Here is a 60,000-nt window from a genome sequence, read left to right on the forward strand (position 1 = left end):
TTTACGTGACGAACGTCTTACAGTGGTGTTTTACGGAAGTGGAGTTTTTTCGGTGCTATAGAACCAATTTTCCCGATGGCATTGATGTTTCCTTTCTTTTTCTTATTCCTTTCTTATTTATTTTTTCTTTTTTTTCTTTCTTTTTTCTTTTCTTTTATTTTTATTTGATTTATTTCTTTGCTTCTATTTATTCTTTCTTTTTCTTTTCTTTTTAGTTTTCTATGTTTTTCATTCATATTTTATTCCCTTTCCTTTTGTTATTCTTTTCTTATTTATTTTTACCTTTTATTTTCTTTTCTATTTTGATTTCTTTTTACTGTTTTTCCTTGCTTCTATTTATTCTTCCTTTTTCTTTTCTTTTTTAGTTTTCTATGTTTTTTCATTCTTATTTTATTTTTTGTTTCTTTTTAATTATTTTCCATCCTTATTTAAATTATTCATTTATTTTATTTGTTCTATATATTTATCACTTATTAATCACATTTTTATGTGTATTTTCTTTTTTGTTGTTTTACTCTAAGTAATTGTTTTAATAATTTTATTTTCTTAGTTTTTATTTCCTATATATGTGTGTGTGTGTGTGTGTGTGATGTTCACGTAATATACACTTGATGTTCTATGTTGTGTTCTATCATGTTCACTTAGTATACGTATGATGTTTTATGGTATTTTTTGTTGTTCACGTAGTATACATGTGATGCTCTTTTGTGTTTTTTTGTGATGTTCACTTAGTATAAATGTGATGTTCTATAATATATTTAGTAATGTTTACGTAATATATATACGATGTTCTATTATTTACTTAGTGATGTTTTATGATGTATTTAGTAATATTCACTTAGTATACATATGGTGTTCTATAACATATTTTAGGATGTTTAAAAAGTATCCATGTGATGTTCTTTAAGATTTTTCTCTATTACGTGTTTTTATTTTTTTCCTTATGCTTTGCTCTAGATTTTATTATTCTTTTATTTATGTTATATATTTATTTATTTACTGTTTCTATATATTTAATTATTTTTGTTATTATTATTATTATTACTATTATTTTATGTATATTATAATGCCAATTGCAAGAACCTAAAACTATAATACCGTTCTTCTAAACCGAGAACATTTTTCTTACGAAGACGGAACATTGATCTCTGAACCTAAAACATTGTCACTGCTCAATAAAAGAAAATGTTCTATCTTCATATAATAAATGTTCGTTAATAAAATTTTATCAAAATATATCCATGTGGGATCTTGTTTTGAAGGATTTATTGCAAAAAAAACGACAGTGTAATCGAAATTTAATTTGGATGTTTACTTTAGCAGTTATGACTTTTTTTTAGTTGGAGTTGGCATCGTAACGCTACGCTGGGCCATGCGTCAGGTGTGAAGTGGACTGTGCGGGAACGGGCCAATCGGACGCGAGCCAGAAGCGGGAAATATTCAATCGGCACTTGTATTGCGTATCATCGCCCCCTGTTCTCTACTGTGTGGGCCTTGGTACTCCAACTTCAACGGCTGCTGCGAGCCAGCCATTTCTTGCTACCCCAACATGTTTTTTTTTCTTTTGAAAGCAGCCCAACATGCTGTGGGCGCTCATCGCAAGATACGGCGCCCAAATATTGGACCAACCAACTAGCCAAGTTTAACCGGGCCGGGTCAGGCTAAATCATAGCAACGTTTGGGCCGTGGGAGTCGCTTTTGAAACAAACCATCATAAACAGACAAGTGACGTGTACAGTTACGTAATAACGGCCATGTTCATTTGTTATCCAACAGCAACAGGTACATTGTCTCACATGTCCATTACTATCAGACAAGCACGACCAAAAAAAAAAAAAACAGCACAATACAGCACAGCGTTACACGCTACAGATCACAATGCAGCAGTGTACTAACAGTTTGGTGCATATATAAATCATGTCCGAATGGATGGATATACATTGCCACAGGTGACAGGTGCTTAAAGAGTACTAAAATAAACCAGATGAACGTATCTAGAGTTACCAAACTGGCAATGGATACAGAGTCCAGCACAAACAACGTGTGGAGATTGAAGGACTGCGAATTTCCTGGCAGCTGTCAGCAAATTTCCGGTACACAGCCTAGCGATACAGAGGCACAAGTAGGCAACTGGCGAGAGATGTAGAGTCCGTCCAATAATAGTCCATATTGCTGCCAGGCTGCGGCAATTGGTTGCTCTTAATCCTGAGCTGAGTGCTCCCCTGGTCCCCTTTATTTCCTTCTGATAATTTTGCTGAGGATATTAAAATTTTTCTTCAATAGGAATGAAATTTGTAGTAAAAATACGAGTAATTTCTTTTATTATAGAATTAGGAGCAGCGCACCTTTGTGTTGGGACTTGGACCTAGGGACTGGTTCCGGTGTCAACATCAATTTCCTGAATCTCTGACTCTGATGTAATCCGCTTTGTTTCCTCACCAACTGCTTGAACATCATCTTTGGCTTCCCCTTCAGTTTCAATCTGAATTCCGGTTGCCATGTCCTTCTCTTGAACTTCTTGAACATCAATTTTGCTGCCATTGATGATGAGGTCGATTTGGTTGCAATGCTTGGCAACCTGTATCTTCACTGCCTCAACAGTCATCTTGACACTGGAACTACTGTCGCACCATTTTTGGTTGTAACTGAGGGCAACCTCAGTTATCCTTCGGAGGTTGCCAATACCGGAAGGAACAGCCCTTTGACTTGTCGTGCCTGAGCAGAATTTCAGTTCAAGACACGTGAGTTTTGGCATAGCTCCTTGTCTGAATGTCAGCCATGGAACAGGGCAATCCACGGATAATATCAGAAGCTCGTTGAACCCCTGGTTTTCAATCTCTATCTCTTCTCGGGGAATGAACTCCAAGCCCAAGATAAGGTACTGCAAATTGAGCAAGTTCGTAAGAATCTTCAGATCATCTGGTGCTAGTTTACAAACGGTGATTTGCAGAAAAGCCAGGTGCTCGAGACATTTGATCCATTGAGGAACATTGACAAATCTCCCAGATGTCACCTTAAATTTCTCAAGTTCCTTAGGTGGATGAGTTATTGACCCAAGAAACTCCATTATACAACCCAGTCCATCACAATGAATGCTCAGTGATTGGAGCTTCAAACGATCCTGGATGGATGAGCGTAAAGCATCCTGCCATGCTCTGTCAGTGCACTGGTCAAAGGACCATGTTATTGAAAGCACCCTTAAGTGGTCCAGACCACGAGCTTACCATGGATAGGGTCTGTAGAGCCGTCATCTTCAATACTCCTTCGGTTAATGTCAATGCAATCTGTTTGCTCTTATTGCCAGCAAGTAGATGGGTCATTTCCTGAAGTCGATCAACTGATGCAGGCAAATTTACGACATCTGTCTCCCTTATGTCAAGTAGCCATAAATGTTTCAGTTTGTATATCTTGTATGGTATCTCTGCAATGTTCGTCTGGCGCAGGCTCAAGTGCCTCAACTGATGCATATTGCATATTGTATCGAGGAACTGGCAGGTCAGGTCCTTGCAACCTTCAAGGTCCAGCAGCTGCAGTCTCTGAAAGTTGAGTGACGCAGAGTGGAGAACTATGGAACTCTTGAACACCGACAAGGTTCGGACATGGGACAGTTCAAGCTCTACTTTGTTGTCTAATGAATTGCTGTAATGGATTGAAAGCCGGCGCATCTTGTTTCTTGGAACCGACATCTTCCAATGGCCACCGACAATGGTAATAAAATCCTCTGCGATTGACTTGGCGATGATGTACTCGAGAACTATGTCATGAACCTGGAAGCTCTTCACCTTTCCACTACTGTAGTTGACTTCACAAATTAGATTCCTGGCAATGAGTTCATTGAAGTAGTCATTGGCTACTTCCTCCACTGTCTTCTGATGCCTCTCGGTGATGAGCCTTTCGGCTATCCATCTTCTAATAAGACGATTTCTGCTGATCCAGCAACCTTCATTAGGAAAAATGCTCAAGCACAAAAGGCAGATCTTAAGATCAGCTGGCAAAGGGTTGTAGCATTGGTCTAGTATATGCTGCACCCTTTTGAATGGGTTGCCCAGATCTTCGGTTAATCCCTCCCCAATTTGAGACAAATGGAGATCAATGTTTGAGCCAGTCTCTGACCTCAATCTACTTGCAACGAGACCTGCCAACAAAATTATGACCAAGGGAATACCTCTGCATATCTTCATGATAATTCTGCCATTAGTTGGTCTAGTAGGACAAATATCATCACCAGCACCGGAGATGATTCTATGGAACAGTTTGCAGGAGTTCTCTTCAGAGAGTGGCTTCATGGTATAGATATAAACATTTTGGTGCGGAGGGGCTATGGCCATGGCTAGGCCTGAAAATCTTGTTGTCACCACTATGGTACCACCCTTCTCATTCTTGTGGAAACAGTAACGTATCCTTTCCCATTGTGATACACTCCACATATCATCTACCAGGATAAGGTACCTATTTCGAGCATTGTTCAGAATATATTAATAATAAAGTTTTTCAAGAGTAGCAATTCTTTCTGGGAAAAGGGTTGCTAGAGTAATATAATTCGTGCTTGTGCCATAAGGGGTACTCTAAACAGAAGTACTAACTAGAATCACAGCAATCTGCGTGAAGAAAAAGAAAGAATCCAGCAGAGCCAAATAAAATCGTACCTCATCCCCATTAGTAGGTCAGCGAGCTTGTTTTTTAGCAGTCCTTCTTCCCATTCTTCAATCCCGTCGAGGTAATTATTAGAGGCACTGGCCTGCTGCTGAAAAATTTGCTTGACAAGGTCTTTCAGAACTGTTAGGGGATCGAAGTGGGCCGCTATCGTCACTAATGCTCTGCAGTCGAATTCGTCCCCAAATTTGCGATACAGCACCTTGGCGAGCGTGGTCGTGCCAATGCCTACCGTTCCAACAATGCCAACATACCTCAGTTGATCCGTGCTCTGCTTCCCCTTGGCAAACCATGGCTCGAGCTCCTTGATGGCGTCATCCATGCCGAGAGGCGCCCTTGTTCTGGTGAGCTTTGCAGGAGGCGCGAGGCAGGTTGTGAAAGCATTCGCAGACGCTTGCGACGAGCTGCCCTTTTCCAAGATCTCCACACCGTAGCTGATTCGGTGCTCGTTGATTTGCTGCACCTGGATCTTGAAGCTGCGGATCTCCTTGGCGATGGATTTGCGGGTATTAATGGTAGTGAGGAGGTACCAAGCCCGCCATAGGGACAACAATGTGCCGCTGATCCGGCGAGGTTGGCTGCTGAGGTCTAGCTCTAGCCTGAGGTCGTCCACGTAGTCCTCGATGTCGTACGCTAACTCCCGCACCTGCCTCATCCAATCCTGCTGCCGCTCGCCCGTCGCCAACTTGAGGAAGACCTGCATGCTGTCTATCTCGTGACGGATGTACTGGATGTCCCCGCGGACGCCCTGGATCTTGATGTGCTCCTGGCACAAAAGGTTGCTGAGCTTGTTCGCCAGAGATCTGATGGCGTCGTTCGATGCACTGGCGACTATGCTCATGCCCATGGTCGCCCGGCTGTCCTCGAGGGGATCCATTGCCGCCTAGCTCTAGCACCCTCACCGTCGAGACGATATATTACAATTGACGGGGTTCAGTTCAGTAGGGTGAGCTAAGCCTCTGAATCCATGGGGTTCAGTAGGATGGCAGTTCTGACTTCTGAGTTTCTAACCAAATGCGTTGCGAGCTTCCTGCCTTGCCGTTTGGGTGTAGTGTATTTACTAGGTTTATTTATTTTTATTTTTGTTCGAGGCAACTAGGCAAGGATGCCGCTGTCCCACACGGGCACACCCAGCCCCACCCAACTTTAGGGCCCGTTTGGTTCACGGGAGAAAGTAGGAAAAGTAGAGGAATCGAGTTCCCATAGTTTTATTCACTATATAGCTGCGTTTGGAATAAAGGAACAACGTTGAGCCTTACTTTTGGAGGAAAAAAAAAATGCGCTCTGAGCTAAGGGAATCATTCCTGCACTGCTCGCGTGCGAGTTCACGCACTAATCACTGCTGTATCGATTCAAAAAGAGGATAGCGAAAGGATAAGGTCAATGTATGCACGCCAAACAGTTGTGTGTGGACTAAGTCTAATTGACCAAGGCCCACACATGCAAGAAGACAATGAGTTAAACACGACATGTAATCACATCTTAAAATTAATCTATCATTAATTAAGTACTAGCATTTCTTATTACTTACATGATTTTAATTTTCATGTGTTACATGTTCCTACGTTCCAAACTCCTTCTCTCCTTCCTTTCATTCCTATCTCTTTTCGTATGTTTCCCTCCATTCCTCTGTTTTAACGTGAGCCAAGGCCAATAATGGATTTGGGAATCTCACCCGTAAGCTTTGTATATGGTCCCATTTAAGAAAAGTGCCTCCTAAAACAAAGTATGAGTGATGTGTACTGTCGGTCTTTTTGATGTGTTACCTGCAGGATCACTCCAAACTAATTCACTAGCCCACAAAGAGGTGGAACGCATGCCGGCGGACTTCCCTCGACCTGCTTCGCCGCCGCCGCCAAGCTGGCTAGGAAGGGGTCTCCCTCCCCTCAGCCGCCACCGAAGTCTTCCCCGCGGGGCGCCTTGGAGGATGCCTCCAGCGCCGGCGCCTCCTCCCCCCACGCCGCCAGGAGCTTCCGGCGCTGCGGCCGCCGTGGCCACCCCGCCACCGCCACCGGAGCCGGCTGCCGCCACCGGCGCGACCTACGGGGCGCCCCGCCGGCCATCGACCGCCTCCCCCTCGCCTCCCTCCACCGGATCCGCCACCCTCTCTTCCCCTACCTCCCCTCTCTAGGCATGTGAGGAAGCGGGCACCACGTCGCCCTCGCGGCCCTCACCACCGGCAGCACCGGTCCCCGCCACCGTTGCCATCACTGACGGCTCCGAGGAGCTACCGTTGGTTGCCGCAGACGACACCTCCAGTGACGGGCGCCTCTCCGCCGGCGCCGGCTGTCGGTTCACGAACGGCGTCGCTGGCGAGCACGACCCGCCCCCGCCGCCAGCCGATGGTCCCGGTGCTGGCTCTGGCGGCCAGGCTGGCGAGCCTTCCATGCCGCCTCGCGGGGAGGCCAGACCCGACGCGCCCCCGCCCCCCACTACGCCGGGGCTAGAGGCCACCACTGCCACGGCCACCGTACGCTGGTACGGGGTGCCCCACCAAACGTCGACTCTGCTGGCCGGAGCAGAGAGCCATGGGACTAGGGGTGCGAGCTCAGCGCCGAGCGTGTCGTTGGCGCCTCAGGCCTCCCCAAGCCCCTCCTTTCTCTCACCGGACGCCGCTCCGTTCCACCGAGGCTGCTCCTTCGGTGGGCGCACGAAGAGTCATCGATGGGCGGACAACGTCGGCGAGGAGTCCAACGATGACCGCTCTGCATCCTACCTAGATGTCGTTCGTCGCCCGAAGCAGGTACCTGCATCCCCGCCGTGCGCCCAGACTCGTCCAGTCCTAGTACGTGGCCATGGCGGAGTGGACGCCGGACGACAGGGACCTAGGCGGAGACGGAGGAGACACAACCGGCCGTGCCCACAGCTTGTGCACGGCCTGCCTGCTCGGCTAGTGGATGGCCGTGTCCCTGCCCGCCAATGCTTCGACCACCGCAGAAGGGAGTTGCCAATGCCGATGGGTGGTGGGAGATCCTACCCCAGCAGGAGACGCGACCTGTGGCCGCACCGGTTGGGCCTCAGCTCCCGCAGGGCCGAAGAATACCCACAGAGCTTCGAGACAGGTGTTTCAACTGTCTCTCCTACTCACACCGAGTAGCGACTTGCCGGCTGCCGAGGTGTTGTTTGTGCTGCCATGGCTTCCATCACCTCGCCAGGGACTGCAAGCGATCCAGCACTGCGACGTCAGCGGTGAAGGGTGGCAACCGGCCATGCCACTCTACTCAGGACGACCCGCAGGCCTCCAAGCACGCGCCACGGGCCGGTCCACCAAACTCGGATGGGGCCGCGTAGGTGGTCGCGGGGGGAGCCGGCAGCACCTACTGTCGCCGCCGCCGGTGGCGGCGGGCCCTGGAGTAAGCCGGCAAGGGACATCAGCACTGGCATGGCCACGCCTACCGACTACAATGACAACGCCGCTACTTCCGCTACTACACTCTGCTTTCCTGAGCCAGATCCGCTGGCGTCGGCGATGTGCATGAGTGCGGGACCTCCCGCATGGGTCATCTCGGTCGACCCAATGCTGAAGGAGCTCACCGCCTCGCTCGTCGTGGGCCGGCCAGTGGGAACACTAGCGCCTCAGGAGGTTGCAGCGCCATTGGTGGACACCCGTTCTCCGGCGACGGCTACTGGGTGAATGATGGACTCGCCTATGTTGTTGTCAGTGCAGGGCCTCCCACAGCTCAAGCCACCATGGGTGGGGCAACCCGGCGTCGCAGATGAGAGCACGGCGGTGAAAGCCCTAGTTTGGTTTTGGCTAATTGATGAAACCTATTTGGACTAACATAATTGCTAAGTGTGTGTAGCTAAGAGAGGTTAGGTCCAAAGTCAAGTGGAGTGGTTGGCTATGATGATCAAGTGCTCCAACTTGGAAAGAAGAAAGAGAAAAACAAAATGGGCTCAAGGCAAAGGTGTACTTGATAGGGCCATTTTGTTTTTGGCACTCAAGACATCATAGAGGGTGTGAGTGTATTTAGGATTGATAGCCGTACTATGAAGAGGGGAGAAATTCATTTGTGAAATGCGGTTATCAAAGTGCCACTAAATGTTCTAACTCATTGCATATGCATTTAGAGTCTAGTGAGTGCTAACACCCTTGAAAATGCTTTGGAAATATGCTAACACACATGCACAAAGGTGATACACATTGTGTTTAGCACTTGGGAGCAAGGGTTCAAAACCTCACCGGCGGACTGTCCAGAAAAGACAGGGTTTCGCAGAGTGCACCGGACGCTATCCCCATGGGACCGGACACGTCCGGTGGCTAACCCTAGGCATCGGTCAGTCAACAGAGACTGACCGGACTCTGAGCGAGTCCGGTCGCTCAGGGAGCTCTCTGGATGCTCTCTGAGTTTCACCGGACGCTGGCTGATAAAACCGCCCGGACGCGACTCTGGCGCGTCCGGTGCTAATGACATGGCGCTCGGGAGTTTGGTCTGTGTTGACCGGACGCTGGGCGAGTCCGGTCAGGACGACCAGACGCGTTCGGTCGTTGAAATTGCGTTTTGAGCCTCTCTGAGTAACGACCGGACGCTGAGGCGTTGCGAGTCCGGTCAATGACCGGACACGTCCGGTGCAAGCGTAGTGAGCACAAGTGAGTTAGCCATTGCGTGCCAATGGATAGTTTCAAATGGCTAGGACACGTGATAGCCAACGAGCGACCGGACACTACGCACCGGACACGTCCAGTGCACCCTACAGCTCGTCCGGTGCCTACGCAGACAGCCCACTAATGGGGCCAATGGGTATGTTTTCAATGGGGTGTCTATAAATAGTTGTTGGCCAGCTATAGGGCAACTCTCTTGGCATTTTGACATTCCTAACATCTCATTGAGCTAAGCATACTCTCTCCCACTCATCTCTTTGAGTGTAAATCAAAGTGAGATTGAGTGATTCAAGTGCATTGCTTGAGTGATTGCATCTAGAGGCACTTGGTGATTGTGTTTCGCTGTGGATTTCTCTTGTTACTCTTGGTGTTTGCCACACCTAGACGGCTTGGAGCAGCGAGGATCGCTGAGTAGAGGGTGGTGTTTGTCTCCGGCTTCGATCATGGTGATTGTGAGGGGTTCTTGAGCCTTCCCCATGGGAGTTCGCGAAAGGCATCTCTAGTGGATTGCTCGTAGCTTGTGGATCCCCATCTTGTGTTGGTTATGCGACACCCGATTGCGGGTTTGGCGTGTGATGCTAATTAGCGCGTGAACCTCCAAGTGGGTGAATCGCTACAACAAGGACGTAGCTTGCCGGCAAGCAAGTGAACCTTGGATAAAAATCTTGTGTCATCATTACTCCAAGGATTTCACTATGTTTATTGATTCTTCACTTGCCACGGCGGTATAATCATCTCTATCACTTCTTTGTATTTACCTTGATATACATCTTGTGTAGTGATAGTTTATCTTACTAGCTGTAATTAGCTTTCTTGCTAGTTCCCTAGTTGTAGTTGTTAGTCTTAGTTGTTGAGTGGTTAGATAAGTTTAACTCACTAGACTTGTGGATAGGTGGCTTGCAACTTTTTGTAGTGCTAGCGCAAAACTCGCATTACGCCATTTAGTTATCTAACCATCTTGTCTTAGTGTTGTTGTAGAAAATTTTATTAGGCTATTCACCCCCCTCTAGCCATTTAGGACCTTTCAGGCGGGCATGCCCACGCCGCGTGAGGCTGTGCGGCGTCTCACACGGTTCACCGAGGAAGTGCAGCTCAAGCGACAGTCGCCACTAATCGCCAGTCCACCAAGGCAGAAGGAGGCAACCACAAGGCAACCCCTACCAATTAAGAGCAGACGGATTGCCGCTCGGCCGCTGGCGCACATACTGACCTCCAAGCGGGGTGAGGTACTCCTCATGCAGAAGATGGGCATTGCACCGCCGGCTGCTCCAGTTTCATCTGCGGCCAAGGGCACATACGACGCCTTATTCGCAGGGAACTTGACGTCGAGCCACGTGGCAGCTCTGGACGAGCTGTTCCCAGCGACCAACAGCAGAGCTGGTAGAAGAACGCTCTTCTCGGATGGCGGAGTAGGGTCGCGTAGCCAGCAGCGGAGACGCCTAGCTACGTAGGTTGCTGCGCGGCTCTTAGTGAGGTTGTTTACCATTTATGTAATATCGAAGTTTGAAACAGTCTGCTAGGAAGGTCCAGTCATAGCGATAAGACCACCTAAGGTGCACATCAGAAGTGCGTCGTTTGTATGTTTAAACCCTTCTTCTTAATTACAATGATACGCAAATCTTTTGCGTATTCGAGAGAGAAAAAAAAACGCCATGTGTGGAGATGAGAATCTCACTGATGTAATTTCATCGTATCATATAGGCATGTGATCTATGAAAAAAAATGAAAGATTGTCTTTATGTGAATCACAAGTTGAAGATATGCTTGTAGTGATACAATATTTTATTTGAAAACTGCTCCAATACACCTCTTTTAATTAAATATTTTCTCTGTTCTGAAACAATTTTGAGACCAAATAAGATGTCTAGCAAAAGACTAATTTACCCCTTAGTAATTGGTTAATTGGGTTGTCAACTTGCTTAATTTCTTAATAATGCATATATAGTTTAAAAAGGCGTACATGTATGCCACTAAATTTGGCTATCAATCATTTTGCCCCAGATGATATTTAATAGGCATACATGGATAGGTTTAAAAGGGAAATAAACATGGATGTGGTTGAGCAATCTAGAATACCACAAATTTTGAATCTTTAGTACCTTGTGGTATTTCATAATGGAGAGAGCACTGACAACTAGTGGATGCTTACAGCTAACAAGCATTTGTACCTCATCTTTGCTTTGCTTTCATTGCAGCCGGCGGTAATGTTGTTCCGTACCAGTAATTTGCTTCCTTAATTTGGCCTCCATTTTCAACCACTCAGGCATCAGATTCTTTACAATTGCCGCAGAATATTAGGTATAATTATTTTTATTTTTGTTCGAGGCAACTAGTAGTAGACAAAGAAAACCCTTCCATCAACCCACCGTCCGGCCACCCAACCTATCGTGCGTCGAGCCGTCGACATCAAAGCTCCATCCGGGAATCTCGCAGAGAACCTTTGTATATACTATATATTCAAGAAAATTGTCTGTTAAAGCAAATATTATAGTAATGCAGTGCGAGTTGTATTCACCCAACCTAACGTGCGCTAGAAATCTCCGTCTCATATTTGGAGGAGTCGATCAATCTTAACTTTTACTGAGTTTAAAAAATTATCAATATTTATAACTCCAAATAGATATATTATGAAAATATATGATTTGATTAATCTAATAATTAACACTTATCTGATATCATAAATATTAGTATTTTTATATATATTTGATGCAAGGCGAGATTGTTTGCACTAGTAGAGAACAAACCTTTGATCCTCGGTCAAAATAGGCTCTAGTCCTGGTATTTTTTGCGCCCGGGACTAGAGATACCTTTAGTCCCGGTTGGAACCACCAACCGGAACTAAAGGTAGACTTTTACTCCCGGTTGGTGGCTTCAATCGGGACTAAAGGTCTCTGCACCGCAGGAGCCGTTGGGAGAGACCTTTAGTCCCGGTTGGAGCCATCAACCGGGACTAAAGGTCCCCCCTTTATATATCGGCCGTCTCCTTCTTCCTCCCTCGAGCCCGAGCTCAGCACATTTTGAAGCTCACTGCACTAGTGTTCTTGCTTCTCCCTCCATTGTTCCTCCTCCATCCATTCTTCGATTCCTCCTCCTTTCGATTTCTTCGATTCTCTCCGTCGATTCTTCAGTTGTAAAGGTTACCAATCTCATACTCTCATTTTTCACCATTGTCTTATCTCATTTTGTTCACTATATATATGGTTCTTTATTGTGGTTTTTTCATTTGTAAGCAATTTGAGCTCAAAATCACTTCAGCTTGCATATTTACACGAAGGAAGGTTAAGTAGCTATTAAAACTAGTATTCACCGTTCATTTATAGCATGCATAGCACACTTCATTGTTAGAGATATAGAGAATTTAGAGTATTTTTAATTTATTTGTTTATAAAATGAGAAATTTATAGTGTATTAAAAATGAGTATAGGGACTAGTGCCTCCGACTGGTATGACCAGATGCAATGCAAGGCCGATGCAATAGAAGCAAATCCGTTCTCTTTTGACGATACGCCCGAAACAGCCGGGCCTGACAGATTTGGTGGTTGAACGGGTCCCGTCGCCGGTCGCCGTGCGACTGTACGACAAAGAACGACATCGATCGACCATAGTATTTTATTGTCCGGAGTCCGGTCCGGGTGCAATGCAACGCAATGGACAATGACAATGGTTGCTAGGTCAAAATATGGTCATTTCTATGGACTCCAGCGACTAAACATTTTATTTTAACTTTTATGAAATGAAAAACTTAGAAAATAGGTTAGAAAATTATAGAAAATCCGTACTAGTTGAACTTAGCGGACCGTGTTCAGCTCGGCGAGCATGTTCTCTGCGAGCGTAAACGGACATCAAGGAGGAGCTTTGATTCTACGAGGGAGAGCGGCAACTGGTCGTGGAAGACCGTGTTCCCTTCCTCGTAGAATCGGAGCTCTTCCTTGACCAAGTACAGTGCCGTCCGGTGGAAGAAATGCTTCGCCGAGATGATCACGTAAGCAAGGTCAACTAGTACGGGATGGTTATTTATTAAAACATGTTTTTGAGCTATAAATCCTGCTGGCCGTCTTCTTCCTCCCCGAGCCCGCCCGAGAGCTTAAGTTCAAATTTAAGCAGTGTTCTTCGCTCTTTCTCCATCCATTCTTCGATTCCTCCATCGATTTCTTTCGATTCCTCCGTCGATTCTTTGGTTCTAAAGGTTACCAACTTCATACTCTCATGTTTCATCATTGTCTTATCCCATTTTGTTCACTATATATATGGTTCTTTATTGTGGGTTTTTTTCATTTGTAAGCAATTTGAGCTCAAAATCACTTCAAGCTTGCATATTTACATGAAGGAAGGTTAAAGTAGCTAGTTGAACTAGCGGACCGTGTTTATTTCGGTGAGCATGTTCTCTGCCGAGCGGGTAACGGACGTCAAGGAGGAGCTTTGATTCTACGAGGGAGAGCGGCAATGGTCATGGAAGACCGTGTTCCCTTCCTCGTAGAATCGGAGCTCTTCCGTGGCCAAGTACGGTGCCGTCCGGTGGAGAAATGCTCGCCGAGATGATCACGTAAGCAAGGTCAACTAGTACTGATGGTTATTTATTCACACGTCCGATATCGTCGCAGTAGTCTGTCAATCACTGTACCCAAACGTAGTATATATATAAATATAAACGATAATCGATTGTTATGTGTGTACACTCCCATTCTTCTGTTAATTTGCGGAAATATCATGTGAATTACTTACCTGCCGCAGTAAAAGACGAGAACACAATGACCATTAAAAATATCATTGTTTAGAGATATAGATAATTTTATAGTTTCTTAATTTTATTTGTTTATAAAATGAGAAATTTATAGTGTATTAAAAAATGAGTATAGAGAGTAGATGGCAACTGCTTCCGGGTCCTCGGCCTCTCATGGGTTTCCAAAGCGACTTAGGCCGGGCCTCCCTCTCATTCCATGCGGCAAGTGTCGTGATGAGACGAAGATTGTGATGGAGTACCGAGTGAAGAAGGAGGGTCCCAACAAGGATCGTATCTTCTACAAGTGTCCGGATCGCAATGTGAGTTATTTTATCGTATTTAATGATTATGGTTAGTTTATACCTATTTTCATGATGGTTGTGATTAAAGTTCTAATTTTTTGTTTTAATTTCAGTGGGATGGCAGTGGACGATGTTCAGGCTTCTACTGGGAGGAAGAGTATGTTGAACTCGTGCAAAAATATCTTGCACAACAGGCAGATACGGCGGCTAATGAGGCAGTGATCCAGCCGAAGAAGCCCAAAGATGTTGCACAATCGGGGGATCTGTCTGTTTTAGTTGAGATTGGTCGCGAAATCCTTGTGCTCCTGAAATGTATTTTAGCTTTAGTTCTTTTAGTGGTAGTTGGGATTGTCTACATTGTAGCGATGCTTTCATAAATTTGTACCTTTTGTGGTGGCACACATGTTGTATAAATAATTAATTATGATCTAGGTTTTAATATGGTATTTATGTCATGTAATGCAGATGAGCCAGGCATTGGATGTACAATGCTGATCGCCGCTCCCAAGAGTTCATTGACGGCGTGCATTCTTTGTTACGTGCGGCCGAGGCAAACAAACGCGACGGTTTCATGTGCTGCCCATGTGCCATATGTAAGAATACGGTGGAATATCCTTGCTCAAGGACTCTTCATTCACACTTGTTCAAGTCGGGTTTCATGCCAAACTATATTTGTTGGACGAAGCACGGAGAAACCGGCGTTGTAATGGAAGAAGGTGAAGAAGAACAATGGGACGACAATGATATTATTCCCGATGGTGCGTGCTTCAATGATACTGCAATGGGAGAAGCTGAAGAAGAGGTAGCCACAGAAGATGAGCCTAGCTGATGATCTTTGTCAGGTCATTCGTGACGCACAAAGAGAATGTGAAAGTGAAAAGGAGAAGATCAAGTTCGAGCGGATGCTAGAAGATCACAACAAATTGTTGTACCCAACTTGTGATGCAGGGCAGAAAAAGTTGGGAACCACACTAGAATTGCTGCAATGGAAGGCAAAGAATGGTGTATCTGACAAGGGATTTGGAGAGTTACTAAAAATCCAAAAGAAGATGCTTCCGAAGGACAATGAATTGCCCGCCACTACCTACGAAGCAAAACAAGTTGTCTGTCCTATGGGGCTAGAAATCGAGAAGATACATGCATGTCCTAATGACTGCATCCTGTACCGTGGCAAAGAGTACGAGAAATTGGATGCATGCCCGGTATGCCATGCATCGCGGTATAAGATCAGGCTGAGATGACCCTGGTGATGTTGAGGGCGAACGTCCACAGAAGAAAATCCCTGCCAAGGTTATGTGGTATGCTCCTATAATACCACGCTTGAAACGTCTGTTCAGAAACAAAGAACATGCAAAATTGTTGCGATGGCACAAAGAAGACCGTAAGGTAGACAATATGTTGAGACACCCTGCTGATGGGTCCCAGTGGAGAGCAATCGACAGAGAATTCCTCGGAGTTTGCAAATGACTGCAAGAAACTTAAGGTTTGCTTTAAGTACAGATGGTATCAATCCTTTTGGAGAGCAGAACAGTAGTCATAGCACTTGGCCTGTTACTCTAAGTATCTACAACCTTCCTCCTTGGTTATGCATGAAGCGAAAGTTCATTATGATGCCTGTGCTCATCCAAGGCCCGAAGCAACCTGGCAATGACATCGATGTGTACCTGAGACCACTTATTGACGAACTTCTCATTTTGTGGAATAAAGAAGGTGTACGTGTGTGGGATGAGTACAAACAGGAACACTTTGATCTGCGAGCATTGTTGTTCGTAACAATCAATGATTGGCCTGCTCTAAGTAATCTTTCAGGACAGTCAAACAAGGGATATAATGCATGCACACACTGCTTCGGTGATATTAGAGGTGTATTCTTGAAAAAATGTCGAAAGGTCGTGTACCTTGGCCATCGTCGATTTCTTCCTGCAAATCACCCCGTAAGAAAGAAAGGCAAGCATTTTAAAGGGAAGGCAGACCACCTGACCAAGCCTCGCAACCGAACCGGTGAGGATGTACTCGATATGGTCAATGATGTGAAAGTCATCTTTGGAAAAGGACATGGCAGCCAACCTGTTCCGAACGACGCTAACGGTCACGCACCCATGTGGAAGAAGAAGTCCATATTTTGGGACCTACCCTATTGGCAAGTCCTAGAGGTCCGCAGCTCGATCGACGTGATGCACCTGACGAAGAATCTTTGTGTGAACCTGCTAGGCTTCATGGGTGTGTATGGAAAGCCTAAGGACACATTTGAAGCACGACAGGACCTGCGTTGTTTGAGAGAAAGAGACAACCTGCATCTAGAGAAGACAGATGATGGACGCCATTACTTACGTCCTGCCAGCTACACTCTAAGCAAAGAGGAGAAGGAAATCATGTTTGAATGCTTAAACAACATCAAGGTACCATCTGGATTCTCCTCGAATATAAAGGGTATTATAAATGTGCCAGAGAAGAAATTCTGTAACTTAAAGTCCCATGACTGTCACGTTCTCATGACGCAATTACTTCTAGTTGCATTAAGAGGAATTCTACCTCCAAATGTACGTCTAGCCACCGTGAAGCTATGTGCATTCCTCAATGCAATTTCTCAGAAGGCAATTGATCCAACTGATCTAGCTAAACTACAGAATGATGTGGTTCAATGTCTCGTCAGCTTTGAGTTGGTGTTCCCTCCTTCCTTCTTTGATATCATGACACACCTCCTAGTTCACCTAGTCAAGGAGATTTTCATTCTCGGTCCTAGTGTTCCTACACAACATGTTCCCCTTAGAGAGATTCATGGGAGTCCTGAAGAAATATGTTCACAACCGTGCTCGCCTAGAAGGAAGCATCGCCAAGGGCTATGGAACAGAAGAGGTCATTGAGTTCTGTGTTGACTTTATTCCCGACCTTGACTCGATTGGTGTTCCTGAATCGAGACATGAGGGGAGACTAAGCGGAAAGGGGACACTAGGGAGGAAAACATATATTGGTACTGGAGGATGATTATTTCAATAAAGCGCACTACACAGTTCTACAGAACTCCTCTTTGGTAGATCCGTATATTGAAACACACAAGGATCTCTTACGATCCGAGTTTCCTAGGGAAGACTGAAGCTTGGATTACGCGTAAGCACATGGAAACTTTCGGCGGTTGGTTGCGAAAAAAATGTCAAGGTGATGAGAGCATCCATGAGCAACTGTATTTATTGGCTATGCAACCATCATGGCATATCGTAACATACAAAGGGTACGAGATAAATGGGAACATATTCTACACAGTAGCCCAAGATAAAAGGAGTACCAACCAAAATAGTGGTGTCCGCATAGATGCCACAGACCCGAATGGGAATAAGCAGACATATTATGGCCGCATAGATGAAATATGGGAACTAGAATATGCACCTACTTTGAAGATCCCATTGTTCAAGTGCCAATGGGTCAAGGTGACCGGAGGCGGGGTAACAGTAGACAACGAGTATGGAATGACAACAGTAGACCTTAGTAATATTGGGTACAAAGACGAACCATTCGTCCTTGCCAAGGATGTGAATCAGGTGTTCTATGTCAATGATATGTCTACCAAACCAAAAAGAGGGAAAAACGATAATGACTCAACCAAAGAGCCAAAGCGCCACATAGTTCTTTCAGGGAAAAGAGTCATCGTGGGAATTGAGGACAAGTCGGACATGTCAGAAGATTATGAAAAGTATGACCGAATTCGCCCTTCAAAGTGAACAAAGACCCTAGCATCTTGGTAAATGATGAGGACACTCCATGGTTACGACGCGATCATAACCAAGGGACATACATAAAGAAGAAGTTCACTGCTGTGCCCACTTGATGATATAGTGATTTAATGTAGTGTGTGTTTGAGATATTATGTAATAATTGTGAATTCAGATGTTTATTATGTCGTGTTTCAAATTAAATCAATGTTTGATTTGGTGGGATTTCTCTCTCAAAAAGTTAAATTAGGATATTGAGTGATGAAAAATTAAAATATTAACGTTAAAATGATGTGAAAACAAATTTCCTGTCCAAAACCAATAGTTTTAATAATTTTAATTAAACACTACATTTTTGCATTAACGAAAATAATAAATATTAGTTACATTATGTTTTATAATTATAACAAAAAATAAAAAAGTTAGGTTATACATTTTTCCTATGTGCAATAAAGAAAAAGAAAATCCATATTTTTAACAAAATAATTTTATGCCTTTTATTTAATTTACTATGTATTTAACAAGAAAATTCATATTTCTATTAAAAAATTTTGCTCAAAACAGGCAGGAAACGAAACTACAGGCCACCTTTACTCTCGGGTGGGAAGCCCACCCAGGAGTAAAGGTGGGCTGCAGTTTCGTGGCCCGCCAAAAAAACCCTTTACTCCCGGTGCGTGTTACCAACCGGGAGTAACATTTACTCCCGGTTGGTAACACGCACCGGGAGTAAAGGGACCTTTACTCCCGGTTGGTAATACACACCGGGAGTAAAGGACCTTTACTCCCGGCTGGTGGCTGGCACCGGGAGTAAATCTCCCTGGTATATAACCACCAGTGCCTGGCGCAGATCAATCCCCTCCTCTTCTTCCTCATCGAACACCGCCGCCCTTTCCCTCTTCTTCCTCGCGCCGCCGCCGATTCATCTTCCTTGACACCGGAGCCCGCGCCTCGCCTTGTGCGGCCCTCCACCGCTGACGACCTCGCGCCAACGACCTCGTGCGGCCCTCCACCACGCGCGCCCATGGCCCTCCACCGCACCCACCCGAGGTGAGTTCGTCTCTCGGCTTTCGTGGCAATGGCGTCGCGGCTGTCATGGCCACTGGCCGGGTTCCAAAAACCAGTGAGAAGACAACGCTAGCAATGACGAGAGCAATCTTACCGTACCTTTCAAGCCTTTCAAGGTTCAAGCCTTCTGTTGGTAGCTAGGGAGCATGTACTCAACCATGCCGTAGATATAAGGGTCGCTCGCCTGGGAGCCGTCACCCACATCCTGGTAACGGTAGGTGGCCTCTCGAAGCTGCGGACACGGAATCATTTCCTTGAAGCACGCCACATGCAAGTCAACAGCCTTGCCTGTCCAAGTGGCTGTACAGGTACCTGTACGCCCGAACCTACTCCGGCGGCCCTTAATTGTTGTCTCCAGAAGTCACTGGCGAATCTCGCGATGCCTTCCGGCGGAGCTCTAAGGCTCGGCCGTCGTGGACCGAGCGTGGGCTCGCCACAACCGTCGCAGACCCTGCCCTGGACAGGGTACGGGGGTTCGAGGAGCAAGCGGAACTCCATCTTGCCGTAGCCATAGAGAGGATGCACAAGAGTGTCATCGGCGAGCGCGCAACGCGTGTGGAGAGGATGCACAAGAGAGTCTCATCGTCGTCAGCACACCGGCCCGCCTCACGTCGTCGTCGTCAGCACACCGGCCACCGCGCCGACACGTATATATACGTCATTTGTATTCATATGCATGTATATATACGTCGCAGAGCACCGCCGCCCTCGTTCGCCTATGCGTTTCTATGTATACGGCGGAGCACCGCCGCCCTCGTTCACCCATGTGTACAAACATATATACGGCGGAGTGGAGCACCGCCACTCTCGTCACACCACCCTCTCTCGCTGGCCTAGTCGATCAACATTCGTATTACGTGTCGGCATAAGATATATTGTAGTTAATAAAGTGACTATGTTTAGTTTAAGATATATGATGAATGACTACATGGTTCACATGGTACATAGGATCACAACATCACGCACCGACACCGCCCCGGCCCGCCTCACGTCATCGTCGTCAGCACGCCGGCCCGCCTCACGTCGTCGTCGTCAGCACACCGGCCACCGCGCCGACACATATATATACGTCATTTGTATTCATATGCATGTATATATATGTCGCGGAGCACCGCCGCCCTCGTTCGCCCATGCGTTTCTATGTATACGGCGGAGCACCGCCGCCCTCGTTCACCCATGTGTACAAACATATATACGGCGGAGTGGAGCACCGCCACTCTTGTCACACCGCCCTCTCTCGTGGCCTAGTCGATCAACATTCGTATTATCGTTATCGTTAACGCTAAACAATCACACCAGGGCGAATTGCGTCGGTGACTAGGGCGAACCGCATTGTTGATGTCACCGACGTGGTTCGCCCTAGTCACCGACGCAATTCGCCCTCGGCCATTTATGTATAGCCCTAATTCGCCCTAGTACCGACGTAGTTCGCCCTAGTGTGGCGAATTGCGTCCGTGACCGAGGGGCAAGATTTAATAATGCATATTGTTCGTAGATTTTACGCATGTAAGCAAAGATTTGACGTACTATATATTGGTTTTGTTTTTTGAAGCTAGATGGCCGACCTGAGAAACATGGATGAGGAGGAGTTGATGATGAATTTGATCAACACTGGCACTCAAGTTGCCGGCGATGATGGTGCTAAAAATAACAGTGCAAGAGGATGCAGATGACGGGAGTCAGTACTTAGCTCTTGAACAAAATGAGCAACAACATATTGGCCAAGTATATATTTTTTATTATTAGCTATATATATTATCATATGTCTTATGTGTGCTCATGACATTAAAAATAATGTTTATGTTTTGTAGCCCTCTGGATCGACATCAACAACTACAACGAAGAGTAAAAATGTTCGAGGTCCCAAAAAGCCATTGGAGGGCCGCTTCATCATCTCGGAGTTCAATGTGGATACAGGCGAACCGGGGGGGGGCCAAATAAAACGAAATTCATGCACCACTGTGGTTACCTTGTACGGGACCGGCTCCCGATCAGTACCCGTGAATGGAAGAAGAAGACCAATGCTCCTCATATCAGTTTTGTCTCCGATCGTGACAAGACGTTAATTTGGAATGATGTCTTGGAACATTTCACGCTCCAAACAGATGGTTATGATGATATAATAGATGGTGATGAATTGAAGGAGCGAGTTAGGGATTGGGCAATGAAGAAGATGGCCACCCAGTTTCAGACTTGGAAGAAACACCTATACACGACGTATGTCAAGAAGAACATAGCACCAGATTTTACTGTCCCAGGCCCGATCTCAAAGCAGAGGCCCTATTGGGATGAGTTTGTACAGTACAAGACGTCGGAAGAGGGTGTGAGTCGGGTGATAAAGAACCAACGTAATGCCCAACAGAAGACATACCACCATAACTTGGGATCAGGTGGCTACCCGACTGCCATTAAGAAGTGGAACAAAATGGAAGCAGACCTTCTTGCCAAGGGTATCACACCAGAATCACTCGAGTGGGGAGAGCGTGCAAAGAATTGGTTTTTCGCTCATGGGGGAACACTGGACCAGGAGACAGGGAAGTGCGTTTATGGCGCAAGACTGCAAGAAGCAGCAGAAAGATTGTTTTATGCTCAGAGAGCTACTGCTAGTGGTGCGTTCAGGCCCAACAGAGAGAAGGATGAACTGACATACGCCATCGGGACTATTGAACACGGTGGCCGAACTAGAGGCAAAGGAAGTGTCTCGTGGGAGCATGGATTCCCTCAGGACAGACCTTCCTACAGAAGCCATCAGAGAAAGAAGGAAGAAGAGGCACAGCGGCTCCAGAGGTTGGAGGAAGCGGTGCGTGAAGCACAGGAGCGGGAAAAAAACCTTGAAGCGAGAATGCAGGAGGAAATCAGAAGGCAAGTGCAAATAGCAGTGAGTGCAAGCAAGCAGACATCAGAGCCTAGGAATCAACATTAGCCAATCTATTCAGTTGAAAAGCAGCTGCGCTTCCACAGAGATACCAAATCAAGGGGACACAGGACTGCGCTTCCCTGTGGATGACATCACTGAACCTTGTACATCGTGTGAGCTACACATTCCGAAGGGGAATTCCACAATCAAGGTGGCTATCGGTCTTGTTAATCCTATCGACCGAACCAAGACACCAAGGATTCATGGGAATATAATCCAAGAAGGATATGCTACCATCTCGGTAGATAAAGCTGAAAAAGGTTTTAGTGATTTGCCTCTTGACATTCCTGGAGGTGATGGCGAGAAGACTCTCGGAGAAGCAGAGAAGACATTCATTCTATGGCGCAAGCGCTACATCATCATTCCCGGGATGTCGCCTCCACCTCCTCCTGAACTACCTCACCATAGGTGCGGATGAAAACACTACATCATTAATTTATATTGGCTTAAATAATTAACAATCTGCTCATAATAATATGTCATTCCTTTTTTTGTAGCAGATCCTCCCCCAACCTAAATCCAATTGTTCAATCGCCAGATCATCATAGTGCTCTATACGATGACAATGTGTTGGAAGGCGAGGCTGCATCCACACCATCTCCAAGGAGGTCTCCAACGCCGCAGCCGCCACCTCCAAGGAGGTCTCCAACGCCGCTGCCACCACCTCCAAGGAGGTCTCCAACGCCTCCCCCGCCCCTCGCCTACCAAGAAGCCAAGTACTAGCAAGAGGCCAGCCCCGCAAACAAAGAACCAGTCCCCGCCGGCAAAGAAAGCCACCGTGAAACCAAGGGCTATTCCCAAAATAATATCTGAAGAGAAGGAAGAAGGAACTGATGCATATAAAAAAGATATGTCCAGATTCTATGACAAACTTAAAAAGAATCAAGAAGCAAGGAGAAACCCAGAGAAACCATACTTCTTCGTAGCTCCAGATATTCTAAGAAAAAGGTGGCTTCTTACCAGCAACAACAGCGGGAATCTCGTAAGCCGTCCAAATCAACGTTAACGGACTATGACCGCACTCTCACCAAGTCAATTGAGGCGGCACAGAAAAAGAAGCGGGCAGGGAAAGGAGTTGCACAACTCGGACAACAATCGCACCAATCAGTCCCCCCGCTAGTTGTTGGTAATGAATATGGTTCGAATTTAGGATTAATGCATCAGGCAAACATACCTCCGGATGTCGATTTGGATCACCTTGGTGAATTTATTGATGAGACTGGTCTCGACCTTTACCAGATGTTTGGTGATGGAAACATTGAGAGTGCGGCGGAGGTTGATATTTGGAAGAAAAAATTTGTACTAGGCCAGAGTCTATACAACCCTCAAGCCTTATCTGATCTAGGGACGCAAATGTACCTGCTAAACAAGTGGTACATGCAGGCGTCTACCAGGTGGAGACTTCTGCGTTGGTGTCAGAATTAGAGACGAACATTGGTTCCTGTGGCGATGATGTTATGTATGTTGACTTTGCAGAATTTCATCAACTATGCCACCTGACCTCTCTGGACAAAGTTATCATTAGCTGCTATTGCCTGTAAGTAATAATTCTTTCGATCTATTATTAAACTCATCATATGTGTGTATATGCATATAAATTATCCTAACAAGTACTATATATATGCAGATTTACAATGACAGAGCTCAGAAAGGAAGGCTGCAATGAAATTGGTTTTGTTGATCCCCATATAGTATTCAAAGACCCAGTTACTCCAAAGACTAATTGGAAGTCTGAGTCAGAGAGTAACCTCATGAACTTCTTAGTGAACCAACGCCACAAGAAGGATATACTCTTTCCCTACAACTTCAAGTGAGTGTTAATAATGTCGATCATCCTTAATGGCTCATATGTTGATTCTAGTTAATTAATGAGTGTTATGCGTTATATCCTATAAACACATGCAGCAATCACTGGATATTGATGGACATCGATCTGGTGAAAAGTCACTTGATAATCTATGACTCGATGAGAAAACCACAACAAGACTACCAAGATATGATAGATATTATCCAGAGGTAATTTTGGTATCTCTAGCAACTATATATACACACAAACATGATGATTAACTATATCTGATGACGTGGCAAATTTTTTATTGGGCAGTGTTTGGAAAACCTTTATTGAGAAGCAACACATGGGAAAATGCAAAGCGCCACTGAATGTAATCCCTTTGAAAGTAAGTCCCCTAAATCGCATCATCTTTATTAATTAAACATATAGCTTTCACCGGATCACCAGATTGGATGACAAATCTTTTTCTCGTAAAGTGGTGTCTGAGGCAGGAACAGGGGAACAACTACTGTGAGTTACTATGTTTGCAAGTTTATCAAGGTGGTCTCCCAAAGAACTCCTACAGAGAGACTCAAAGTACGTTAAAAATACACTATATATTCATTTAATTATTATTATTGATTGTGTTACTATGTCTTTATATATATATATGTATGTACATATATTAATTTATTTTCCTTTAATTCAAACCTGTAGGCTCGATGGTTGGAGGAAAAGGTCATACGGCAAGACCAAATCAAAGCAATTCAAGAGTCTATAGCCGGATTTTTTAATGAGCAGGTCATCGATTCCAAGGGCGAGTTCTACTTCGACCCAACACTGCCATGGAAGCCAAGCTAGAGGATGAGAGGAAACTTGTTATATCACAACAACTGTAATGCAATCTTTTGTAATATATGCACATGAAATAATATAATGTAAAATACACATATGCATGCATGCATGCATATATATATATACATATATATATATACATATATATGCTTGAATTGTGTGATTTAATACGTTCATTGTGCTTGAACCGAAACATACTATACGCGTGTATAAATGTATAATTAGCAGCGTACAATACGACTTCAAAAACCTATTTTAAAAAGAAAACAAAAAAAATAAAAAGAAAAGAAAAAAGAAAAAAAAACCTTTAGTCCCGGTTCGTATTACCAACCGGGACTAAAGGGTGTCGGCCATCGTGGCATGTCAGGAGGCACCTTTAGTCCCGGTTGGTGTTACCCACCGGGACTAAAGGTCCTCTTTAGTCCCGGTTCCTGACCCGGGACTAAAGGACCCTTCTTTAGTTTCGGATGCTTGCTCCCGGGTGGGGAACCGGGACTAGAGGGGGTTCCCCACCAGGAGTAAAGCTCTGTTCTCTACCAGTAATACATAATTTGTTTGCACCTCATTGAAGACACGCTCCTCGGCCGCTGCCGTATCAGCAGCTCTCACCAGGAGGTAAACCTTCTTCACATCGGGTTGAACCCTCAGTATCTTCTCTAAGAGTACTGCATGTCAATCAATGTAATCTATATAAGCAGCAAAGTAATTCAATGTGTTGACTTCCGGAAATAATGAATAAGCAAAAGTTGCCGTACAAAGCGCAGAAGAATTAAGTAAAACATCATAGAAGAGGAGAGTAGTAAATCAGGTCAAGTTTGAATTAAGCGTGAGAGCATTTGTGAGTACTATATATATGAGCATGCAGTTCCCTCAACAATATACGTATACATGTCTTGAAATGCATGCTAGAGGCGTTAGCTGGATATATAATTATATATAGCTATATATACTTTTTCCAAGAAAGCCAGTGGAGCCAGTGATGAAGATGATCTTATCCTTGAAATGACCAGCTACTGTAACCGCATCCATCTTCAGTGCGCTATATGTACTTTGATGTGGATGTGCTAAAGGCACGGTGCTTGTGTGTCCTTGATGTGGTGAAGTGCCCATGCAACCGAATGGCTGTATTTATAGGCGGTTCGCCCGTTCACTTGACCTAAACGTATCATCTTGGCAACTCACACAAATCAGTCTATGTAGCGTAAATGAACCATGACAGCAGCTTACCTCCAGTTGCAGAACATATGGAGAAGCTAGCTTACACAAAATGCATGCAGTCCAGGTACGGCAGCCTACTGCCGATCAACTTCCAATTCATCGTAAACCTTGGCAGCTTGCACAGATCGCTATCTTTTGGTGCCGGTCTACGTACGTCCTTCCATTTCCCAGCATTCCAAATTTCCCAAGCGGGGAATATGGGGATAGCCGGTTTGGTTACATGCCGCACGTGAATTGATCTGTGACGACTAGTATAAACCTTGGCATGCAGCTTAATTAGAAAATCATTCATATAGTGTAACATGTACTTGTTCCTTCCTTCTGTCTGCTTCCAATGCAACCGGGACGAGTTAACGCACCCTATAAATACACATAAGACCCGTACAGCCCTCATTCTAGACGGCTGGCTTCATTACCTCTGAAAGGCGCTGAGACCAGTCACTACTCAATAATCGCCATGCTGCGAGGCGTCCCCATCCCCACCACCACCACCAGCATGCCCGTCGTCATGCTTGTCGTTCTCGCCCAGGCAGCCGGGGCTGAGTCGCAATCGCAACAACAGGCGTCTGCGCCGGCTCTGGCGCCAGCCGGGGGATGCACCGTCCTGCTAGCCAAGGTGTCCGACTGCCTGCAGTACGTGACCCCGGGCAGCCCGCTGGGACGGCCGCCGGAGAAGTGCTGCGCGGAGGTGAACAGTGGGTCAGGGACCCGGCCCTCAACGCCTCCTGAGCCGCCGGCCTCCCACTCGCTAGCGACGCCCCGGCCACGTGTCCCCCCTCCGAGGGTACTCCATCTCCAAGACAACCAATAAATATAACACCTTCCTTCCTGCCCTCCAGGGTAGCTATCTTTTACCTAGCTTAGTATGACAGAACCGTTCAATTTATAAGAGCACAAGTATAATAGCAACCACAGAGCGATCGCACTGTCATACTTGAGCCCGTATAAACCCGGTAGTCCGTCAAGTATCACAAAGGACCTCGAATAATCCAACATACAACCAAGATGGTACATGATTCAACATACAAGCCACATGTTACATAAGTTCACAAGTAGTTCACCATACATTCACTACAGGAAACTGGCTCTTTGCCGACTGCAATTTTCTTTGCCAACTGTTTTTTTTCGACACTCGGCAAAGAGGTCCCTTTGCCAACTGGAATTTCCTGCAGTCGGCAAAGCAGGATTTGCCGACTGCCTGGCTTTGCCGACTGCCAGGCAGTTGGCAAAGAATTGCAATCGGCAAAGGCAGGCCATGGTTGACGCCATCCACACCGTCACCTTTGCCGACTGCCACTCCGTCAGCAATCGGCAAAGGCGCAGGCTTTGCCAACTGCCATCCTCCCTGGCAGTCGGCAAAGAATTTTTATTTTTTTTGATTTTCGATCCCAGTTTTTTGTGTTGCCTTGATACAGTAAGTACATGATATATTCCAAGTTTGGGATCATTTTGATTTATTTTGCTATATTCCGTAGATTTTTTCTGTTTCTTTGATTTTTTCCGGTAGCTCCAGATTTGAACTGCAGGTACATGAAATAATGGAATCCGGCCATTCAGAAAATGATATTCATGATGTTTGGAGCATGTTGAGGCCGTGTGCGGGGCCTCGCGTGAAATTTCGACCGTGTTGGTGTCGGAACACGCCGAGCCACGCGCGTGAAAAGTGTTTTTAAATTTTATAAAATCGAAACAGAGTCCGAAAATGACGAAACTTGACGACGTGTCTTGTCATCGCATGCGGAGGCTGTGGTAAAAATTTGAGAAAGTTTCGAGTATCACATGTGGAGATGTCCAGGTTTTAGCCACCCGACGTCGCCACTTGCTCGAAACTTTCTCAAATTTTTACCACAGCCTCCGCATGCGATGACAAGACACGTCGTCAAGTTTCGTCATTTTCGGACTCCGTTTCAATTTTATAAAATTTAAAAACACTTTTCACGCGCGTGGCTCGGCGTGTTCCGACACCAACACGGTCGAAATTTCACGCGAGGCCCCGCACACGGCCTCAACATGCTCCAAACATCATGAATATCATTTTCTGAATCGCCAGATTCCATTATTTCATGTACCTGCAGTTCAAATCTGGAGCTGCCGGAAAAAATCAAAGAAACAGAAAAAATCAATGGAATATAGCAAAATAAATCAAAATGACCCCAAACTTGGAATATATCATGTACTTACTGTAGCAAGGCAACACAAAAAAACTGGGATCGAAAATCGAAAAAAAAATTAATTCTTTGCCGACTGCCATCAGTGGCAGTTGGCAAAGAGCCTTTGCCGACTGCCAGGGAGGATGGCAGTCGGCAAAGAATTTCTGAGAAAAAAATCAAAAATAACCTTTGCCGACTGCCAGGGAGCAGAGCAGTCGGCAAAGTATTTTTTAAAAAAATTAAAAAAATAATTTTTTGAAAAAAAAATAATAGACCTTTGCCGACTGCGTCACATGCTGGCAGTCGGCAAAGGGAAAAAAATAAAAAAAAAAGAAAAACGTCGCCTTATCCGCTCGGCCCGCCCTCCCCCCTCCCCAAAATCCCGCCCGCCTGCCCCAAATAACCCGCTCGCCCACCGCCGCCACCCAGGCCGCCCCCGCCGTCGACGCCGTCGCCCGGCCGGCCGCCGGCACATCCCCCCCGCGCCCTCCCCCTCCCCCGCGCCCCTCCCCTCCCTCTCTCCCGCGCCGGCGGATCCCCTCCTCCTCCTCCCCCGGCCGCGCGCGCCCCTCCCCGGCGGCCGCGCGCCCCCTCCCCGGCGGCCTCTGCGCGGCCCTCCCAGGCGGCGCGGCGCCCTCCCCCGCGCGGCGCGGCCCTCCCCGACGGCGCGCCCCCCCCCCACGCTGGTCCCTCCACGGCGGCGCCCCCCCTCCCCCCACGCTCCTCCCCCGCGCTGGGCCACCCCCGCGGCGCGTCCCCCCCCGCGCTGGCCCCCCCGCGCTGGGCCCCTCCCGGCGCCGACCGCTCCGCCCAGGCCCCTCACGGCGCTGCCCCGCCCCGATCCGGCCCCGGCCAGGCGCGCCGCCGCGTGCAGCTCCGGCGTCGGCCCCGCAGCGGTCGCGGCCTCGCCCCGACCCGCCCCGGCGCCGTCGCTGCCCCGCCCCGATCCGGCGTGCCCCGCTCCGTCCGCCGTCCGCCGTCCGCGCGCCGTCCGCGCGCCGTCCGCCGTCCGCTGGCCCCTGCGTCGCCGTCCTCGCCGCGCCGTCCTCGCCTCGCTGTCCTCGCCTCGCCTCGCCGTCCTCGCACGCGCCTCTGCTCCACGCGCCGGTGACGCCGTCCGTGACGACGAGGTAGTAGTACTACTAGTAGTAGTAGTTTACTTTGTTAATACCTGCTTATATTCTTCTGCATGGATTGGAAATACATTTGTGGTTGTCGGCCATCGTGCCTGACATGTATATGTGTTTGTCGGCCATCGTGACGTCTTTTCTTGCAGGTTTGGTAACCTTCCCGTACAGGGGAGGTGCTGCCGAAATTTTTCGTTCTCACTAATTGTTTTTCTTTTTCAGGAGGGCTCCCATTGGAGGCTAGCCGGATGAGCACGACTCGGCACTGCCCCGCTAGCCTTTCTTCACCGGCACCTGCGGTATGACCCCTCTTTCCGCCACATGTAGTCATAGGTCGCGTTACCCAGTTAGGCGTCTCCCGTCCGAAACAGATACGGTTGGAAGTATGCGTTCTTCGCATATGTATAACCGTATCCGTTTCGGATTGTCCACGTTATTTGGACAGCCCGAGGATGCGCAGACGAGGTTAGCTCCCATGTTCCGCTCCCGTCCGAGTCGGAGTTTCGGCAGGACCTCCCCGTTGTTCTCTGGATACACACTCTCCCCACTGGGACATGTATTGGGAGAACAGCGGGGAGGTGCTGCCGAAATTCCGTCTCGGACGGGAGCAGAGCATGGAAGCTAACCTCGTCTGCGCATGCTCGGGTGGGATTAGGACCTATCCTTCACCTATTAGATGGTAGGAGCGCGTTGTAGATGCACTTGCTGGTTTTATCACATGTTAACATTGCCGCATGACAGAGCATGGGTGACCGTGAGTGGATGTACTCGGGCTTCGCAAGTAAGAGCCACGAATGGATCAGGGGGACGACTGAGTTCCTAGAGCATGCATTTGGCCCAGCTGCTAAAGGGTCGATTCGGATGCCGTGTCCCTGCAGCGAGTGCAGGAACAAGAAGAAGAAAGTAAAGGCTTAGGTGTTGAGAGATCTGTTCAAGCACGGGTTCGTTCCAAACTATACCCGTTGGCGCCACCATGGTGAATACCATCCTATTAGGGACGAGGTGGTGCGACCCGTCCTCGAGGAGTATGATGGCGATGCCGGGATGGCAGACATGATGGCAGACTTCCACGAAGCACGGTTTGGCGAAGGAATGGATGTGGAGGAAGATCCGGAGGAAACCGCGAAGGCCTTCTACGACATGATGGAGTCGGCACAGAAGCCCCTTCATGAGAAGACAAAGCTTACGCAACTGGATGCCGTCTCACGCCTGATAGGGTTGAAGTCGTAGCTGGGCATTAGTCGAGACGGCTTCGATCTCGTGTTGAGCATTGTTGGGGGACTGCTTCCGGCAGATCATGTCCTGCCGACGAACACCTACGCTACACAGAAGCTCCTTCGTGCACTTAAGATGCCGTATGAGGGGATCCATGCTTGTCCGAAGGGGTGCGTCCTGTTCAGGGGAGACCTCGAGGAAGCAAAAAACCTGTTCGAAGTGCAATGCCTCTAGTTTCGTGTTGGTAGAAGGCTCTGATGGCAGCATGAAACAGTCTAAGGTCCCTGAGAAGGTCGTACGGCACCTTCCTTTCCTACCAAGGCTGCAACGGCTGTATATGACGGAGGAGTCCTCAAGTTTGAATTAAGCGTGAGAGCATTTGTGAGTACTATATATATGAGCATGCAGTTCCCTCAACAATATACGTATACATGTCTTGAAATGCATGCTAGAGGCGTTAGCTGGATATATAATTATATATAGCTATATATACTTTTTCCAAGAAAGCCAGTGGAGCCAGTGATGAAGATGATCTTATCCTTGAAATGACCAGCTACTGTAACCGCATCCATCTTCAGTGCGCTATATGTACTTTGATGTGGATGTGCTAAAGGCACGGTGCTTGTGTGTCCTTGATGTGGTGAAGTGCCCATGCAACCGAATGGCTGTATTTATAGGCGGTTCGCCCGTTCACTTGACCTAAACGTATCATCTTGGCAACTCACACAAATCAGTCTATGTAGCGTAAATGAACCATGACAGCAGCTTACCTCCAGTTGCAGAACATATGGAGAAGCTAGCTTACACAAAATGCATGCAGTCCAGGTACGGCAGCCTACTGCCGATCAACTTCCAATTCATCGTAAACCTTGGCAGCTTGCACAGATCGCTATCTTTTGGTGCCGGTCTACGTACGTCCTTCCATTTCCCAGCATTCCAAATTTCCCAAGCGGGGAATATGGGGATAGCCGGTTTGGTTACATGCCGCACGTGAATTGATCTGTGACGACTAGTATAAACCTTGGCATGCAGCTTAATTAGAAAATCATTCATATAGTGTAACATGTACTTGTTCCTTCCTTCTGTCTGCTTCCAATGCAACCGGGACGAGTTAACGCACCCTATAAATACACATAAGACCCGTACAGCCCTCATTCTAGACGGCTGGCTTCATTACCTCTGAAAGGCGCTGAGACCAGTCACTACTCAATAATCGCCATGCTGCGAGGCGTCCCCATCCCCACCACCACCACCAGCATGCCCGTCGTCATGCTTGTCGTTCTCGCCCAGGCAGCCGGGGCTGAGTCGCAATCGCAACAACAGGCGTCTGCGCCGGCTCTGGCGCCAGCCGGGGGATGCACCGTCCTGCTAGCCAAGGTGTCCGACTGCCTGCAGTACGTGACCCCGGGCAGCCCGCTGGGACGGCCGCCGGAGAAGTGCTGCGCGGAGGTGAACAGTGGGTCAGGGACCCGGCCCTCAACGCCTCCTGAGCCGCCGGCCTCCCACTCGCTAGCGACGCCCCGGCCACGTGTCCCCCCTCCGAGGGTACTCCATCTCCAAGACAACCAATAAATATAACACCTTCCTTCCTGCCCTCCAGGGTAGCTATCTTTTACCTAGCTTAGTATGACAGAACCGTTCAATTTATAAGAGCACAAGTATAATAGCAACCACAGAGCGATCGCACTGTCATACTTGAGCCCGTATAAACCCGGTAGTCCGTCAAGTATCACAAAGGACCTCGAATAATCCAACATACAACCAAGATGGTACATGATTCAACATACAAGCCACATGTTACATAAGTTCACAAGTAGTTCACCATACATTCACTACAGGAAACTGGCTCTTTGCCGACTGCAATTTTCTTTGCCAACTGTTTTTTTTCGACACTCGGCAAAGAGGTCCCTTTGCCAACTGGAATTTCCTGCAGTCGGCAAAGCAGGATTTGCCGACTGCCTGGCTTTGCCGACTGCCAGGCAGTTGGCAAAGAATTGCAATCGGCAAAGGCAGGCCATGGTTGACGCCATCCACACCGTCACCTTTGCCGACTGCCACTCCGTCAGCAATCGGCAAAGGCGCAGGCTTTGCCAACTGCCATCCTCCCTGGCAGTCGGCAAAGAATTTTTATTTTTTTTGATTTTCGATCCCAGTTTTTTGTGTTGCCTTGATACAGTAAGTACATGATATATTCCAAGTTTGGGATCATTTTGATTTATTTTGCTATATTCCGTAGATTTTTTCTGTTTCTTTGATTTTTTCCGGTAGCTCCAGATTTGAACTGCAGGTACATGAAATAATGGAATCCGGCCATTCAGAAAATGATATTCATGATGTTTGGAGCATGTTGAGGCCGTGTGCGGGGCCTCGCGTGAAATTTCGACCGTGTTGGTGTCGGAACACGCCGAGCCACGCGCGTGAAAAGTGTTTTTAAATTTTATAAAATCGAAACAGAGTCCGAAAATGACGAAACTTGACGACGTGTCTTGTCATCGCATGCGGAGGCTGTGGTAAAAATTTGAGAAAGTTTCGAGTATCACATGTGGAGATGTCCAGGTTTTAGCCACCCGACGTCGCCACTTGCTCGAAACTTTCTCAAATTTTTACCACAGCCTCCGCATGCGATGACAAGACACGTCGTCAAGTTTCGTCATTTTCGGACTCCGTTTCAATTTTATAAAATTTAAAAACACTTTTCACGCGCGTGGCTCGGCGTGTTCCGACACCAACACGGTCGAAATTTCACGCGAGGCCCCGCACACGGCCTCAACATGCTCCAAACATCATGAATATCATTTTCTGAATCGCCAGATTCCATTATTTCATGTACCTGCAGTTCAAATCTGGAGCTGCCGGAAAAAATCAAAGAAACAGAAAAAATCAATGGAATATAGCAAAATAAATCAAAATGACCCCAAACTTGGAATATATCATGTACTTACTGTAGCAAGGCAACACAAAAAAACTGGGATCGAAAATCGAAAAAAAAATTAATTCTTTGCCGACTGCCATCAGTGGCAGTTGGCAAAGAGCCTTTGCCGACTGCCAGGGAGGATGGCAGTCGGCAAAGAATTTCTGAGAAAAAAATCAAAAATAACCTTTGCCGACTGCCAGGGAGCAGAGCAGTCGGCAAAGTATTTTTTAAAAAAATTAAAAAAATAATTTTTTGAAAAAAAAATAATAGACCTTTGCCGACTGCGTCACATGCTGGCAGTCGGCAAAGGGAAAAAAATAAAAAAAAAAGAAAAACGTCGCCTTATCCGCTCGGCCCGCCCTCCCCCCTCCCCAAAATCCCGCCCGCCTGCCCCAAATAACCCGCTCGCCCACCGCCGCCACCCAGGCCGCCCCCCGCCGTCGACGCCGTCGCCCGGCCGGCCGCCGGCACATCCCCCCCGCGCCCCTCCCCCTCCCCCCGCGGCCCCTCCCCTCCCTCTCTCCCGCGCCGGCGGATCCCCTCCTCCTCCTCCCCCGGCCGCGCGCGCCCCTCCCCGGCGGCCGCGCGCCCCCTCCCCGGCGGCCTGCGCGCGCCCTCCCAGGCGGCGCGGGCGCCCTCCCCCGCGCGGCGCGGCCCTCCCCGACGGCGCGCCCCCCCCCCACGCTGGTCCCTCCCCGGCGGCGCCCCCCCTCCCCCCCACGCTCCTCCCCCGCGCTGGCCACCCCCGCGGCGCGTCCCCCCCCGCGCTGGCCCCCCGCGCTGGGCCCCTCCCGGCGCCGACCGCTCCGCCCAGGCCCCTCACGGCGCTGCCCCGCCCCGATCCGGCCCCGGCCAGGCGCGCCGCCGCGTGCAGCTCCGGCGTCGGCCCCGCAGCGGTCGCGGCCTCGCCCCGACCCGCCCCGGCGCCGTCGCTGCCCCGCCCCGATCCGGCGTGCCCCGCTCCGTCCGCCGTCCGCCGTCCGCGCGCCGTCCGCGCGCCGTCCGCCGTCCGCTGGCCCTGCGTCGCCGTCCTCGCCGCGCCGTCCTCGCCTCGCTGTCCTCGCCTCGCCTCGCCGTCCTCGCACGCGCCTCTGCTCCACGCGCCGGTGACGCCGTCCGTGACGACGAGGTAGTAGTACTACTAGTAGTAGTAGTTTACTTTGTTAATACCTGCTTATATTCTTCTGCATGGATTGGAAATACATTTGTGGTTGTCGGCCATCGTGCCTGACATGTATATGTGTTTGTCGGCCATCGTGACGTCTTTTCTTGCAGGTTTGGTAACCTTCCCGTACAGGGGAGGTGCTGCCGAAATTTTTCGTTCTCACTAATTGTTTTTCTTTTTCAGGAGGGCTCCCATTGGAGGCTAGCCGGATGAGCACGACTCGGCACTGCCCCGCTAGCCTTTCTTCACCGGCACCTGCGGTATGACCCCTCTTTCCGCCACATGTAGTCATAGGTCGCGTTACCCAGTTAGGCGTCTCCCGTCCGAAACAGATACGGTTGGAAGTATGCGTTCTTCGCATATGTATAACCGTATCCGTTTCGGATTGTCCACGTTATTTGGACAGCCCGAGGATGCGCAGACGAGGTTAGCTCCCATGTTCCGCTCCCGTCCGAGTCGGAGTTTCGGCAGGACCTCCCCGTTGTTCTCTGGATACACACTCTCCCCACTGGGACATGTATTGGGAGAACAGCGGGGAGGTGCTGCCGAAATTCCGTCTCGGACGGGAGCAGAGCATGGAAGCTAACCTCGTCTGCGCATGCTCGGGTGGGATTAGGACCTATCCTTCACCTATTAGATGGTAGGAGCGCGTTGTAGATGCACTTGCTGGTTTTATCACATGTTAACATTGCCGCATGACAGAGCATGGGTGACCGTGAGTGGATGTACTCGGGCTTCGCAAGTAAGAGCCACGAATGGATCAGGGGGACGACTGAGTTCCTAGAGCATGCATTTGGCCCAGCTGCTAAAGGGTCGATTCGGATGCCGTGTCCCTGCAGCGAGTGCAGGAACAAGAAGAAGAAAGTAAAGGCTTAGGTGTTGAGAGATCTGTTCAAGCACGGGTTCGTTCCAAACTATACCCGTTGGCGCCACCATGGTGAATACCATCCTATTAGGGACGAGGTGGTGCGACCCGTCCTCGAGGAGTATGATGGCGATGCCGGGATGGCAGACATGATGGCAGACTTCCACGAAGCACGGTTTGGCGAAGGAATGGATGTGGAGGAAGATCCGGAGGAAACCGCGAAGGCCTTCTACGACATGATGGAGTCGGCACAGAAGCCCCTTCATGAGAAGACAAAGCTTACGCAACTGGATGCCGTCTCACGCCTGATAGGGTTGAAGTCGTAGCTGGGCATTAGTCGAGACGGCTTCGATCTCGTGTTGAGCATTGTTGGGGGACTGCTTCCGGCAGATCATGTCCTGCCGACGAACACCTACGCTACACAGAAGCTCCTTCGTGCACTTAAGATGCCGTATGAGGGGATCCATGCTTGTCCGAAGGGGTGCGTCCTGTTCAGGGGAGACCTCGAGGAAGCAAAAACCTGTTCGAAGTGCAATGCCTCTAGTTTCGTGTTGGTAGAAGGCTCTGATGGCAGCATGAAACAGTCTAAGGTCCCTGAGAAGGTCGTACGGCACCTTCCTTTCCTACCAAGGCTGCAACGGCTGTATATGACGGAGGAGTCCGCGAAACAGATGATGTGGCACAAGAATGGCAAAAGATACCATCCTGACAAGATGGTACACCCGGCGGACGGTGATGCATGGAAGCACTTCGATAACATGAATCCTGTCAAGGCTATGGAGGCTCGAAATGTACGCGTAGCGCTGGCAACAGATGGGTTCAACCCGTTTGGAATGATGGTGGCCCCGTACACTTGCTGGCCCGTGTTTGTGATCCCCCTCAATCTCCCCCCCGGCGTCATGTTTGAACCTAAGAACGTGCTCTCGACGCTGATAATACCTGGACACCCGGGCGACAATATGGGTGTGTTCATGCAGCCGGTGTGGGATGAATTGGAACTTGCTTGGGAAGAGGGGGTACTCACGTACGACCGGGCTACGAAGAGGAACTTCAGAATGCATGTGTGGTACCAGTATTCAATGCATGACTTCCTGGCGTATGGCTTATTCAGCGGGTGGTGTGTTCACGGGAAGTTCCCTTGCCCGACATGCAAGGCAGATGTGATGTTCACCTGGCTAGCCAAGGGCAGCAAGTTTTCTTCTTTCGACAAGCATCGCCAATTCCTGCCTGAGAACCATGAATTCAGGCTAGATGTAAAGCACTTCACGAAAGGCGTTCAAGTCACCGGCCCCATTCCGTAGGTTAAGAGCCCTGCCGCCGTCCTTGCCGACATACAGGCTCTCGAACCTGAGGAAACAGGTGGGTTTAAGGGATATGCTCGGGACCACATGTGGACTCATATATCGGGCTTAACTAGGCTCCCCTACTTCAAGGACCTTCTTCTTCCACATAACATCGATGTAATGCACACAGAAAAGAATGTGGCCGAGGCACTCTGGGCAACACTCATGGATGTTGGCAAAAAGTCGAAGGATAATGTCAAGGCTAGACTGGACCTGGAGATGATCTGTGATAGACCAAACCTGGTGATGAAGACCCCTGCGCCCGGCAGGAAATGGAAAAGGGGGCCGGCCGATTACATCCTGAAAAGGGCAGGTAATGCACTTGTGTGGTTGTTATTGTGACATATATGTGAGATATATGTGATGTTGTGCGTTATTGTGATATATGTGGTGATGTTGGCGACAAATGTGATGAAATTGTGATATAAATGGTGCTACCGGTGCTTCTGGTGAAATTGGATTATAATTTGTGATTTTGCAGGGTTTTGATGCGAGAAAACAGAAAACAAAAGCAAAAAAAAAATTCCAGCTTTGCCGACTGGGCAAAAAAACCCTAGGACAGAGTCTTTGCCGACTGCAATGGGAGGCAGTCGGCAAAGAGGTCAAATCTTTGTCGACCGCAACTCCGAAAGCAGTCGGCAAAGAACATTTCAAAAAAAAAATATTTTCTTTCTTTGCCGACTGCCGAGCTGGCGGCTAGTCGGCAAACAATTTTTGAAAAAAAAATTCTTTGCCGACTGCCGAGGAACCAGCAGTCGGCAAAGCCTACCGTCAGGGCTGACGGCGCCACGTGGCTATGCTGACTACTGGCGTGGCAGTTGGCAAAGGATTTGCCGACTGTGTGCCACGTGGCAGTCGACAAATCCGCCTTTGCCGACCCAGGCTTTGCCGACTGCTCTTTGCCGACTGCCACGTGGCTTTGCGGTCGGCAAAGCCTTTGCCGACTGGGTTTATGCCTTTGCCGACCGGGGCAAGCAGTCGGCAAAGAGGCGTTTTCCTGTAGTGATTGGAGTATGAAAGGAGTTATTACAACCCAAGTTCAAATATAGTAGCGGAAGCAATATAGTTTTAAAACTATCATCACACACACTTGTTCAAATACATGCTAGTTTGTGATCAAGTCCAACAAAAGCATCATATGTAAGACAACATAGAAGAGCCTTGCCCGCGGCCTTACTCCTTGTCCACGGAGGGAGAGAAGCAATTCTTACAATACCCATGCTATACCGTGTCATCTGCAACAAGTGGGAAATAAACCCTGAGTACGAGAAGGTACTCAGCTAGACTTACCCGTCATAAACTAAAAATAAAGTGACACCAAGTATCACGCAAGGCTTTGTAAGTGGAGCTAGCTTGATATCGTTTTGCATAAAAAGCGACTAGTTGAACTACCTATTTTATAATTCGGCCACTAAGTTAATTATAGCTATTCATCTCTAGATTAACAACTAACCTATGCCAAACATGTGTTATATAATTAAGTAGCAGAACAATAATAACCATAGCCAATTATTTTCATTCTCAGAACCATTCCACTTGCCATTAATCACTACGATAGAAGGAAGCTCAGTCAAGTTTCTCACTATCCGGGAGAGACGGCGATTCAAATCGATTGCAACCAGCTGGGCAGTTATTCCTAACACAAACCTAGACATACCTATGCTAAGGTTGTCTTAGGTCGTCTTTGGTACAACTCAGGTACACATTTGGCGGGTTCGATCAGTACCGCATAATCAGGGACAACCAACTGCCAGGACGTTCAGGCCTAGCCTACCCTTGGGCTCACGTCTAGCTCCCCACACATCCTTACTATCATCCAGAGTGCGCACTTTGATACAGGGCCCAGCCTGAGTTGAGCTACTCGGCTTCGCGGTCGACGCAAGTTATCCGGCCAGCTAAGTGAGAGGCATGTGTTCAAAATGACCGAGTACCAACAACGATGCGGTCCTTAATTGGCATAGATGGAATCACATGAGTTTTTCCCTACTACATAGACTCTGTCTGGCCTCCATTTACATCATCCCATGGTTCTTTTATACGATAGCAAATATAGCCAACTGTGATTTGATATCTACCTATATCTTGCAGGTGACAAGAAATCACCCGACTTCTACCAACTAAGCATTGCTAAGCATTTATTCGATCCTGTACCTATATAGGGTTCAAGGTATATTTCTGGATAAGGAAATTATATGCATCAAGTGGTTCCAATCAACTCATATAACCTAATGCATCAAATATAAAGGACTCAAGTGATATTTATAAAACATAGGAGGCTTAGAATGATCCAGGGCTTGCCTTTCAAAAAGGAGGCATGTGGCAGAACCGCTTAGAATAACACACTTTCAGAGGCGCTCGTCTTCCACTAGACACTAAGCGCCCCAAAAATAGGCTAAAACTGGTAGTTCCGTTGAACACACCTAAAGGGAGAACTCGAAACAATCTACGTTTTACATCTAGGATTCAATAATGAGTACGAGCTATCACACCCGATTTTAAGGATAAAATAGAATGCATAATCTTATGTGCGCCCAGAGATCAGTCACACACATAAGCCAACAAATTATAGATAGTACCATCATAAGTGTTTATTACATCATTTATAATAGGACAGAGTCTTCACATAAATGTAGCGGAAGTATAAAGAAAAAAATCTCTCGCGGAGGCTCCATATCACAGAGATGTCAACTGGTTGACCACAAGTTTTATACTCTGCAGAGGTTGTACACTTTCACTGTGAGTCATGATACCCATATGCCCAGGTTAATTACTCCCAAAACACTTCTAAATTGAGCAGGCAGGGTTCACTATGAAGCCTTTCAAAGGTTTGTCTAACAGGTTAGGGTAATTAGATTCACTCGGTAAATAGATGTAGAGCCCCCCTTCCCGATGACACATTGACGCGCAACCTATACACATGGGGACAGAGGCCGCACTATACCCGATTCAGCAAGCCATTCTTACGCCAATAAAGGTAACCACTAACAAGCTAGAAAAGGTCCTCATACTGAGCTAAGGCCAGAGCCATATAGCCCTCACAGCGGTACTGTAAGTCCTGGATGATCACTTACAGATAAGTCCTTAGGGAGAGAAATCTAAAGCATTTAGAAAGTAGCTAAACACTCCAGCCCCTTGTTTCCAAGTTGCTAAAAAGTCATATTTTAATGTTTATTGCATATACCATTAGTCAAGTTACAAGATCATGGTTTAATTGAGCACGAGCAATGCTACCCAATGCATATCCCATAGGAGACAAGGTATAAGTTCAATTCTAGGGAATCCCTATCAAGGTGACACATGCAACTTGAATTAAATGTATTAAAGTTGATAGGAAACAAGGATAATCCCATGCTATACTTGCCTTAAACAAAGTGCTCCTGCTAATCCCACTCGTCAAAGTAGTACTCTTGATCACCCACGAATTGCTCACCGTCTATACTCGATAATCACAGCAACATACAAGCATCCAGAAGCAATCGTGTATAGCAACAAAGGCTATAGATTAGAACAGTACACCAATGGCATAGAATCAAGACAAAAAGTTTGTAAAACGAATCTACATCTCACTATGAACACACAGACGCGAAGATCACAAAAATCAGAGCTAAAACAGAGAAGTTACGAATTAAACAAGATTTCCTGTAATAAAATTATAGATTAAATCTAACCTTGAATTTTAAAAGTTGAAAACAAATCTAACAGTAGTATGAACATGTAGGTTATAGAATTATGAACCTAACGCAAGTTGAATGGGCCAAATCGGAGCTAAAACGTCAAAGTTATGACCTATAGAAACTAGTGGCAAAACTATAAATAGATGAAAACGTATTTTGAATCTAATTCAAAGAAACTATGTTTTCAAAAGACGAAAATGTATTCTAGATTTGCACATTGGACTGCGGGTTCTAATATAGAAAAGTGCAGGGGCTCTTTAGAAGAATTGCCAGGCGAATCGGTATGATGAGACCTGGACCATTAGATCTGATTTGGATGGCTCATATTAAATCAGAGGGGGAGAGAGAGCGCTGTTGCCGGGGAAGGAAGCCAAAGGCAGCAGTGGCCAAGAACGGCGGTGAGAAGTTCACCGATGGAGCTAGATTGGGGCCTACAGACCACCACTGAGCAAAGAGAGGGCACGTGGAGAAAGAGGAGATGACGGTGAACTCACCTAGATGGAATACTAAGGCGGGAGACCGACGACGATGCGTGGTGGCTACGTAGAATCGACGACAGCGGTGGAGCTTAGGGTTGTGGCTTTGCTATGGCTCGGAGCAAGGGCGGCGCTGGCTCTAGGCTTAGATAGGAGTGCGGCGCAGCTCGGGGCGGCTATTTATGAGCGTGGTGGCGTGGAGCGCACGCCAGTGGGTGTAGCGGAGTCCATCTCGGACAGAGTCTGGCACGGAGATGAGCTGGAGAAGAAGAAGGTAGCTGACAGCTGGGGCCCGACTGACAGTAGCACAAGGCGCAGGAGAGAGGAACGGCGTGGGCGACGCTGGGCCGGCCTGTTGGGCCACTACGGGAGAGAGGGAGCAGGCCGGGTGGGAAAACAGGCGATGTGGGGAGCCAGGCTGAGCAAGAGCTAGGCCTGCGGGGAAATAGGGCCTGTGGGCTAGAATTTTGAGAGGGGAGAGAGGAAAAATTCATTTTTCATTTTTTTCAATTTCGTTTTCAAATCCAAATTCAAATAAAATTCAAATTCTTTTGCAAATTTGATCAAACCCACACATCACAAAATAATATGTAGTGGCATGTATGCACCAGCATGTAGATAAACCCTATAGTTGAGTTTAATTAACAAAAAATATTATTCCACTATGTTTTAATGCTCACACCAATGCATAAATAAATCATTTTCTCCTATTTTAAAATCATGCAAATTTTAGGGTGTTATAATTCTACCCCCCTTAAAATGAATCTCATCCTCGAGATTCGGACGATGCTTACTCAAAAAGCTATGGGTATGTTTTCCTCAAAATCGTCTTCTCTGTCCCAAGTAGCCTCATTTTCTGTATACCGATTCCACTAAACCTTACACATCTTTATAACTCGGCTCCTCGTAACCCTTTCTACCATCTCCAAAATCTTTATAAAAAATTCCTCATATGTAAGATCTTCCATAACTGTAAATTTCTCTAACAGTATCTGCACCTCAGGTACACGCAAACAATTCTTTAATTGAGACACATGGAACACATCATGTACACCTGACAAACTCTCAGGCAATTCCAACTGATAAGCTACTTCACCAAGTCTCTCTAAAATCTTGAAAGGCCCAATATACCTTGGTGCTAACTTTCCTTTCATGTTAAACCTTCTCACACTTCTCATTGGTGACACGTTTAGGTAAACATAATCTCCTATTTCAAAAACCAATTCTCTTCTCCAAGTGTCAGCATAACTCTTCTATCGAGATTGTGCCACTCTCAAGTTATCCCTAATCATCCTTACTTGCTCTTCTGCGTCTTTTAAAACATCCGGTCCATACAAAGCCTCGTAAGGTGCCATATTGAGACTCTTTTGATATCTGTTGTTATATGAGAACTCTGCATAATGCAAGCTCTTATCTCAACTTGTACCATACTACAATGCACAAGCTCTCAACATGTCCTCTAATATCTGATTAATCCTCTCAGTTTGCCCATCGGTTTGAGGGTGATACGCTGTACTAAAATTCAACTTTGTTTCCAATGAGGTATATACTATTTGCCAAAAGTGTGATGTGAATTGAGTACCTCTATCAGACATGATCTTCTTTGGAACACCATGCAGACATACTATTCTTTCCATATATAATGCAGCCACTTGGGGTCCAGTATAGGTAGTCTTGATCGGTAAGAAGTAAGCAACTTTAGTTAACTGATCCACTATCACCCAAATTGAATCATAACATGTCTGAGTGCATGGTAACCCCACAGTAAAATCCATACCAACTTCCTCCCACTTCCACTCAGGTATCTTCATTGGTTGTAGCAATCCTGCAGGTCTTTGATGTTTTGCTTTGACTCTTTGACAGGTATCACATATAGCAACATACTCAGCAACATCTCTCTTCAGTCCATACCAACAATACTTCTCTTTCAGATCCAAGTACATCATGGTACTCCCAAGATATATAGAGTAAGCAGACTCATGTGCCTCACACAGAATTGCATCTCATATAGCCTTATTCTCAGGCACACATAGTCTTTTTTCCAAACCACAGAGTTCCATTATCATCCATATGGAAACTTGGTGCCTTGCCAATCACTATGTTCTCCGCTATCTCTTTCAACTTCGCATCCTATAACTGGCCCTTACGTATTTCTTGCTCCAGTGTGGGTTCTATCACCAACTCCACTGCATTAGTGACAAAGCCCAAGTTTAGTTGCTCAAATTCAGCACACAACTCACTTGACATAGCTTCCACTTGCACCTCCTTGGCATAACTCTTCCTCCTAAGAGCATCGGCAACAACATTCGCCTTTCTAGGATGATAGTGTACCTCTAGATCATAATCTTTAATCAACTCCAACCATCGATGCTGCCTCAAGTTCAGATCTGTCTGGGTGAATATGTACTTCAAATTCTTGTGATCAGTGTAGATATCACTCTTATGCTCAATTAGATAGTGTCTTCATATTTTCAAAGCATGAACCACCGCTGCTAACTCCAAATCATGAGTAGGATAGTTTAGCTCATGTTTTCTCAACTGTCGGGATGTACTCTTTCTTCTTGCATAAGAACACATCCGAGATCTTGATGAGATGCATCACAATAGATCGAAAAGTTCTTACTCAAATCTGGCCAAACCAATACTAGGGCTGTAGTCAACCTCTTCTTCAATTCTTCAAAGTTAGCTTGGCACTTTTCTAACCACACAAACTTAACATTTTTCTCCAACAAAGCTGTCATGGGCTTGGCAAGTTTAGAAAACCCCTCTATGAACCTCCTATAGTATCCAGCCAATCCCAAGAAACTACGAATCTCTCCCACATCGGTTGGTAGTTTCCAATTCAACACATCTCTCACCTTACTTGGATCTACTGCTATTCCACCATTAGAGACAACATGGCCTAGGAAAGAAACTTCCTTCAACCAAAACTCACACTTACTTCGATTAGCATACAACTTGTGTTCCCTAAGCTTTTGCAAGACCAACCTTAGATGTTCAGCGTGCTCTTCTTCCATTTTGGAGAATACCAATATATCATCAATAAATGACACCACAAACTTATCCAAAAACTCCATGAACACCTTATTCATCAAGTACATAAAGTATGTAGGTTCATTGGTCAAACCAAAGGACATAATGGTGTACTCATACAATCCATACCTCATTGTAAAAGCTGTCTCGGGTATGTCAATTGCACGAATCTTCAACTAATGATAACCAGAATGAATATCAATCATAGAGAAAACACAAGCACCTCTCAACTGATCAAACAAGTCATCAATCCTAGATAGCGGGTACTTGTTCTCGATAGTAACCTTATTAAGTGACCGATAATCAACACACATCCTCTAGGTACCATCCTTCTTGTCAACAAATATAACCAGTGCTCCCCAAGGTGACGAACTAGGATGAATGAAACCTTTCTCCTATAACTCCTTTATTTGTTTCTTAAGTTCCTCTAGTTCATTAACCCCCATTCTATATGGACGCTTAGCTATAGGTGCGGTTCCAGGTAATAATTCAATAATAAACTCAATGTCACGGTCAGGTGGCATACCTGGAAAGTCATTGGGAATCACATCCGGAAACTCATCCACTACTGGGTCCTCCTTGTTGATGCGATCATCAAGCTGGTTCACTGTGGTTGTCGGCTATGCTTGTACTACAACATCGACACTGATTCGGTCCCCATTCGGTGCGGTCACAACAACTACCTTCTCTTGACACTGAATTACTGTCTGGTTTTGCTTCATCCAATCCATACCTAGAATCACATCAATGCCAGATGTTCTCAACACAATGGGGCTCACTTTGAACTCTACCCCACTTAAGGATAGACTAGTTGGAAGACAACAATAAGAAGCTTGCATACTACCTCCTAGTGAGTTTACTAATATGGGATTTTGCATGGCACATAAGGGTATGCTATGCGTTCTAACAAATGCTTGTGATATGAAAGAATGCGAAGCTCTAGAATCAAAAAAGAATAGTGGCAGGAGTGGAATTGACATCGAACGTACTGAGCATGACTTCTGGTTCCACAAGCGCTGTCTCTGTAGACACATGATTCACCTTTCCTGTGTTGGGTGTTGGCTTCTGATGACTACTCTACCTCTGTGGGGTCTGTTGGTTTGGTTTCTTAGGGCAATTATAAGATAAGTGACCCTCTTTACCACAACGGAAACACTTGTTGGGACTGCTAGGGGCACTGGTCTTCATAGGAGTATTGTTAGGTGCTCCCTGTCGTGGTGTCTGCTGGCCACTCTACTGCTGGGGACGTTGATTGCCATTTTGCTGCTGGTACGGTGGACGCTGCTAGTTCGGGTTGCGATTCCACTGATTTGGTGGTCCTGGGTACCTCTGCTGGAAGCCTTGCTAAGGATTGGTGTGTGGACGAGTATTACTCCTAGAAGCCTATCCCTGAAGCCTCCTCTTCTTAGCCTCCATCTCTTTGCGTTTATTATCAATAACAATAGCGCGATTCACCAGCATCTAGAAATTGGGGTATGTATTGGACATAAGCTAGAGTTGCAAACCATCATACATACCCTTGAGAAAGTGTCATTGCTTATCAGCATCATCAGCCACCTCATTCGGAGCGTAACGTGGCAACTACGCAAATTTGTCATGATACTAAGCTATAGACATAGATCCTTGTTTCAGAGCTCTAAATTCCTCCTGCTTGAGCTCTATCAATCCTTCAAGTATGTGGTAGGATCTAAAATTCACTCTAAATTCCTACCAGGTGATAGGAGGAGCATTAGTGGGACGTCCATACTCGAATGCCTCCCTCTAGTCTTGAGCATCTCCCTAGAGTTGTCCTGACGCGTACAACACCTTCTGCGGGTCATCGCACTGCGCTATGTTGAGTTGCTTTTGCACTGCACGAAGCCAATCATCTGCTTCTAGTGGATCAATGGCATGAGAAAACACCGAGGGGCAGCCCTTCTAGAATTCACCATGCTTGTCATGCGGTGCTCCACCAATTGGTTGATTCTGCTGATTCTGCACCAGAGCTTGCATAAGCTATGTCTGCACTTCTAGAAGCTGCTCAATAATCGGTGGCGGTGGTGGTGGTGGATGTGGGGGAATGCCTCCATGACCTTGGCCTCTTCCTCTTCCAGACATCTGACATCCAACACAAATATTCAATATTTACGATTTCCAAGTTATGTATACTTATAGAGATATATAATACATTCTGAAAATTTTCTGGATGAGTTCCAACATTAGCAACTTGGTAAAACAGTCATATATCACGTTCCAGACATCTAAAAGAGACGTACTTTACATGGTTTGAAAGGTTAAGAAATTATCTACAACTTTTATTCAGACCACATGCCCAGATTCTATCGTTAGGTTACTAAAAAATAGGATACAACAGAAACTGTCCCCGATTTCAGACTGCGCAGAAACTTCAACTTAAAATAGCTATATATCTCAGACCAAATCAGGTATAGGGGTGATTCCAGAGGACTTAGAAAGATACTTAAGTCTAGTTGCTCACATAAAAATTTCATAATTTTTGGTCAAATAGATTTAGATTGGAATTGAGATAAGGGCAGACCGCTCCGAAAAACAGATCCGAGAGAACATGATGTACCAACCCAACTATTTATTTATTGACTCAAACCTTAATATTCTTAACTATGGAACTTGCGGACATGCCCACAAAGTTCTATCACTTATTACAAAAATCCAACTCATACATAAATGTAATAATAATCCAACTAGGCACACCAAAGTTCACACCGTACTACTAGACTCGACTTGACTCAACTTGACCTAAGCTACTAACGTCTTATTACATAGAAAGGAACTCCAACACCTATGGGCGAGGTTTTTGGGGAATCTTCTCATAAATCCTTGGCAGACTGAGGCTCACTCTATGGTCATCTATCACTTGTTGGTACCTCTTAAGAGTCTCTTGCTGTGCCTTCAAGTGATCTTCCAGTCGCCGAATCTTCCTTACTAACTCACAGCCAAAGTGTACCAGCACTTGGGTAGTTGGATCCGTCCCCTAAGGGTCCATCATTACCCACTCCAATTTAGGGTGTTGGTGAGGGAGGAATTGATATTGGTCCTCCTTCATATCCTCAAAACAGCGGCCACGAAGACCCATGCAGGCTTTAGCGGCTGCATCTTCTATGCCATCTTCCATGGTGGCACGACGAGCATGATGCGAATAGCTCGCGTCCAGCTGGTATGCTTCCTTCTCTTCATCCCTGATGGAGATGCACACCCTAGTTTTCCAATAAGTGTCCTCTAGATGGTACGTATGTTCTTCGCTGACATACTCCACAGCTATGTCCCAATAAGCGTAGTAGGTCTGAAGAATCCCCATAAGTTGGCGGTGCGAAATGGAGGATTCACACCCCGGCTTGTACCATATCTTTGTTGTCCATCCCATGGCAGGGGTAGGCTGATCTTCTTGAATGGTGTCCTCCTCCTTCTCATCATCAGACAATACAACAACCTCCACCTCTTTGGATTCTTCTTTGGGCTCTTCCTAGAGTGGCTCAGGCGTAGGTGCAGGTGCTGGCGAGTCAACTTCTTGCTCCTAGGGTTCCTCCTCCTCACATGGCTCTATGGACTCATACAAGCCACGTGGTGGGTAGTAGTCTCCGGTGCTGATGCGAGCGGTCTTATTAGCATGAGGCATCTACAGAATGAGATGTAATCAGATTAGAAGCAATAATTTTCACAATAGAGTGAGGCAAAAGAAGCATAAAATTTTAGCAAATAACAAGAGTGAGATGGGAAGCATGAAATGAGTGAAGCAAAAGAGGCTAAAACGACCATTGCTAACTATGCTTGCGTCCTACAGTCAACATGGCTCTGATACCAATCTGTCACCCGATTTTAAGGATAAAATGGGATGCATAATCTTATATATGCCTAGAGATTAGTCACACACATAAGCCGACAAATTATAGATAGTATCATCAGAAGTGTTTATTACATCATGTATAATAGGACAGAGTCTTCACATAAATGTAGAGGAAGTATAAAGAAAAAAAATCTCTCGCGGAAGCTCCATATCACAGGGATGTCAATTGGTTGAGCACAAGTCTAGTAATCCTCAGAAAAGTCATCATTACCATAGCCATCTATTACCTATCCAGGATTTTTATCCAAAAAATGAAAATAAACAAGCGTAAGTACGTGTCATACTCAACAAGTGTAACATGGGGTTCATGAGGCTCAAAAGGCTTGACACAAGTTTAACAACATTCAGCTTTTAGTTGTCATAAGTTTAGCATAAGAGTAGCAATAAGTTGTTTCAATCCCAAAGTAAAACACATGATCAATGTAAGCATGAATAATGAATAGCATAAACGGATAATTCTTAGTGATCATCTATTTTGTAAATGTTCCAAGGCCGCTCGTGACCGTGAGCACGGCTGAAATACCAGTTTTACACTCTACAGAGGTTGTATACTTTCACTGTGAGTCATGATACCCATATGCCCTGGTTAATTACTCTCAAAACACTTCCAAGGTGAGCAGGCAGGGTTCACTATGTAGCCTTTCAAAGGTTCATCTAATAGGTTAGGGCCATTATATTCACTCGGCAAATAGATGTAGAGCCCCCCCTTCCTGATGGCACATTGACGCATAGCCTATACACATGGGGATAGAGGCCACACTATACCCGATTCAGCAGGCCATTCTTACGCCAATAAAGGTAACCACTAACAAGCTAGAAAAGGTCCTCATACTAAGCTAAAGCCAGAGCCATGTAGCCCTCATAGCTGTACTGTAAGTCCAGGATGATCACTTACAGATAAGTCCATAGGGAGAAGAATCTGAAGCATTTAGAAAGTAGCTAAACACTCTAGTCCCCTATTTCTATGTTGCTAAAAAGTCATATTTTAATGTTTATTGCATATACCATTAGTCAAGTTACAAGATCATAGTTTAATTGAGCACTAGTAATGCTAACCAATGAATATGCCATAGGAGAGAAGTTATAAGTTCAATTCTAGGGAATCCTTAGCAAGGTGACACATTAAAAGCATCTAGGCCCCTAGTTGGGTTTCGGTGATTAATGACAATACGTGATTACTATAGGTCATGGTAATGGAGATCGATTGGGCTATCATGGTGGTCATGCCCCTATGATGGAAATCATTTCAGTTTTCAAAGGATGGACGGCAATGTTAAGGATGGACTAGTTCTAAGTGTCGATTGGAGTTGAAGAGACACTTAGAGTAGTTTAGGACTTTGTTTTTCCTTTGGTCATACTATTAAGGGGGGTATGGAAGGGTAGCTTGACCTAGGTAAGTCTAGTGGGTTAGGTGTGGTGCACACTTACTAAACCTAGCACTAGGTAGCTCCTAAAAAGCCCTTAGATCCATTGGAGCAAACTTCATTCACGTATGATCCAAAGTTAGAAGTGAATGGAGGGTCAAATGCTGACCGGACGCTGGCGCAGAGTCTGGTCAGTTTATTTGATCAAGGTGAAGTCATCTAGAAGTGACCAGACGCTGAAAGGTGAAGTGACCAGATGTTGAGTCCCAGCGTTCAGTCAACTACAGTAAGTTTCTAGAGAGGGAAAATCATAACCGGACGTTGAGTCCCAGCGTTCGGTCGACTATAGTAAGGTTCCAGAGAGGGGAAATCACAACCGGAAGCATCCGGTCAGTGATGATCGGACGCTGTCTAGCGTCCGGTCACCACTTAAACACTAGAGTTCGAGGTGAACTGATCGGAGCGTCTGATCAACATGACTGGAGCGTCCGGTCACCCCGTAGAGGCACATAATGGTTCGTTTTTCAGCCGTGCTTATAAATACTTCCTCCATTCGTGTGTGGGGGTACTTTTGCTCATTCCAACAACTGAGAAACACCTTTGAGTGTGCCAAAAAGAGCAAGGTCCTAGTGAGGTGATTGAGATTTAAGAATCCCAAAGAGAGCCCTCATTAGTGAGATCAAGGGTAGCAATGTGTGCATCCACCCTTCTCATTAGGCTTGTCATGGTCAAGTGAGAGTTTGTGCTTATTACTCTTGGTGATCGCCATCACCTAGGCGGCTTGGTGGTGATTGGGAGTTTGGTGATCATCCGGCGGAGCTTGTGGATGACCTAACTCAAGTTGTGAGCGGTTGTGGGTGATTCACCGTGATAGAGTGTCAAAGAATCAACCCATAGAGAGCACTTGATCCTTGCACGGATCAAGGGGTAGCTACACCCTTGTGTGCATGCTCTAACGAGGACTAGTGGGGAGTGGCGACTCTCTGATACCTTGGCAAAACATCACCGCGTTCCTCCTTCTCACTTTACTTTATGCATTTACTTTGAGCAGTTCAATTCTTATCTTTTATATTCATAGGATTGCCATGCTAGAGTAGGATTGAAACTTAGGTTGCTAAACTTTTGTGCGGTAGATAAATAGAAACACTTTCTACGCACAAGGGGTTAATTGGGCTAACCATATGACTTAATTATTGCCAAGAAATTTAGAATTAGCCCAATTCACCCCCCTCTTGGGCATCTTGATCCTTTCAATTGGTATCAGAGCCTCGTGCTCACGTATTTAGGCTTAACCGCCTAGAGAAAGATGTCTCACGGGGATGGATCTCCTCCTATCTTTGAAGGGGATGATTTTTCATATTGGAAAATCCACATGGAGTCATATTTAGAAGCTCTAGATGTTAGAATACTTAGAGCCACCTCACAAGGCTTCCCAAAACCTTGGGATGCAACACACCTATAAGGCGATGAGGTGAAATGGAATGCAAAGGCTCGGAACACCGTCTTTAGAGGCCTTTGCAAAGATGTGTTCAACCGGGTGAGGAACCACAAAGACGCCCATGCACTATGGTCAGATGTTTGTGCGCTCCATGAGGGAACGTGAGGAACACTATCATCTTGTCATGAAAAAGCTTAACTCTTTTGAGATGCTTCCCAAAGAATATGCTAATGAAATGTATTCACATTTGAATGTTCTTGTAGAGGAAGTCAATAGGCTTGGACTCACTCAAATGCAATCATTCGATGTTGTAAGAAAGATCTTGAGTGTCCTCCCCATTGACAAATATGGGCATATTGTGATCGTGCTTCATCAAGGTGATCTTTCCACCGCTACACCAACACAAATCTTGGGAAAGATCAATGCTCATGAGATGTACATGCACATCACACCACAAGATGGCTCATCCTCTACTAAGAAGAAAGAAAAAGACTTAGCATTCAACGCTAGCCAAGAGAAGGGCAAAGCAAGGCTTGAGTATGAGAGCTCAAGTGATGATGAAGTTGATGATGCAAGCCTTGCTCTCATGGTGAAAAGAACCGCCAAGATGCTAAAGAAGCTCAACAAGAGTGGTATCAAGTTCGATGGCAAGAAGAAGAAGTTCTTCACAAGCTCTAGAAGGAAGCCAATCTCTAAGATGTATTGCTACAATTGTGGAGAACTTGGTCATCTAGCACATCAATGCACAAAGCCCAAGAAAGACAAGTACAAGAACAAGTACAAGGGCAAGAAAGATGACTCAAGCAATGAAGAAGAAGATGAGAAGAAGAAAAACAAACCATACAAGAAGAGAGATGGCAAGAAGAAGGACTTCCACAAGAAGAAGAAAAGTGGAAAGGCATACATCATCGATGATTGGCTCACGGACATTGATTCATCTAGTGGCTCATCCGATGATGATAGTGACAACGAGAAGGTGGCCGCCATTGTTATTGACTCTTCATCATCTTCACCACCACCACCGCCATCATCCCCTACACACCTATGCCTTATGGCTAAGGGTGATCGCAAGGTATCAAATGATGATAGTAGTGGTGATGAACATGCTAGCAATGATGATAGTGATAGTGATGATGATAAATATGAATCACCTTCTTATGATGATCTTGTTAAATTGCTAAATCAATACACTAAGATCATTAGAAAGAGTAGAGCTAAGAATGAAAAACTAGAGGCTAAGAATGATTCATTTTTAGCAAAATGTGATATAGCCGAAAAGGCTAGTGTTGAGCTTAGAGAAGCAAATGATGTTATATCATCCAAACTCAAGGAGCTCAAATCTTCTAAGAAAGAGCTTAAAGATAAACATGATAAACATGAGGGGATGCACAAAGAGCTCATCACTAGCCACAACAAGCTAAAAGAAGAATATACTACTCTTAAGATTAATCATGATAATCTTGTCATTGCTCAAGAATTTCAATCCAATGAGCCACATGATACTACTAACAATGTTGTTAAGATTGATATATCTACATCATGTGATGATTTGATCATTGAGAGCATTGAACAAAGTTCTAGTAGCAAGGTAGAAGAAGCTTCATTTATTGCACATCACTCTTTTGTCTCTTGTTTTGAGCCTACTAAGGTAGAAGAAGCTCTTTGAGATCCGGATTGGATAAATGCCATGCATGAAGAGTTGAACAACTTCACCCACAATGAAGTTTAGACTCTTGAAGAGCGGCCAAAAGGTGCAAGAGTCATTGGAACAAAGTGGGTGTTCCGCAACAAGCAAGATGATCAAGGCGTAGTTGTGAGGAACAAGGCAATACTAGTTGCAAAGGGGTTCTCTCAAGTTGAAGGTTTGGATTTTAGAGAGACCTTTGCACCGGTTGCAAGACTAGAAGCCATTCATATCCTCCTTGCATATGCATCACATCATGACATGAAACTATATCAAATGGATGAGAAAAATGCATTTTAAATGGCTTTATTAATAAACTAGTCTATGTTGATCAACCTCCTAGGTTTGAAGACCCTAGATATCCTAATCATGTTTATAGGTTGTCCAAGGCGCTATATGGGCTTAAGCAAGCCCCAAAAGCTTGGTATGAGCGTCTTTGGGACTTCCTCATTGAGAAGGGCTTCACCATTGGGAAGGTCGACACCACACTATTCACCAAGAAGCTTGATAGGCACATCTTCATTTGTCAAGTGTATGTTGATGATATTATCTTTGGATCATCAAATGAAGATTCTTGCAAAGAGTTTGGTGAATTGATGTCGAAGGAGTTCGAGATGTCAATGATTGGAGAGCTTACATTCTTTCTTGGTTTTTAAGTCAAGCAAATGAGAGAAGGGATTTTCATCTCTTAAGAGAAATATACAAATGATCTTCTCAAGAGTTTCAAGATGGATGAATGTAAGCCAATCAAGACACCAATGCAAACAAATGGACATCTTGACCTAGATGAGGGAGGTAACATGGTTGATCAAACTCTCTACCGCTCTATGATTGGTAGCTTGTTATATTTAACCACATCTAGGCCCAACATCATGTTTAGTGTGTGTATGTGTGCTAGATTTCAAGCTAATCCTAAGGAAACTCATTTGATTGTCGTTAAAAGAATCCTTAGGTATCTTAAGCACACACCAAGCATTGGCCTTTGGTATCCCAAAGGAGCTATATTTAAATTAGTTGGCTATTCCGATTTGGATTATGCCGGTTGCAAAGTGGATAGAAAAAACACATTTGAAAGGTGACATTTGCTTGGTAGATCACTTGTGTCTTGGTCCTCCAAGAAATAAAATAGTATGGCTTTGTCCACCGCCGAAGCGGAATACATTGCCGCGGGTGCTTGTTGTGCACAAATTCTTTACATGAAACAAACTTTGCTAGACTATGTTGTAGTTCTAGAAAAAGTACCTCTTTTGTGCGACAATGAAAGTGCAGTAAAACTTACAAATAATCTGGTTCAACACTCTCACACCAAGTACATAGATATCCGCCATCACTTTCTTAGAGATCATGTTGCAAAGAATGATATTTCTTTAGAAGGTGTAAGGACCGAGGATCAATTGGCGGATATCTTCACTAAACCGCTAGATGAGGCGACTTTTTGTCGATTATGGAATGAGCTCAATGTTCTTGATTTTAGTAACTTCACTAAAAAATGAGCTTGTGTTGTCCCTTGCATTGCATTGTAATATACAACATGTTTACTCTTTATGGTAATGCATATAGGGCATGTCTAACATGGTTAAGATAACCGCCGAAAAGCGTGTGAAGTAGCTTAACCTTAGATCAAACTTGACAAGCAACTAGATTTACTTTCAAGTATTGCATAGCATATGCATGAATGTTGCTTTGTCGTTTATCTTCAATTGCCCTCTTATTGCCTATTTTCTTAAAAAGAATTATAGCCTAAGGCAAAATATTTTGAAAAATTTGAGGTTTGAGAGAGGTCACTCACATCAGTCCCAATTGATGTTTATTTGGATCTTATTGAAGTTGGGACTTGATTGGGAACAGGCATCACGAAGGACTTTGAAGAGTTGCTAGAAAAAGAGTGATCGGACGCTGCATCGAACTCTAAAGTCCAGCGTTCGGTCAGTTCATAGGAGGTGAACTGTTGCTGAGAAGGAGTGACCGGACGCTGAAATAGTACTTTCCTTATGTCCGGTCAGATGGTGATCCAGCATCTGGTCGATCGAAGACGAAGGAGACAGCTTGCACTAGACTCTGGCTACGTCTGGTCATGATTCTAGGGGTTTTGGACCTCTCTAGAATCGACCGGACGTTGGGTGGCAGCGTCCGGTCGCTACCACCGGAGCGTCCGGTCAGTAGAAAACGTGCGGGAATCTAACTCTTTTCTCCGTTTCCTTTTCTACTCCATGGAAGCCACCATATAATCATCATGCGCATTTGACCTAACCCCTATTCTGCATCTGCACCCACGCCACCGCTGCTGTGTCACCATGCTTCCCGCACCGCCGTGCCCTGCCTGCGCCACCGCCCGCGTAGCTCCTACGCCGCCGCTGCCCGTGCTAGCGCCACCGCCGTGCCATGCCCTGCCAGCACCGCTGTCGCGCCACGCCCTACCTACGTCGTCGAATAGTGCGCCCGCGCAGCTCCAGCACTGCCGCCGCGCCTCTAACCTAGCGCCGCTGAGCCCCTGTTCCAGCGCCGTCGTGTTCTTGCCCTAGCTCATGCCCATGCTACTACTTCATGTGCCCAACCCACATTGCTATGCCCTACATCCTCTGTCGCCGATCCATGCCACTGCAAAACCCGAGTCGACCCGGTGGTTCCCCGATCTGTTCCTATTCTCATTGTTTCGCCGGTTCATCAGGTAGCAAGCCCTCGTTTCTAATTTTGTTCATGATTGTTTGCTTCCTAGGATTTCATATCTTTAGATATATTGTATTTATTTGTATATCCTATCTATTCTATCATGCAGTGAGTCGGTGCCATTGTGGTCCTATTTGCAGTTGTCAGCCAACTCGGGGCTAAGCTCACAAGTACGGATTGAGGCCAAGCCTCAGGAGTGATAGTTGGCAGTTGATCCTTGTTAGGGCAGTTATTCTTTTTAGATCCATCCGATGGCTCATGTGAAGAATGTTGGAGGTGGTCCCAGTGATGAGGATCCGAGGCCCCCACCTCGCCAGCCTACAAATGCAAAAGGCAAGGTGACAAAGAAGCTAGCGACGAGAAAGTGCAAGTACCCTGATGCAGATACAGCGAGAGCAGCCATAGTTGTAGAGGCTGCAGAGTGCACAGAGAGAGGAGGAGCTCAGAGTGGTGTTGTTATTGTAGATAAGCTTTCTCCATCTACGAGGGCTGCACTTGAGCAGGTTGAGCACCATCATGGTGGTCTAGCTGGGACCCTCATGGTTGGAGGATGGCATGTGGCTATTGATGAGAGTCAGCCTTAGAGGGAGTCACAACAATAGCCACAGCCAGTAGAGTAGACTCAAGAAGGAGAGCAGGCCAAGGAGATAGAGCAGGCACCTCAGCCATAGCTTCGCCGCTTAGGTCGTACTCGTGCTCTAGTCACACCAAGGTCAGAGACATAGCGGAGGGGTTCACGTCCACCACCTAGACCATAGGGTCCTCCTCCAATGACTCACCTAGATTTGTGGGCCGCCAAGGCCAAGCAGGTGCAACAACTTAGATTTGTGGACTTTGAACAGTGGTTTCCACCAAGGCGAGATGCGTGTGCTTCGGAGGGTTTCTACACACCTCTATAGGAAGACTTTTATAATGCATATCTTAATAGTGGGGCAGTATTCATATCTTAGAGGGTGTGCAACATTAATACCATTGTAGCAGCAGCTGGAGAGCATATTCGCCCTTACCTAGCTTACCTGCCAGGGCTGACAGATTTACTTGGACAGACAGGCTTATATGTTCCATCTTGGGTCCGTTAGTTCTATGCTACACTCTGGATTGACCCGCAGCACAGATTTATACACTTTGCATTCAGAGGCAGAGATGATAGGCCGACAAGCACTAGGGTCAGAGAGATACTCAGGCTTTAGGAGTAGCTCATCCGGCTACATAAGGTTTCCTATATATAGACAGCACCCCGAGACGCCCTCATGGCGGTATGGTGCCCCCTACAGATCTAGTCCGCCATTGCTTCACAGAGCCATTTGGTGAGGGGTCTAGCAAGACACCTAGTGATCTCACTCCTACTGCTAGAGTGCTTGATACCATTATGAGGAGGACACTGCTTCTGAGGATGGGGTATCGTGAGCGCTTGACTCGCATACAGTTATGGTTACTGAACACTCTGATGCAGCAGATAGTGTTTGACATTTGGGATCTCCTTCTATTAGAGATGGAGGATACTATTGCAGAGGGGTTCAGGGGTCATAGGCAGTTGCCATATGCTCACTGGATTACATTCCTGATCCACAGGGTAGTTACTGTGAGGCCACCAGAGATACTGGCAGAGTATAGTGGTGCTACTACAGAGTTCCCTGCATACAACATGACTTAGATGATCCGACATAGTGTAGTGAGGACACCTAGCCAGCCGAGATGACGTCCAGAGGTGCCAGAGACTGCAACTCGGCAGGATGAGACCATCAGGAGCATAGCAGCTATAGAGGAGGTGCAACTTGATGCTCATCAGGAGGGGATTGTTGCGAGCGACCCCAGTGACAGCTCAGATGATGACTACCAGCCTATTCCTCAGATGCCTCCATGATGACATGAACATGAGGCCGATAGCTCTAGTTTAGCTCCACCTGCACCGCAAACAGACCCCGCTCTACTTGCCATACTTGAGCGGATGAGGCAGGATCAGGCTCGCCAGGCTCAAGAGACAGTTGCCACTTTTGCTCAGTTTTAGACTAGGCAGGATGAGTTCTAGTGACAGCAGCAGATGATTCAGCAGTAGCAATAGGCTATACAACAGTAGCAGCAGGCCATGCATCTGCAATAGCTCCTCATGCAGCAACAGCTCCTTGGATTTATGCAGCATGTTGTGACAGCTATTGGGGCTCCACCGCCATAGTCTTCGCCCTATCTAGGTCAGCCTACCACCACTTCTATGACTCCAGCTTTATAGCCTAGTGGGCTTCAGAGTCAGGGACAGCCACCAGCACAGTTTGCTTCACCTACAGAGTAGGTGTCTCAGTGGTTTGCCTCACTAGTGTTAGCCCCGCAGTTCACATCTCTTCAGACGGGCTTCACACAAGCTTAGACTTCCTTGCTGCTAGTGCTAGATACCTCAGTCTCTAGGAGCCTTGGAGTGACTTTCAGGGAGTTGACAGGGTAGCCTACTCCGCCATATTTGCATGTCCCAGGTCCTTCTACAGTTGCACCTATTACCAGGACTATAGAGACGCTCCCTTCTTCTATTGCATCATCAGAGTCGCCTGCTTTAGTGATACCTGTGTAGTCGGCGGCCGCTCTAGTCTTTGATCTGACCCAGACTGCTTCAGCATTGCTTCTAGCTCAGAGCTCAGGGTTAGATGATGATGGCACATAGTTCCAGCTCGCTCCTCGTACCTCAGCGCCCGACTCGTCCGCTATAGCCCCATCGATCAGCCCTTAGGTTTTGGTGTTTGACGCCAAAGGGGGAGAGGGATCGAGTATGTTAGACTTAGGGGGAGCGACTACTTATCTAGGGGGAGCTTAGTATTCTATTATATTTGGTTTTTATGTGTGATACACTATTATGCATTCGTGTGTTTACTTTTATGCATCAAACTATATTTATGTGATAGTGATATCTACGCGATCGTGATATGTGACATATGTGCTCTCTACTTTGAATCTCTTATATGTCATATCACTAGTGTTATGCTCATTTGCTTTGCTTCCGCATTTTACTCCGATACAAATGAGCTTTATTACTTGTACTCATTCTTATTTCATATCTTTTGAGTACATCATGTTGGCTTGGGTCATATAAGCTTGCCTAACTCTCTTGTTCTTATTGTCAAAAGCTTATATGAACCTAGCATGTTAAAAACCTCAACTCATTCACATACTTGAGGTGGTATTGTCATCAATCACCAAAAATGGGGAGATTGAAAGCATCTAGGCCCCTAGTTGGGTTTTGGTGATTAATGACAATACGTGATTACTATGACTAATGTGTGTTTTGCAGAGGCAATTAAGTTAGGTCATGGTAATGGAGATCGATTGGGCTATCATGGTGGTCATGCCCCTAAGATGGAAATCATTTCAATTTTCAAAGGATGGACGACAAGGTTAAGGATGGACTAGTTCTAAATGTCGATTGGAGTTGAAGATACACTTAGAGTAGTTTAGGACTTTGTTTTTCCTTTGGCCATACTATTAAGGGGTGTATGGATGGGTAGCTTGACCTAGGTAAGTCTAGTGGGTTAGGTGTGGTGCACACTTGCTAAACCTAGCACTAGGTAGCTCCTAAAAAGCCCTTAGATCCATTGGAGCAAACTTCATTCATGTATGATCGAAAGTTGAAAGTGAATAGAGGGTCAAATGCTGACCGGACGCTGGCGAGAGTCCGGTCAGTTCATTTGATCAAGGTGAAGTCATCTGGAAGTGACCGGATGCTGAAAGGTGAAGTGACCGGACGCTGAGTCCCAGCATTCGGTCGACTACAGTAAGGTTCTAGAGAGGGAAAATCATGATCGGACGTGTTTGATCAGTGCTGACCGGACGCTGTCTAGCATCCGGCCACCACTTAAACACTAGAGTTCAGGGTGAACTGACCGGAGCGTCCGGTCAACATGACCGGAGCGTCCGGTCACCCCGTAGAGGCACCTAACGGTTCGTTTTTCAGCCATGCTTATAAATACTTCCTCCAATCATGTGTGGGGGTACTTTTGCTCATTCCAACAGCTGAGAAACACCTTTGAGAGTGCCAAGAAGAGCAAGATCCTAGTGAGGTGATTGAGATTTGAGAATCCCAAAGAGAGCCCTCATTAGTGAGATCAAGGGTAGCAAAGTGTGCATCCACCCTTCTTATTAGGCTTGTCGTGGTCAAGTGAGAGTTCGTGCTTGTTACTCTTGGTGATTGCCATCACCTAGACGGCTTGGTGGTGATTGGGAGTTTGGTGATCATCCGGTGGACCTTGTGGATGACCCAACTCAAGTTGTGAGCGGTTGTGGGTGATTCACCGCAACGGAGTGTCAAAGAATCAACCCGTAGAGAGCACTTGATCCTTGCGCGGATCAAGGAGGAGCTACACCCTTGCGTGGGTGCTCCAACAAGGACTAGTAGGGAGTGGCGACTCTCTGATACCTTTGCAAAACATCGCCGCGTTCCTCCTTCTCACTTTACTTTGTGCATTTACTTTGAACAATTCAATTCTTGTCTTTTACATTCATAGAATTGGCATGCTAGAGTAGGATTGGAACTTAGGTTGCTAAACTTTTATGTGGTAGATAAATAGAAACACTTTCTAGGCACAAGGGGTTAATTGGGCTAACCATAGGACTTAATTATTGCAAAGAAATTTAGAATTAGCCCAATTCATCCCCCTCTTGGGCATCTTGATCCTTTCACACATGCAACTTGAATTAAATATATGAAAGTTGATAAGAAACAAGGATAATCCCATGCTATACTTGGCTTGAACAAAGTGCTCCTATTGATCCCGCTCGTCAAAGTAGTACTCTTGATCACCCACGAATTGCTCACCATTTGTACTCGATAATCACAGCAACATACAAGCATCCAGAAGCAATCGTGCATAGCAACAAAAGCTATAGATTAGAACAGTACACCAATGGCATAGAATCAAGATGAAAATTTTGTAAAACGAATCTACATCTCACTATGAACACACAGACACGAAGATCACAAAAATCGGAGCTAAAACGAAGAAGTTACAAATTAAACAATATTTCCTTTAATAAAATTATAGATTAAATCTAACCTCAAATTTTAAAAGTTGAAAACATATCTAATAGTAGTACGTACATGTAGGTTATAGAATTACGAACCTAACACAAGTTGAACGGGTCAAATCAGAGCTCAAACATGAAAGTTATGGCCTATAGAAACTAGTGGCAAAACTGTAAATAGATGAAAACGTATTTTGAATCTAATCCGAAGAAA

At 46.3% G+C, this 60,000-nt stretch overlaps 2 protein-coding genes and 1 pseudogene across 2 annotated transcripts; 2 read left to right on the plus strand and 1 right to left on the minus strand.

The window, feature by feature from the left end:
• Positions 1–1,918: 1,918 nt before the first annotated feature.
• Positions 1,919–5,660, minus strand: LOC136531717 (disease resistance protein Pik-2-like; annotated as a pseudogene).
• Positions 5,661–26,268: 20,608 nt separating this feature from the next.
• LOC136531715 (uncharacterized) lies at positions 26,269–29,095 on the plus strand. The gene is made up of 2 exons (XM_066524370.1): positions 26,269–26,499; positions 28,391–29,095. Exons 1-2 carry the CDS (start codon positions 26,269–26,271, stop codon positions 29,093–29,095), a joined length of 936 nt encoding a protein of 311 aa, XP_066380467.1.
• A 2,426-nt stretch (positions 29,096–31,521) lies between these two features.
• Positions 31,522–34,350, plus strand: LOC136531716 (vegetative cell wall protein gp1-like). Its single transcript, XM_066524372.1, has 2 exons — positions 31,522–31,759; positions 33,518–34,350. Exons 1-2 carry the CDS (start codon positions 31,522–31,524, stop codon positions 34,348–34,350), a joined length of 1,071 nt encoding a protein of 356 aa, XP_066380469.1.
• Positions 34,351–60,000: the final 25,650 nt, after the last annotated feature.

This window comes from Miscanthus floridulus, unplaced genomic scaffold (genome assembly GCF_019320115.1).
Source record: "Miscanthus floridulus cultivar M001 unplaced genomic scaffold, ASM1932011v1 fs_421_1_2, whole genome shotgun sequence".
In the NCBI taxonomy this organism is placed as follows: Eukaryota; Viridiplantae; Streptophyta; class Magnoliopsida; order Poales; family Poaceae; genus Miscanthus; species Miscanthus floridulus.

Excerpts from the sequence above, each read along its gene's own strand:
- LOC136531716 (XM_066524372.1), top strand. The coding sequence starts at position 31,522 with ATGCTGCGAGGCGTCCCCATCCCCACCACCACCACCAGCATGCCCGTC. Across the intron at positions 31,760-33,517 it reads GTGCTGCGCGGAGGTGAACA|TCGGCAAAGGGAAAAAAATA; the intron begins GTGGGTCAGGGA and ends ACATGCTGGCAG.
- LOC136531715 (XM_066524370.1), top strand. The coding sequence starts at position 26,269 with ATGCTGCGAGGCGTCCCCATCCCCACCACCACCACCAGCATGCCCGTC. Across the intron at positions 26,500-28,390 it reads CGGAGAAGTGCTGCGCGGAG|GCCGCCCCCGCCGTCGACGC; the intron begins GTGAACAGTGGG and ends GCCGCCACCCAG.